Raw genomic sequence first — 72,089 nt, forward strand, 5'->3', positions numbered from 1 at the left:
ATCTATGCTGAGATTTGTTAGAGACTGTAAATATGCCTTGTTTTATGAGCTTTTAATTTCATTCATATTGATAAAATTACAAAAAAAGGACTCCAACATGACAATTACCTTAAAATACAAACATTGTATGGCTGGCATTCCAAACAGTTAATGAAAGTGCAGCCATCTTTATTGATTGATTCCTGTACAGTACATTGAACTGAGTGGGGAACTGATCATTTGAAATGAACGAAGAGGAGACAATTCAAAGATTTAAGGTTATTTGCAGTTTATTCAAGCCCTTATTTTTCTTGACTTAACATTGCAACTGAGCAAAAGATTAATTTTTAATGTGTGATCTCTGTCCCTTTTACCACTATAGATCCAAAGAGACATGCACATGGTAGAGACCTTGAACCTTGGGGAAATGACAGGCTGTAACTGACTGACCAATCATTTTTGAGGCTCATTTTAAATAAGATCATACATAAAAAAATATGATTACCAAAGCTGTACACAATTCAATTTCTATAACATGTTAAGCCAGAAATATAAAAAAATACCTTATCATAAACATATGAATGAAAAGTGAGGATCATGTTAAAATTACTGTTTCAGTCCATGCCTGACTTGGTATTCAAATATGATTAAACTATCAAACCAGTGAGATAAGTTCATTTTGCTCTACAGTACATACCACTGAATATCAGCAGAAGCTCTTAAAACAGGAATACCTTCAAAGGGACAGATGCCAAAATGAATTTCTAGGTATTTGAGATATGACTGCTGCTTTTTAAAAAAACTGGGTTAAAACCATCTGGTGTTAATACTGGATTTTAGGTTGGCACCATTTAAGTTGGGACCAACTGCACATCATGAGGAGCCTTTTGGTGAAAACCCCATGTCAATATGGCTGTCCATTCTGAAACGAGTAGTTATAATCAGATCTCAGTTGTGGTGGCCATATTTTTTTATGCAAGATCACGATATCCATATGGACCAACTATGTCTTTTCTATTACGCCAGACACGATGCCAATTCTGGGTAGCCTTTGACTCTGTGTGTACAAAAAGAAAATCATACTGAGAATCACTTGTAACTGTATGCTGTAAATTTTATTTTTTTAAAATTGTAATTTATAAAATTTACTTTAAATATTATCTGAGGTTTAGAGAAATTTTAAAAAAAAATGCAAACATAAATAAGAAAGAAAAGATGCCAGACATGTATAGATTTTTTTACAAATTTTCTTTGGAAATTGTGTAGGATGAATAAAATAAGTGAAGAGGCTGGAATTTCTAATAATTTATGTTCATTCAATTCACGGTGATCAGAACCATTTTTATTTTGAATCAACTTGACATCAAAAGTCTTCTGATGAAAAACCCATGCTGACATGATGACCCATGCTGACATGATGAAAAACACATGCTGACATGATGACCCATTCAGAAGGGGTAGTGAAAGGAATATTTTCATGGTGGCAATAATGCAAACTCAGCACCATTTACATTTAGGACCAACCTTACATAAATTCAGGTGTATGAACCATGTCAATAGCTAAATCCATTCAGAAGCAAGATCAAGATCACCACAATAGTGGCCATACTGGATGTCAGATTGGAGGACCAACTAGACAATATTACAAGTCTTCTGGTGAGAACGCCATGTCCATTTATTTATGAGTAGCTACAATGTGAAAATGCAACTTGCAATGGAGCAATAGGACTACTGTCAAAGTCAGGTTTAGGAGGAATAGTGAAAAGATGATTGTCAAGATGGTTATACTGGATGTCAGATGGGCACAATTTTCATTTAGGATCAACTAAAACGGCATCCGTCATCTGGTGAAAACCTCATTTTAGTATAACCATTTATTCAGGAGTACCTTGAAATGAACAAATAAGACAATCCTCAATGTAAAAAAAACCCGAGTAAAAATCTACTACCAAAATAGATTTGGTATATTTACACTAACGATACTTCATCCAACATGACAGATAATATGAGGTTACCATGTTTATTCATTTCTCAAAAAAGGCTTGCTATACCGTAACTGGATATTATAAACTGATCAAAGCACACCACATTTACTATGTTTCCAAATAATGATAAAATGTTCTTATCTGGCACACTGAGAAACACAAAGCTGAAAACCAAAGTTTTATTAGATGAGTACATTTGACAATCAAACAGAAAAATTTGTATGAAGGTAAATGCTATTTTATGTTGCTATAATGAATTTCAGCAATACTGATATTAAATAAGAGAACTATTTGATTTTTTTAAGGTTGTGTTCTCAAACCTTCGACAATATGCTGGACAGGTTTGCAGATGAAGGAAGTAGCGATATGAATATTAGTACTACTATGGCTGCCATGGTGACCATATCGAATGTCCAAGGGGCACAGTTTTCATTTAGAAACAACTAAACTTTGACACTGGTGGCAATTCTCTCAGTAGTGATAACAAAATTGTACCAACCAATGCCAGACAAAATCAATTCAAAAGCTTTTCTGGTCCACAACCAGTACAGCTAAAAACAGTGAACCCATAAGAATAAATGACATGTACTATTTATATATTGGGATGCCATACATTTTTTCCATGCAATAAGTTTTGAGATAGTTCAATATTTTTTTTCAGCATGAGGAAAGTTTTGTAACACATGTACACAACTGTGAATTTTTTCCATGGACGTATTCTGCTAAAGACAGGTCTGACATAAAGTCACCAGAAAGCTGATTTGGTAGACATACTGGAGGGGTCCTGGGTGTCTGAGAGGTCTATGGCACTTGCCTTTATGGATCACTGACATCTCACTTCTGTCTTCATGGGTACAAGTCTTCTGGCTCAGCCAATGTGAATATATGAGAAAGCTTTCCCAGGTTCTTCCTCCACCAAATATACTGGCCACATATATAGCCTATTGTGCTGAAAAATGGTATTAAACCCATAACAACCAACAAACCAGCTGTAACCCATACTCCTAAAGGCATCACCCAGCTATTTTAGCCCAAATCTAATGGAGTTTCATCTTCATGGGTGTTAACATCCATGTATGGATAGTGATGACAAGATTTCCAAAGTGGCTGCTATGGTGGCACTGTCAGATAGGAATGTCATATAGAATGTCTTGTAGTGAAAACCTAATGTCAATATGACCCTCTTTCAAGGAATAGTAATTAGATTTTCAAGGCGACTGCACCATTCTTATTCAGGCCCAGCTAGACATCATAAGTGTTTTTTTATACTGAAACCCTCCATGCTGATATGACCAACCATTCAGTACAATTAACAATTTATATGATTTTTAAGACAGCTAATGTGGTCACTGGATCTCAAAACAGCACCATTTTCATTTCGGACCAAGTAGTTATGTCCCAAGAGATGGATGGACAACAGGCTACTACATAGATTGTTTTGATCTCTGACCATTAAAACTAAAATCGGGCCAAATAAAACAAAAGGGTAAAGAATTTCATGACATTTCAATGAAACAGTAAAGAATTATTTCAACTTTAGGGTCAGCAATAGGACAGTGTGTGTTGTGGTTGGTCATTTCTTGCCTGTGAAAGTTTTTTAAGACAAAATTGTGCACTCACAAGTTTATGGACAATGAGAACGCAATCCTTATTTTCTGTCCCAAGAAATGGCACATGAGAAAGGCATATATTTTGTCTAATTTAACAGGTATTGCACATGGGTGATGTATTATTCAGTTCTTTCCACTGCTGCAGTAGAAAATTACTGCCGTCTCTGTCATTTTCTCATTCAGAATCATCATTTCCAGCATACAATGACATCATGAAAGTTTTCAAGCCGGTCTTCTAAATCTTGGTAACTCAGTCCTGTAAAAGTAGAGTAAATGAGTGAAACAATTATGAAAACAATCAAGTTACAATGGTTAACAAAGGTATAGTTGAAACCATTTTAAGCAACCACTTGAGAAATAAAGAAACCTGTCTTCTGAAGACGGGTAGCTGTTTAACATGGATTCACTAAGGTATAGTTAAAACCATTTTAAGTAGCCACTTCTGAGAATTTTATTTATAAAAAAACTTGTCCTGTGAAGACAGGTAGCTGCTTACTACAAATACATATCTGAATGCATTTTTCAAAAGACTGAAAACGCACTCCAAAGATATTGCTATTCATGTTCCATTTTATGATCAGAAACTGTTTTAAATAATCTTTACAATATTGTTAAAGGACACTACAGTGAACTCTTTACTGGACTAGCCCTTTTACATATGGTTAATTTGTCTGTCTATATTTCCTGAAATAAAAATCTTTCTCAGCTTCATATAGAAGGTTTTACTATATTAGCAGTCGACCTGCAATAGATAAAAGAATGGGATCATTGTGAAATAGGATCTCAATATCTAACAGAGTTAAAGACATGAGACAAAACCACAGCTTTTATGAAATTTGATATGGTACTCACCATCTGTATTGCAAGATTTGGATATTAATGTCACTAGCAATGCAAAAGAGTACTAGGTCAAATTTCATCATATTCCTATTGACTTCATACAGGTAGGACTAGATATAAGGTTGTTTAGGTTTACGAGGCCCAGCAGTAAGCAAATACAGTATACCCCCACTGGGCAGTGGTGGCAAATTCCAACTTTGCATGGGCTCTCACCCTACAGCCCAACATAAATGTCAAAATATCTCAAATGAGGGGGGGGGGGGAAGGGTCAAAGGAAACTCATACTAATTTTAACCATAACTCTTTAGCCAACCCTTAATGGGTAACCAGTACCCTTGTAGAGGTCATACCTGTTTTACAACAAATCTCGTCGTAGCTGTACATGCCATTCAGCCATCTGGTCAAATGTTGACTCTGTCTGGAAGAGTCATTATCTCCTGGGACTTTAATTGGGTATTTATGCAATCGTCTAATTAACTTCTTTATCAATCCAAACTGTATGAGCTTCCTATAATATATAAATATTACTTGAAATAATTTATAACAGAAAACCAGTCATTGAAACATATCAATGATGTCATCCCATAATTTGAAGTCCTCACCTGACAACCACTCGCTGCTGCTTTCATCTTGAAATAATTTTTGAGGTATTTTAATCCAACAATACTAGCATTCCCTTCAAGATAAAAACAAATAGACTTCAAACTCGTGTCCATTCTCTATTTGATCTTGCAATGAAAATTATTTCAACAAGTGTTCACAAAATATGGACTCCTGACTGTACAAAGCACTGTGACAATCTTAAGCAGCCTTTTTTTAATAAATTTGCAGTTGAATTACTTGAAATTGAACCTAATGGTAAGTCATACCTATGTCTCAGCATTTAACCAATTTGGCCCTGATCCTGTCTGTAGGCGTGATGAGGCTGTACCCTATTTCCAAGCTCTGCAGAATCAAGGTCATTTAAGACACACCAACGTGGGTGGTATTACAAAAAAGCAGACAGATATAGCTCTAAAATGATACCAAATAATCTGGAAGTTCTAGTTGCACTACAAAATACAGAGGGAAAAACCTCATTTTTTGGACCCGTTTTTTTTCCACCGAAAATGCGCTCGTGGTCGGAATGTGATTTTGTGTCTGGAGTTTAGACCTTTTGACCTCAGATCTAAGGCAGACCGGTCTTAACTGCACACAGACAGGTGATCCTTTGCATAAACTAGGATAAGGTGGGCATTTGGAACAAAGAGCGGTCTCCATACGAAAATGATGGGTCCATTAAGCAAAAAAAAAAAAAGAACTCCAACTTTTACCCTTCTGCTCATACGGAAGCAAAATAATCTATGGAAAATGATGTTTCTAATACAACTAGGCATTAGTCTCATGGAAAATCTGTTGAAAGCCGATGTATTAAGAAATAGCCCCCAAATGTCTTTCCTATGCACATTTCAGGCGAAAACAACAAAAACCTCTGGGGCCAAATGAGTTAAGAACAGGATGATAAATTAAGTAATAATTTCTATCAACCTTACATTCTTTGAATTCATGTATTTCTGTGGTCTTGTGAACAGTTATCTTTTAGTAGGTACTTAATTCTGTTGCTTGCCGAAGGGGTCCTGTTCTTTGCACAGAATAATTACCATATTTTGGGTCATTCAATCTGTGGCTTGTAGCAACCACACAAAAACTGAATTCACAGAGTGAAACAATGGTTACAAAATTTCTGAATACATTAGCAACCCTGTTAACCAAATATATATCAAGAACACTAAATTATCACAAGAAAACTTGCATGGATTCCAAATCATGTCTTCTCTTTTCATATGGAGCTGTATGCCATATTTACTTTGTTACATATATCTGATTTAATTCATATTTATTTTAATTTAATTGTTTGTCAGTTTTAAATTTTTTATTCTATTATGTGCTATTATAATGTAAATTTATTCACTGGAGATGATTATTTTTTTTCCAGAAAATCAGTTGACCTGAATCATTCTTTTTGTAAACATAAGGTGTTGATCTAAATCCTGACCTTGTTTCAGAATTTGTAGCAACCTTCGTAAACAAGTTCTATTTTATTTTAAAATGATTGGTTTTGTCAGGGTAATTTTTGGTGTACATGACATAAACATGTTCACGTGAACCCCCCTTTCGATTTTGCAATTCCGGTTTTTGCATTACTGCGCATTTGTTAGTTTTAATAGAGATGCGTTGAGAGAGATTTCTCAGTTTCGGGCTTTTTACATTGATGTCAATTTACTTTGTTGTAGCCAGATTTTGAGCTATAATTTTCTTCAGATCAGTTGGATTTCAAAAGGATTAATTCTTTTTTCTCTGGAAATATTTTGGGGAGTGCTCACACAGAAATTTTGGAAAGACACTGCTTACAAATTTAATTTGGATTTCCAACACCGGAGTGCCATTATTTGTATTTCTACAAGGAACTGTAGATAAGCACAGTACTGACTACAGCATACATCATCGTCATCCATCTTGGATTTTCCATCAGGATTCGAACTTGAAATTATTAGAACATTTATTACCAGGACTTTTGCAATTTAATTTGTGGATTATTCTTAGATTATTTTTGGATTTGATTCTTGAAACCGTAAGTTCTCCTTTTTTCATTTTTACAGAATTTATCCATATAAAATAAATTATTTGTTAAATTTTAAAAAGCTTGTTGTTTACACTCTTTCTGTGTTAATGTTTATTTGAGCCTAAACATGTAACAACTTACTTTTCATCTATTTTGAGGGCTCGAGGATTAGATCTGTTACATAATGCTTTGACTGTTGTCCCAGGTGTAAGTCCAGAGTATAACATAAATATATCCCTAAAACTGGGTTGGACTCGACCTAAAATAAGAAAATGAATAGGTTTAAACTACAGCATTTGCTTATACATGTAGTGCAGAGAAGATAAAGTTCTGCACATAAATATTTGCTCCAGAAAAACCATTTGTAAGGTTGCCAAATTGACCACATGAAACAATTCTATTTTAATATGGATTATTCAATTTCAATTTAACAAAACCTTAAAGTCAGCATGTAACCATATGTACTCACTTATAGGTTGAGCTCAACTACAAACTACATAGACTTTGATATGCTGTCACAAATGCACTGGCAAATCAGGTCTATATTGTTTGCTCTACTTCTTATTCCCAACAAAATGCATTGACCTAGTTCTGCTGGTGCATTATGCGATGGAAGAGCTGGGTCTGTGCAGTTTGCAGTTGGACTTGGCTTATAAACAATTATAGCTACCATTTTTCAATTGCTTTTTGTGGTGTAGCTAATAATGACCAGGTCAAATTCACATAGAAATAATGTTTTATAAACATTGGTTGCATTCCACCAAATTCTGTTTGTTTGTCATAAAAAAACACCATAGTTTTTCAAGTTAAACTGTAAATATTTTATCATATGTTCAATAAAAAAAATAAAAAAACATGCATACTTTATTTTAATGTAGTTGTTGAATAATTTATTTGTTTTTATAGGTTTTTACAGCAGTTTTAATATATTAATGGTTGTATCATTCTAAAGAAATGGGAGCTAAATGCCTTTTCTAAAGACATGCTAAAGCAGCTGACATTGGCCAGTATGGTTGTTGATTCAATGGCATAGCTGCCAACCTTCCAGGCTCAAAATTAGTGAAAATAGGGAAAAAAAGTCGTGAATTTGGACACGAATTCGTGAAAAATACCATGACAATAACTCCATCCACTCTGACTACTCCGACCATCAATACTACACTATATCAAGTTCGCAAAATAAAAATAAAACACTACATATATGCAGAAATATTTATTTATCAAGACATGATACTGTGGCAGACTTGAACTTCCTCAACTGCTTGATCGTAAATTTGTTTTCTAAACAGTTCCGACTTCTTGCCTGCTGGTTGATCTTGTGGACTAAACTTGCTGACAAATTTTCTGCAGCTCAGGAAGCCCTAAAGTCTGTCTTATTTTTCCTCACTAAAGAAAATACTCTTTCGCTGTCACTGTTGCTGTGAGAAATGCACAGGAGCTGCAGCATTTTTGGTTCTTCCACAGGAAAATTTGGAAGCGATTTTCGAGTCCGGGAACATATGTCAGAACAAATGTTTAGCATGGCATGGTCTACAGCTGATAAAAGTCAATTGTGTTTGACACAAGAAAACTCACAAATAATGCTTAAGCATTGGAAGCCTGCGGGTCTTCCGCCAATGGTTTAAAATATTCCAGAGCTGAAATCTGCGAATTCTTAATTTTCCCAACTTCTACATGTTTTTTGCAACCGACATTCTTCCTCACATTGTCTCTGCGATGGCACACTTGAGTGCAAAAAGCATGAATGAATATCAATGTTTAATGGCAGAATGCACGGCCAATTTTTGATATATTCCAAATTAAACTTCACTTTTTGATTAATACATTTCTTTTTCCTTGGTGGTGAAGACATTTTCAAAATCTTACATGCGATGCTGAACGGTAACGCAAATCAGTGTTTTGATGCATGCGCGGAGCAAATTTCCGGTTAGGCCCCAGTTTCTCTCAAAAGCATTTGTAAAACTACTCTTATAAATATAGATTAAAATAGGCTAAAATGTTTGCGACCGGGCCAACTGTACTAATTGGCTGTAGATCTACTAATATCGTGACCAGTGGTACCGGACCGTTTCGGCAACTGCGAATATCACAACTAGCGCTTAACAGGAAATCGGTTATTTTATTAAAGATTTAAAATAATTGAGGATCGGAAAATTCGTGAATTTTTGTCTTACGGCGTGAATCCGTGAATCACTGAAAAAGTCGTGAAATTCACACCAAATTTGTGAGGGTTGGCAGCTATGCAATGGTATCTACTTTAATTGCTCTTTGACATGGGGTTGATTACATGTGCTCCATTATGATTACTATTACAGGCTGTTTGGCACTGATGGTTACAATTACAATTACACTTTATTTGGAAACCAAGATCACAATTACAGGGGAATGATTATGATTAGAATTGCCTTATATTTGCTTGTTATCTCTTTTTGTTCTTGGCAGACACCAAGCATTGTATAACTGAAAAACAAACAATTTTAACTGTATGTAAATGTTTACTGACCATTATTTACAGAAAAATTAAAATGCCAATACTGGAATAGTCAAAATTCATGGTTTCATGTTTTGAAAACCTTTATTATTCTTTTAATTATTAAGATAAAGTTAGTGATTTTTTTGGTTGTAATCATTTGTAGTCATGATTACACTATGTGATTACACTGCCAATGAAGGATTATGATTACCATTACAGATCACAATGGATTATGATTACCATTACAGATCACAATGGATTATGATTACCATTACAGATCACAATGGATTTGATTACCATTACAGATCACAATGGATTTGATTACCATTACAGATCACAATGGATTATGATTACCATTACAGATCACAATGGATTTGATTACCATTACAGATCACAATGGATTATGATTACCATTACAGATCACAATGGATTATGATTACCATTACAGATCACAATGGATTATGATTACCATTACAGATCACAATGGATTTGATTACAACTGTAATTGGCTGCATACCCGATTGCTGTCCAACGTATGCTTAAGCAATGTATTAACTTTATATACCAATGTCTGTATAGTTATGGGCTCATATGAAAACAGTTGTGTGAGACCTGTAATTGGTCAGGTTATTTAGTGCTATCAAAAGTTAACTCACATGTCCATATAACCATTTATAAATGCTCCCTTTTAACCATAGTCCTTAATTACACTGGTATTCAACTGTGCATACAGTTTAACTTTCATCACCCAAGAGTTATATCTCATGCAAGAGTTATATCTCACCCAAGAGTTATATCAAGAGTTATATCTCCTACTGCAGACCATTTTAGTCATAATGACTTGCATCCAAAGACACAATGTCACAAATATACAAAAGATCCCACACAGCAAATAAAGCATACATCACTTGCATGTCGCTAAAGAGCTTGACTCAGAATAAACTGGTTGTGGGTTCATCACTCACCCATGCTAACTGCCTTGATATGTCCTTTGGAAAGGCACTTATCTACCATTTCCATAACATGATATGACCATTAATGTGTTCAAAGTGCCATTTTAATTCAGCCAATTGTACGTAAGCACAGCTCTAGAAAAGAACTCAATAAATTTTGTCTTTTACTTGGTTAAGAACTAATTACATCTTTTGGAATTTCAATGTCCCATCTGTGATGATGAGAGATAATCATGGTAACATTTTACCGCAATGCATAAATGTATTTGTTAGTAAGTCTAGGTATTTTGCCCCTGGAAAATATTAATCAATGACCATTACCAATGATACAATGTTAGTGGTTCTGACCTGTTGTATATTACCTTGAGTGGCAACAAACTGAATGCACTCCTCCTGCAGGTCAGGATCATTTGCTAACTGACAAATGTTGGGTGTACATGTGTACACATTGGAATACTGCAAAACAGACAATAATGTGATCATAAATTCTGAAATGTTCACATTTATAGTAGTGTCTAAACAAATCTGACTTCAAATCTAAGCTTGACCTCTACCAAATGATCATTTTTAAAGCACATCATGCATTTATTTTCTCTTATTGCCAAGGATATCACTACCTGTACTGCTGTTGATTCAGTGATTAAGTTTATGTGCAAGCCATAACTCACTTGTCCACAGAACCATCATATTTCTATAGCCTAGATTCATAGTTTTACATTTCTACTACCTATACACAAAGCATTACATTTCTACTACCTATACACAAAGTATTACACTTACAGTACATAGACACAGAGTATTAAATTTTGTCTTTTACTTGGTTAAGAACTAATTACATCTTTTGGAATTTCAATGTCCCATCTGTGATGATGAGAGATAATCATGGTAACATTTTACCACAATACATAAATATATTTGTTAGTAAGTCTACCTAGTATTACACTTATACTACCTAGACAGAGTATTACACTTATACTACCTAGACACAGAGTATTACACTTATACTACCTAGACAGAGTATTACACTTATACTACCTAGACAGAATATTACACTTATACTACCTAGATGCACAGAATATTACATTTCTACTACCTATACACAAAGTATTACACTTACAGTACATAGACACAGAATATTACACTTATACTACCTAGACAGAGTATTACACTTACACTACCTATACACAAAGAACTACACTTATACTACCTACATACAAAATATCATACTTATACCAACTAGATACATATTTTACACTTATATTACCTAGATACACCAAATTAAACTTGTACTATCTCAATACATAGTTTTACACATGTACTACCTAGATACATAGTTTTACAAATGTACCAGTTTGATACAGTTTTACACTTATAGTAACTAGATACCCAGTTTTACACTTATAGTAACTACATACACAGTTTTACACTTATACTACCTAGACACCAAGTTTTACACTTATACTAACTAGATACATAGTTTTACACTTATACTACCTAGATACATAGTTTTACACTTATACTACCTAGATGCATAGTTTTACACTTATACTACCTAGATACATAGTTTTATACTTATACTACCTAGATGCTTAGTTTTACACTTATACTACCTAGATACATAGTTTTACACTTATACTACCTAGATACATAGTTTTACACTTATACTAGCTAGATACATAGTTTTATACTTATACTACCTAGATACATAGTTTTACACTTATACTACCTAGATACATAGTTTTACACTTATACTACCTAGATGCATGGTTTTATACTTATACTACCTAGATGCTTAGTTTTACACTTATACTACCTAGATGCATAGTTTTACACTTATACTACCTAGATACATAGTTTTATACTTATACTACCTAGATACATAGTTTTATACTTATACTACCTAGATACATAGTTTTACACTTATACTACCTAGATACATAGTTTTATACTTATACTACCTAGATGAATAGTTTTACACTTATACTACCTAGATACAGTTTTACACTTATACTACCTAGATGCACAGTTTTACACTTATACTACCTAGATACATAGTTTTACACTTATACTACCTAGATACATAGTTTTACACTTATACTACCTAGATGCATAGTTTTACATTTATACTACCTAAATACATAGTTTTATACTTATACTACCTAGATACATAGTTTTACACTTATACTATCTAGATGCATAGTTTTATACTTATACTACCAAGATACATAGTTTTATACTTATACTACTTATACTACCTAGATACATAGTTTTATACTTATACTACCTAGATACGTAGTTTTACACTTATACTACCTAGATACATAGTTTTATACTTATACTACCTAGATGCACAGTTTTACACTTATACTACCTAGATACATAGTTTTACACTTATACTACCTAGATACATAGTTTTACACTTATACTACCTAGATACATAGTTTTATACTTATACTACCTAGATGAATAGTTTTACACTTATACTACCTAGATACAGTTTTACACTTATACTACCTAGATGCACAGTTTTACACTTATACTACCTAGATACATAGTTTTACACTTATACTACCTAGATACATAGTTTTACACTTATACTACCTAGATGCATAGTTTTACATTTATACTACCTAAATACATAGTTTTATACTTATACTACCTAGATACATAGTTTTACACTTATACTACCTAGATGCATAGTCTTATACTTATACTACCTAGATACATAGTTTTACACTTATACTACCTAGATACATAGTTTTATACTTATACTACCTAGATGCATAGTTTTATACTTATACTACCTAGATGCATAGTTTTATACTTATACTACCTAGATACATAGTTTTATACTTATACTACCTAGATACATAGTTTTACACTTATACTACCTAGATACATAGTTTTATACTTATACTACCTAGATGCATAGTTTTACACTTATACTACCTAGATACATAGTTTTACATTTATACTACCTAGATACATAGTTTTACACTTATACTACCTAGATGCATAGTTTTATACTTATACTACCTAGATACATAGTTTTATACTTATACTACCTAGATGCACAGTTTTATACTTATACTACCTAGATGCACAGTTTTACACTTATACTACCTAGATACATAGTTTTACACTTATACTACCTAGATACATAGTTTTATACTTATACTACCTAGATACGTAGTTTTACACTTATACTACCTAGATACATAGTTTTATACTTATACTACCTAGATCCATAGTTTTACACTTATACTACCTAGATACATAGTTTTACACTTATACTACCTATATATATAGTTTTACATTAATAGTACCTAGACACCAAGTTTTATACTTATACTACCTAGATACATAGTTTTACACTTATACTACCTAGACAATAGTTGTTGTTGTTGTTGTTGTAGGGTTTAATGCCATTTTTCAGCAAAAAATAGGCTATACATGGTGGCCAGTATTACTGGTGGAGGAAGAACCCTGGGAAACCTTGGGAAGAACCACCGACCCATGAGAATCTACTGGCAAACTTTCTCACATACCCAAGTTAGCCAAGCCTGAGACTCGAACCCACACAGACTGAGGTGAGATGGCAGTGATCTGGATTAGTGAGTGCTTTAGACCACTTAGCCACTCAGGGACCCTAGACACATAGTTTTGCACTTATACTACCTAGATATATAGTTTTACACTTATACTACCTAGATACATAGTTTACACTTATACTACCTAGATACATAGTTTTATACTTATACTACCTAGATACATAGTTTTACACTTATACTACCTAGATACATAGTTTTACACTTATACTACCTAGATATATATTTTTACACTTATAGTATCTAGATACATAGTTTTACACTTATTCTACCTAGATACATAGTTTTACACTTATTCTACCTAGATAGTTTTATATGTATACTACCTAGATACCCAGATTTACACTTATAGTACTTAGATACATAGTTTACACTTATTCTACCTAGATACACAGTTTTATACTTATACTACCTAGATACCCAGATTTACACTTATAGTACTTAGATACATAGTTTACACTTATTCTACCTAGATACACAGTTCTATACTTATACTACCTTGATACCCAGATTTACACTTATACCACCTGAACATGCAGTAATGCAAACAGCAATATGATAATATGTTGCAAGTAATTATGCCCATCTGATTCATATGAAATTTTAGCAACACATTTTAAACATATTTATTGACCCACCCCATTTTCTTTGGGATTATGAAGTTTAAAAAAGGACTGAAAGTGCAGAAAAAAAGCATTTTAACTGGAATATTGTGAAGTCAATATTTTTCATGGATATAACTTTTTGTGAACTTTGTTGCTACTAGTAACAGCATAACAATTATTTCCAGTTAAAACAAAGTTAATTTGCAAGCCCTATAAAGCATAATGTATGCATTGGTATACAGGTAGGGCAAACTATACTCAGTTATAAGTTGAGTCCAACTGCAAACAACACTGACATTGATCTACCTTCACATAATGACCTGCATATCAGGGTCTCTGTTGTCTGTCCTACTGATTACCCTTAACAAACTGCATAGACCCAGAACCAGCCGATCTGGGTCCATGCAGTTTTCATTTGGTCAACTTAAAAGCAAGTATATACAGTAAGTAGGTTCCTTAAGAATGTTTTGCTATAGTGCCACCCTGCAACTTACATGATAGTTGCGTTGCCCAAGAGTAGTCATGTAACTAAAATATTTTGGTTTCACTGCCTTTAATTTTCATTGAAAAATGAAATTCAATCAACATTAATACCATTCACCTGAGCCTTTTAAGAATCCTAATTTTTGTTTAGACAAATAATTTCATTATTTAGTCTTTACCCAAACAATTAAATTTTTAAAAATTCATATGAAATTATGCTAATGCAAAATTCACTTAAATCAAAACTGAGCATGTCAGCGGATACCTGCAATTGCTCAATGGAAAGTAAATATACTTTAAATACTTTGAACTTGTGATTTGTTTCCGTAATAATATTAAAAAAAGAACAAAATCAACTTTACCTGAAATATTGAGATAATGGTTATCACTTTGTAGTGTCTGGAAAAGGAAAAAAAAAAAATGGGTTAATAAAAAGTTTTCAGACAAAAAACTTGTAAAGAGTCTGACCTCAGACAAAATGATTATCATACATCACATTTTTGCACCATTAATATTTGTAACATTATATTCAATAAGAGTTTTGCAGTTTAATGATCAATTAAAAATATCTAAGATTTAATGTAACAATATTAATCCTTGAAACTATATATATATGTCCTTACGATATGGATGCTGCCACCAATGTGATCCTACTGTAAAGTAATGTTCGAAGCCAAACAGGAATCATAAGTCCATAACATTTTGTCTGAAAATGGTAACAATAACACTTGGCATAGGTCTTTATAATATAAATCCTCACACAATCTATAAAGCCCTTACAAATGTTATTGACCAGAAATTAAATCCACAACAGATATGATGTAACACAGCCTGACAAGATGGATGGACAACACACTTTCTGCGACCTTCATCACCTTGATAACAATGACAGACTCCACTTAAATAGAAAAACAGTTTAACACTAGAGGAAAGAATGAAATCTGAAGAAGTGATGGAAAGAATTATTGTAATTTGCAAAAGTGAAGCTAACTTACTGACAGGATAAATAAATATAATCTTAGTTATGTCTGTAATTCATTTGCTAATGTACATGATCTTAAAATATAAATGAAAATGTTTTATGATGAATATCTATATTGCTGTAAGAAATTATTTCCAGATGAATTCTTACAATATTACAAGAACTATGAATAAATGAATACAATACACACACACACACCCCTTGATCTTGTTTTGGGTATAATGCCATTTCTCAGCACAACATAGGCTATATAGGGCAGCCAGTATAATTTATGGAGGAAGAACCCAGGAAGACCTGGTAAGAACCACTGATCCATGGGACGCTACTGGCAGCTTTCTCACATACCCACATTGGCCAAACCTGAGACTCAAACCAACATAGAAAGAGGTGAGATGGCATTAATCAGTAAAGGAGCTCTATGCCACCCAGGCCCCCTTGTACACCTTTATGACACACTGATGATTTAATGTACACCCTCTTGAATTTTACTGTAAAAAATGCTGCAAGGGCACAGTCCAGAGAAAACAGTTCTGACTGTTCTTCCTGGCTTTCATCTGGCATGGTTTCACAGACATGCAAAGCACTGATAACATTTTTCCAACCACCTCTGCTGTTGATATTAACAAGGTTAAGACATGTGTTGACATTTTCAAAGTCATAAAGACCAGAATACTCTTTCACATGATACAGCATTTCATGAACCCTTATAGAGTTTATTAGTGGGTTTTTGAAAAAGCAAAATCTTTGGGCCCATGTGTCTGGTGCAAGTACCTGGTGTTTGCGTGCAACTTACAAGAGATTCTGAAGACAAGCTTTGACAAGATTGATTTCAACATCAGCCTCTGTAGCTATCTTAGCAACGTGGTTAAACCCATCAATGTACTGCAGAACCTAAATACAACCAGAAACAAAATGGGAAAAGTATATTACTCAGAATAAAATAATCTTACTAGTCCATCGCTGCACATGTATGACTATTTTATAATCTGAAGTCATTAGGTGGAAATGGGGGCAAAAGAAATAAACAGCATAAGGGAAACAATGTCAAAGGGTTAAACAAAGAAGTTACAGAATGAATTGTTTAAACTTCATAACTATCCAACCCATGTGTGTACAAAATACAAAAGGTCTAGGAAATATGAGCAAATGAAAAAAAATTAACTAAAAAATAAACACTGTTAATGGCTGTGACTCTGACCTTAAGGTCAAAGGGGCAAGTGAGAATATCACTCAATGAATCGTCTTTGCTTCATAATGAATTCATTTTGAGTATGAGTGTGTTGAGTGTGATTTGAATTTTCAGTCATATTGCTACGATGTCTGCAGTGGAGCAATTTATAGTGATGTCTAGCACTGGGGCATCATGCCACAGACATGTAGCATGATGTCCCACCTGTCACATTATCATGATACCAAGCCAACCAGTCCTAACACTAACCTCTTAATGTTGAGCGCCTAGCGAGGCAGCTGTTAGTACCATTTTTACAAGCATAGCTGCCAACCTTCCAGGCTCACAATTAGTGAAAATAGGGATACGAATTAGTGAATTTGGACATGAATTAGTGAAAAATACCATGACAATTAACTCCATCCATTCTGACCGTCACTACCACACTATATCAAGATCGCAAAAGAAAAATAAAACACTATATATATGCAGAAATATATCTGCATTTCTATTTATTATGGTATTCATAAACTTCACTTGTTCTTGTGGTTATTTACCAAGACATGATACTGTGGCAGACTTGAACTTTCTCAATTGCTTGATCATAAATTTGCTTTCAAAACAGTTCAGGCTTCTTGCCTTGGGGACCAAGTATTCTGTGGCATTCTCCGATATTGCTTTAACTAGTGCAGCACTTTTGGTTCTTCCACAGGAAACTTTGGAAGCGATCTTCGAGTCCGGGAACATTTGTCGGAACAAATGTTTAGCATGGTCTCCAGCTGATAAAGGTAGATTATGTTCAACAAGAAAACTCACAAATAATGCTTCAGTGTTGGTAGCTTGCAGGTTTTCCATTGATGGCTTAAAATATTCCAGAGCTGAAATGTTTAGCATGGTCTCCATCTGATAAAGATAGATTGTGTTCAACAAGAAAACTCACAAATAATGCTTCAGTGTTGGTAGCTTGCAGGTCTTCTGTTGATGGCTTAAAATATTCCAGAACAGAAATCTGCAAATTCTTAATTTTCCCAACCTCTACGTGTTTTTTGCAACCGATGTGCTTCCTCACGTCTTTGCCACCATGCCCAATACTAAAATTTGTGGCACACTGTGTGCAAAAAGCATTATGTATATCAATGTTTGATGGCTGAATGCATGGCCAATTTTTTGTATATTCCAAATTAAACTTCGCTTTTTGAGCAATACATTTCTTTTTCCTTGCTGGTGAAGCCTTTTAAAGATCTTAGATGCGATGCAGAATGGTAATTCAAATCAGTGTTGGTGACACATGCGCGAAGCAAAATTTGGGTTAGGCCCAAGCTTCTCTCAAAAGCATTTGTAAAACTACTCTTATACATATAGATTAAAATAGGCTAAAATGCTTGCTACCGGGCCAACTATACCAATCGGCTGTAGTTCAACTAATATCGTGACCAGCAGAACCGGACCGTTTCGGCATCTGCCAATATCACGACTAGCACTTAAGGGTAAATCGTTTATTTTATTAAAGATTTAAAATAATTGAGAATTGGAGAATTTGTTAATTTTTTGCTTGCGGCGTGATTCCGTGAATTGCTGAAAAAGTCGTGAAATTTACGCCAAAATCGTGAGGGTTGGCAGCTATGTTACAAGTCTTGGGTATGACTGCTAGGGTTCGAGCCCATGACCTCCCGCATCCAAGGCAGATGCTCTAACCACTAGACCAATGGAGCAGTCTCTCTTGAGTATGAATAAAATTCATCAATGGGTTTTCGGAATCTAAGTAAATGAAACACTTAAACAGAAACCGTAATACACATTATCTGTGACTGTGACATACACCCCAAGGTCAAAGAGACAGTGAGTGTATCTCAAAATGAACTGTCTCAGCTCTATATATTTTAAGGGTATTATATTTGATTTACAAATATCTACTAATGTAATAAGTTTAAGAGAGTTTTAACAACTTTACCTTTTGTCTTTTATCTTACAGTATTACATGCTTATGTTTATTTGGCATGATGATCTTCTAAAAGTAGTTTTGCAATAATTACTTAATTAATTAGCACCATACTGCCGGTTTTGCAATAATTACTTAATTAATTGGCACCATACTGCCAGGTTTGCAATAATTACTTAATTGATTGGCACCATACTGCCAGTTTTGTGCTGATGTTCCATTAAACCCTATATATATTTATAATGGTTCATGCCAAGGATCATGGGAATTTATAATGAGGTTTAGGAAATATATGCAATTAAAAATCTAACAAAAGCCTCAACAAAATATTGAGGACAATGGTACTGGAACCACTAAAACAAAAGTGACTAATGTGTCTCACTTTCCCACCAATGTGGGCTCTACAAAAAATTAGAAAGGGTGAAAAGGTTCATCAGAGTAATTCTAAATTTAACGTGTAAACCTGTTAACTAAATCTGGTCTTAATCTAATAATTCTGTAAAAGATATATCTCACAGAAACAACAAGTAGGAACAATGTGGAAAATGCATTACCTGTATAGCTAGTTGCATCTACCATGTTGCTAACCCTACTATAGAACTAACACGATCCGTCCAATGCTACTTGCACTTGTTACTGACTTCATAGTAATCTTTAGTTTCTCTATGTACAAGCAGTTACAGAGTCAAGACTTTTCTACACTACATTTTGCAGTTTTCTGTATCCAAAAATCATCTTACACTGACGTCTACCAAAGGTGAGACCCCTGCTGACTTGGGGATGTAGAATAGGCCTGATGTTATAAGGGCAAGGCTGGACTAAAGGTAGTGCAAATGTAGCAGTCGTTTCATGGCCCCTGCCTGCTAGGGGGCCCCCACAGCACAGTGAAATGGTTTGAAATTGGAATTTATTCCATATATAAAACACAGAGCATGATTATCTTAGTAGTCGGAACAATGCCCAAGTGTCAATCTGTTTTGAAGTCAAAATGTTGAATAGCAACTGTGATTCCAGTAGAGATGAGTCAGCTATCTGCAAAGTGAGCAAAATAATGCAAATACCATATCAAAAAATATTATTCCTGAGTATACAACATCCATGACTTAGTAACACCACCTGAAACATCAGGACTGCCCAGAACATATTTGACACACCAGATGGAACATTTAGATTAGTTATTTTTATTTACATTCATTACTTTAATTTTGTTCAAATATGAAATATAATTCAACTCATGCTTTTCTGGATAATTCTGGCCATAAAATGTATTGATTGAAAGACAATAATAAGCATATGCTCACATTGACACAATTGATTGTGGTAATTAAGAGATTTTGTTAATGCCTGTACTAGACAGAAGCAATTATTAAAGCTGTATTATCTGTTATATGAAAAAAAGCTTAAGAAAATTATACCCACCCAATCCCAGCAATGATATGCTTGAAGCCTAAAAATGTACATTTTCTTTTTTACAGAGACAAGCATATCTCACTTCCACTACCTACAAACCTACTAGTGCACTATTGCGAGCAGCAAAGACTGCATCTAATTAATTCCAGCATCCAATGAATTTTAAAAACAGAAACCTTAATTTTTATGTGATGATATTTGACAATGCTAAGTTCTACCAGCTATTTTTTGTTACCAAGGGTATTATATTCTTTAAAGACAACATACCAGTATATGTTATTTTCTTTTATTCAAATTTGAATTTACAGTCATTTTATATAGGCTTATACTAAAAGATAGCTTTATATTCTTAAATGTATAATAACTTCTTTTTGGTCAAGCAAACTGATGTTGAAATACACTGAGTCTCAACCCCTAACAACCCTCCAACATTGTGAACATGGCATGGCTACTTTTTAAAATTACTTCAGGGCACCCAACCAAATTATTCCAGCCCTGCATAAGAGGTGCCTAATGCAGTCAGGAGCCACTGCGCCTCAAGGGTTAGTGTACATAATTCATCACCAAAACAGTGCAGGTTCAAATCCTACCAATTGGTTAGCTACTGTGGTGTGTCAATGGGCAAGGTACCTTACTCATAAAATGTCAGCACTAAGTGACCTGCTTGAGTTCCTGTTACATACAGCAATCAAACCTCAAGTGAAAGCTGATGTGAAATAAGTATAATTGACACAAACTGACCTGTTGTGTTGTGATATCCCAGAGAGGGCTGCTGACCTCAACCTTCTTGGAGGTAAATATTGGCACATCATGGTCCTGGACTGGGTTGGGGTCCTCTATCACTGGGGACACTTTCAGATGAATCGTACAAAACTCGCCTACAATTTATTTTTAAAGATTGTACTTTCATATATATATATATATATATATATATATATATATATATATATATATATATACGATTGTTAATCATGTTGGACAGAATGGAAAAAACACATGAAAATTGAAGGTTTTTGTTTTAAAAAATATGTAAAAGAAAATCAACTTTTCTGAGTATATATGGAAATATTTCACCCATTAAGTGTAAACATTTTGTATCATCACGATCTGCAAATGGAAAGCCACTCACTACATTACAAAATTTCCACTTCACTTCTGAAATATGTCCATATATCTACTCAAAAACTGAATATATCCTCTCTTTAATGTGGAAAAAAAATAGGTATTACATGTACCGATACATTTTAGTGTACTGTATAGGATGACAAATATGGGCAGTTCATCACATGTGTGTGAGGGCAGGTACCAGCTCTAACAACACTTAAGGCTCCATATCCACCAGGTGGAACAGAATGTGCAGTTCAATCATTTCCTTGGCATATATAGCTTGAAGAAATAGTTAACAGTTTAACAACAACAGATGCTGAAAGGATAAAATAAAGTATGGCCAAAGTAGACATTTTAAAAATGCTTCAAAATTTGGGTTACTGGTGTACCATGGTATATGTGCCAGCAGGATCTGTATCACAGTATACCAGTTAAACTACTTCACCAACACACACACACATACATATATAACATATATATAAAGAGAGAGAGAGACACACACACACACACTTAATCACTTTAAATTTATATGTTATTAAATTTCATGCTTTTGGTTTTTCCAAAACTGCATATTTGTGGGTAATTTATTTTGTCATCAATGGAAATACCTGTAACAATTTAAGTGACAGTGCATATATCCACTGAAAGATAAAAAATACCGTCTGTCACTCTGACCAAACAGGCTGAACCCATCCTGCAGTAATTAGATTGACTAAGATATACATATACAACTACATGGAGATCGGAATCACTGAAGATGCCTACATTATTTTGCACACATTTAAAATAGGTTTAATATAACCACTCTAACGGTACCAAAGATCTAAAATAAGATCAATTACAAATGATCATTTGAAAACATAATTTCCAAAAATAAACATTTTTTTAAAATTATTTGCTTCTTGCTATTATATGGAATGAACTCACCAAACCAATTAGAACAGAAGCAAATCTATATGTGTTTAAAACAAAATCATTTGACTACTTTCTAAAAAGGCAGTTTTCATTCTAAATATTGAAATACATGCACTCCAGTTTTTTTAATTTAATGTATTTATATGTGCTTAACTATTTTTAACTTTTGTTTCTATTCTTGGACTTATAATAGTTTGTTCATCCTGAGATATCAGAATGAATAGTATATTATATTGAGTTACCCTCATAAAATTAAATTTAAAAAAAAGTATTCATTCATAACAATACTGAAGTTTACCCATAGGAATGCTGCAACATCCACAACAATATCAAAACTTAACCACAACAACACTGTACTACCCATAAAAATGCAGAAACTTAACCACAACAATATCATAACATTCATAATAATACTGACAAAACCAATACAAATACTGAAACTTACCTACATCAATACTATAACACCCATAACTTTAATGAAACACCTATAACAATACTGCAACACTCATAACATTACTGAAATTTACCTGCAACAATACTGTAACACATAATAATACTGTAACAGCCATAACAATACTGTAACACCCATAACAATACTGTAATACATAATAATACTGTAACACCCATAACAATACTGTAACACCCATAACAATACTGTAACACATATAATAATACTGTAACACATAATAATACTGTAACACCCATAACAATACTGTAACACATATAATAATACTGTAACACCCATAACAATACTGTAACACCCATAACAATACCGTAACACATATAATAATACTGTAACACCCATAACAATACTGTAAGACCCATAACAATACTGTAACACATATAATAATACTCTAACACCCATAACAATACTGTAACACCCATAACAATACTGTAACACATATAATAATACTGTAACACCCATAACAATACTGTAGCACATATAATAATACTGTAACACCCATAACAATACTGTAACACACATAACAATACTGTAACACACATAACAATACTGTAACACACATAACAATACTGTAGTATCATTTATTTTCATTGGGCTCAATTTTCATTGTTTTGTAATATAAAGGCATTTTCGTGGGTACATAAATTCGTGGTTTTGCCTCTCAAGTTTCTATATTAGTAGGTATTTAATTTCATGGTTTAACCTCTACAAATACCCAAAATAAAGAATACAAAAAGAATAAAACTATGCTGATGCAAATGGCGGTCAATTTAATGTTCAAAGCAATACTACCACATGTATGAGCACAATTCAAATACCTGGTAAGTTTAACACTGACACCTTATTTTCGACCAAGTAAATAAAATCAGTCGAAGACGACACAGCCAAGAACACTAAAACAATAGTTCCATCTCTATGAGCACAAATAAAACACCTGTCAAGATTAATCACTTTCACCATGTTTTCATTTGAGTGTTATACATCAAAGGAACCTGACGCAGCACACAACACTAGGCAAATCATTTATTAAAGAAGAATTAAAGTCACACTTCCATGAGTGGCATGCTAAACAGGTCATGGATGCCGTTACGGAAAAGGATATTACTGGTGATGATCACTGCACAGTATTAGTAAACCCTGCAACCTCATTAATCAAGCCATTTCACGCTGAATGGATAATTGCAGCTCACATGACAATGAGTAAAAGATTGGACCTAATTACAGTGGTTTTGAGAAAGCTAGACTTGTTTAATTCAGCAATTTGGGGTTTATTTACCTGAGAAGCATTTGTGAGTACCATGAGACTTGATTGACACAGTGTCGATATAGTGGTTTTGTCCAAAATCTGTGAAGTGTGAGATTTAATACTCTGCTCTAATTAGTGTATATACATAGTGTTTCATTACTAAGTGTTTCAAGAAATAGTTATACTGTAGTATTTTACAGGATTGTTGTTCTTTTGGATTAAAAATGCATGGATAAAATGAAATGTGCTTTCAGAAGGATTTAAATGTTTCAACAATGGTTGTACTCAATTAAGGATCGATTTGAATAAGTATTAAATTTAACTTTCTTATACTGTTATTTTGTATTATTTTTTTGTTTCATTTTCAGTATTATTATTGTTTGAATACCTTATGCTTTTTCTATATTTTCTCTCTATCCTTACTTACCTCACATATCAATTTAAGGCAGTGAGTGTAAAATTACAGCTATCATACCTTGAACGTGTGCAGTGAAACAATATAAAATGATTTATAATTCTTGTTTCAAAAGGTTAAAATAAAAAATAAAACAAACACATGTAAAAGCTAATATTTAATTACCATATAGCAGTATTGACCTTGATTTATCAAATACTAATAGCTGTGTTAATCTCTAGGAAGGAAACACTGCAAGAAAATGAGGGGAGGGGTCATCATCCTATGTGGCTCATTTTTTGTTGGGGATTTAAATTTGTGGTTCAGGCAACAACAAAAACCACGAAAATTGGTCCCCCATGAAAACTGATGACACTGCAGTATTGTAAAACCCATAACAATGCTGAAAAACCCATAACACTACTGTAGCACTCATAACAATACTGAAACTTATTTGTAACAACACTGTAACACATAACAATACTGTAATATTTACAACAATAATGAAAGATAAAACTTACCCATAACAATACTGTAATGCCCATAACAATACTGAAACTTACCCATAATAATACTGTGACACCAATAACAGTACTGAAACTTACTTGTAACAATACTGTAACAACCATAACATTTCTGTAACACTCATAACAAAGCTGAAAGTTACCCATAACAATACTGAAACTTACATACAACAATACTGTAATACCCATAACTATACTGAAAATTACCCACAACAATACTGTAACACCTGTAACAATACTAAAACTTACCCATAACAATTCTGAAACTTACCTATAACAATAATGAAACTTACCTATAACAATACTGAAAGTTCCCCATAACAATATTGAAACTTATGTACAACAATACTGTAACACCTACAACAATACTAAAACTTACCCATAACAATACTGCAACACCTACAACAATACTAAAACTTACCCATAACAATACTGTAACACCTACAACAATACTAAAACTTACCCATAACAATACTGTAATACCCATTACAATACTGTAACACCTACAACAATACTAAAACTTACCCATAACAATAATGTAACACCTACAACAATACTAAAACTGACCCATAACAATACTGTAACACCTACAACAATACTAAAACTTACCCATTACAATACTAAAACTTACCCATTACAATACTGTAACACCTACAACAATACTAAAACTTACCCATTACAATACTAAAACTTACCCATAACAATACTGTAACACCTACAACAATACTAAAACTTACCCATTACAATACTAAAACTTACCCATAACAATACTGTAACACCTACAACAATACTAAAACTTACCCATTACAATACTAAAACTTACCCATTACAATACTGTAACACCTACAACAATACTAAAACTTACCCATAACAATACTGTAATACCCATAACAATACTGTAACACCTACAACAATACTAAAACTTACCCATTACAATACTGTAATACCCATTACAATACTGTAACACCTACAACAATACTAAAACTTACCCATTACTATACTGTAATACCCATAACAATACTGTAACACCTACAACAATACCAAAACTTACCCATAACAATACTGTTACACCTACTGCAAACTTACCCATTACAAACTTACCCATTACAATACTGTAACACCCATTACAATACTGTAACACCTACAACAATACTAAAACTTACCCATAACAATACTGTAACACCTACAACAATACTAAAACTTACCCATTACAATACTGTAACACCTACAACAATACTAAAACTTACCCATAACAATACTGTAATGCCTACAACAATACTAAAACTTACCTATAACAATACTGTAACACTTATAACAATACTAAAACTTACCCATTACAATACTGTTAACACCTACAACAATACTAAAACTTACCCATTACAATACTGCAACACCCATTCTCATTAAGCTTCACCAATATCTCAGTTAGAAGTGTGGGGAGTGTGCTTTTGGTTTCATCGTTGGACAGGAAACCACTCTCAAGCTGGAAGAAGGAGGTTGTAAATTTTATTTCTAACCTGTGAAAAATAGAGGTTATAATTTAAACATTCAAAATGATCAATGTGCATTGCAGCAATACAAACGTTCGGTGTGGTTTTTGTTTCTCACTTTTATTGAAAGCCTGCAGTTTGCTTAATCACCTTGATATTTCTTTAAACATGTTCCATGACCCCTAATAGGCTGTCCCGCTCTGAAAAGTTGTAGCCAAAATATTTTTATGCCACAAATATCATGCTTGAACATTAATATTATTAATCTGTTAGGATGATCTTACATGAAATTACTTAATACATGTTCCCTGCTTCCTTTTGGTAAAATGTAAATTTGGCAGATTTATTTAGTACAACTTTTAAAAACAAACACTGTACATAATAATATACCTTCATGCATCATCTTGTACAAAGTGGACATTCTTTTTTCAAGAACAGGAAGTTTTGCAGCAAGAGGTATATTTGCTTTTTCTCAACTTTTGGAGTCAGCTTTATCTTTGCAAACTTTTTACCTTTAAGCTCCTAGCTTGATTCCTTCCTAAAATTTGTTTTCATTCAGTCTGACTCCTGTTTATGCGCTTAAATTTATTTATAAACTAGAATGTTGATCCTAGACCAATACAGTATTCATGTTTTTGCAACACAGAGTTAATGCTTATACCACAATAAGATAACATAGCTAATGATGATTCGTGGTAATTGGGACTCTAATTTCTTTATCTGGGACTCCAATTTTATTCTAGCTTGGGAGTCTTGGAATCAAACTTTTGAAATCCTAAGTGAGAACCTTGAGCACTGTTGTGTCATTTGTGTTTTATGAAGACATTTCTAATTTAACCTTATTCAGGAAGGTTAAGTTTGTGCTAATTACAGGTAATCAATGAAATACAGACAGCAGATGATCTTCTTAAAGTGAAGGAAGATACAAAAAATGGAGCCCCAGCAGGGGGAAGAATATTAATCATTTTTTTCAGATGAAAATGCTGCAATTTTGTCAGCACATTGTTTTGTAAGGCAAATTAAATAACACTCTTTTATTTTGTTGACAAGCACAGTGGGCAAATCACTTACAAAAATAAGAGGGTCCTGATCTAAATTTAGAAGGGCTCCAGGCATTGGACTATCCTATTTTTTGAGTCATGAATTTCAACAGAACTTGCCAGGCCTTTTAAGTTTTTTGTTCATTTTCACAAATGTCATCTGTCAGCTTGTTAACAGTACTAGAAATGGAAAACACTTAAATGAATTTTTCTGAAAAAAGGTCAGAACAGAATATGAATGCATTTCACATTTGTTCAGATGATGACAATCCATCACTAAATACAGTGATCATAACTAAAGAAAGAAAAAACTTTAAACAGCTTATTTAACACTGAAGAGAATTTGAGCAACTGTAACATAAAGTGTCCAAGTCTAAAGGCCTTTCAAGCTTGTACAATTGATGATGATCATCGACTATTGAATATGGCTGCTGTTATTTAAACCAAAAAGACCTTGAGATGCATTCTTCTCAAGGAATTCTGAATTCTTCTACTGTAAAATAACTTTGTTTAAACTGAAATAAAGTAATCTATTTTTGTCAGATAATACTTACCTGATCACATTACAATTAGATAACTTTATTTTCTACCTCTGAATCTAAACCTGCTTGAAAGATGAAAGAGCATCTTTCTGTCTATATATTATACAGACAAAAGGAATGATTTCTTACAGGTTTAACTCCCTTTTGGCTAGAGTTATATTTGGTTTAAACAAGATTTTTTTTACTTAACACCCTAACTTATTAACTCCTAGAGATTCTTGTATTTTCGCCTGCAAAACTGGTAGCAAACATTTTTTAAAATTACTTCTGTATACATCCAAATACATACGCTTCCGAGAAATTTTCATTTAGCAGGATGCCTTGTTGTATTATAAACAATGTTTTGGATTGGTTATTTCAACTTCACATGTGCTGAAGGATAAAAATTGGACTTTTTGCCTACTGGGCCCAAGATTTTCATGTCCTGGCCATTTTTCCTACACATTTTAAACTTATCTTACTTTTTGCAAAGGTTCACCTGTCCTCTTGAAGTTTGCACTGGTAGGCTTTAGATCTAATGTCAAAAAGACTAAAATCCAAATACAAACTTCCATTCTGGCAACCAGTAATGTTTGGCCTAAACAAATCAGATCTCAAAAGTTATGTTTTCCCTGCTGCACTTTGTGATGTAAGAATAGAAAGTGTACATTATTTGGTATCCCTGTAGAGCTACATCTGTCTACTTTTCTGTAATATCACCCATTTTGGGTATCGTAAATGATGCTGACAGTACAGAGCTTGGAAGTAGGGTACAATTTCATGATGCGTAAATATGGCACACATGGTTAATGAGTTCAAAGATTATTGCATTGTGGGAAAGGGTGGGCAGGAGTATCTGTCATGTGATCAGGTAAGTATATCAGAGAAACACAATTTACTAACAAATTTGCTTTCTCCATCAAATAAATTACCTGAACACATTACATTGGGTGAATAGGAAAGCAGAGGAGGCGATGCTGAGCATCCTACTTGTGTCAGTAGAAGCATGATTGCTCTACTAAAACATCTGCTAATTTTAGCTTAGCACAACAAAAGACAATTTATTCATACATGTGTGTGGGATGTCCCTGTGATTATTGTCTCACCATCAAAAGTTTCTCAGAAAAATCTAGCAAATGTGGCAAATTCATGTTTCAGTCAAAAGCTGAACCTTTATGAATGTGGGTGGGGTCATGTGTGTGTGTGTGTGTGTGTGTGTGTGTGATTTGGATTTTTAATGTAGCTTTAACAATTTTTCAGTCATATTGCTACAATGTCTACAGTGTGACAGTTTATAGTGATGTCTAGCACTGGGGCATCATGCCACAGACATGTAGCCAGTCACATTATCCTGACACCAGGCCAACCAGTCCTAACACTAACCTCTTAATGCTGAGCACTAAGTGAGGCAGCTGTTAGTACCATTTTTGTAAGTCTTTGGTATGACTCGGCCAGGGTTCGATCCCACAACCTCTCGCATCCAAGGTGGACGCTCTAATCACTAGGCCACCGGAGTGGTGTGGGTGGAGTCACTCTCTGTGCAGCTACCGTCAACCCAATGAGATTCAGTTATCAACTTAGCAAGGTATCATGAAAGTGGTCACTCTGCTATGTCCTAAACTGAGACATTACATTCAAGGCCAGGCTAATGGAATCTGCTTGCATTTCATGAGTCGATGTTTTCATCGCATATCTGTCAGAGTTCAGGGTACAAAGATAATAATTATCCTTAGCGAAGCAGCCAGTGATTGTAGGGTTATGTTTTGCTTTCCTGCCATTAGTGGAAGAAAAAAGTCTTTCACAGTTGATATGGATATTATCTGTGTGTCTCAGATAACATTTGTGGGTACATCCTGGATCCTGCATCTATGTTTCTCTTGACAATAGTTTCTATTGGTTTACTAGTAACTGCATACTGTTATTAGGAAGGAACCAGGTTGTGTCATGGGTTCAAACCCCAGCAGAGTCATACCCAAGACTTGTAAAAACTGAACCATCAGAACAGAGCTGCATGAAGTTTGGATCAATGTGTAGCTCACTCATTCTACATATTGAAGTTTGCATTATTATAAAACTTTAAGTCCTGTTTGATAGCTGCTTCTGTGTTTGTTTGCATGGATATGTCAGAATTGGACCACAAGTTGGAGATTACCTTGTTGAACCCAAAATCTCATAAAACAATATTTTGACTTATTGTACAGTGGCCCCTGTCTTATAAAAAAACAACTCACCAGTAGCCAACTTCTCTACACTGCCAGTTTTCTCTGCTGAGAACAGTTTGTGACAAAAGTACCCTGCATGTGTGGCCACCCTCTGAAGTGGCATGCGCCCAGCATATTGGTCCAAAAATGTAAAATCCCTCACAGTGGCGATCTTTCATGTGTGTTCAAAACCAATATTTGATTCATAAAGTAACATAATAATCAGATTATCTATTCCAATATCAGTATCCAAATGTATATTCAGATTCCAATATCAGTATCCAGATGTATATCAGATTCCAATATCAGTATCCAGATTACAATATCAGTCTCCAGATGTATATCCAGATTCCAATATCAGTCTCCAGATGTATATCAGATTCCAATATCAGTATCTAGATGTATATCAGATTCCAATATCAGTATCCAGATGTATATCAGATTCCAATATCAGTATCTAGATGTATATCAGATTCCAATATCAGTATCCAGATGTATATCAGATTCCAATATCAGTATCTAGATGTATATTAGATTCCAATATCAGTATCCAGATGTATATCAGATTCCAATATCAGTCTCCAGATGTATATCCAGATTCCAATATCAGTATCCAGATGTAAATCCAGATTCCAATATCAGTATTCAGATGTATATCAAATTCCAATATCAGTATCCAGATGTATATCAGATTCCAATATCAGTATCCAGATTCCAATATCAGTCTCCAGATGTATATCAGATTCCAATATCAGTATCCAGATGTATATCCAGATTCCAATATCAGTATCCAGATGTATATCAGATTCCAATATCAGTATCCAGATGTATATCAGATTCCAATATCAGTATCCAGGCATATATCAGATTCCAGTATCAGTATCTAGATGTATATCAGATTCCAATATCAGTATCCAGATGTATATCAGATTCCAATATCAGTATCCAGATGTATATCCAGATTCCAATATCAGAATCCAGATGTATATCAGATTCCAATATCAGTCTCCAGATGTATGTCAGATTCCAATATCAGTCTCCAGATGTATATCAGATTCCAATATCAGCATCCAAATGTATATCAGATTCCAATATCGGTATCCAGATGTATATCCAGATTCCAATATCAGTATCCACATGTATATCAGATTCCAATATCAGTATCCAGATGTATATCAGATTCCAATATCAGTCTCCAGATGTATATCCAGATTCCAATATCAGTCTCCAGATGTATATCAGATTCCAATATCAGTATCCAGATGTATATCAGATTCCAATATCAGTCTCCAGATGTATATCAGATTCCAATATCAGTATCCAAATGTATATCAGATTCCAATATCGGTATCCAGATGTATATCCAGATTCCAATATCAGTATCCAGATGTATATCAGATTCCAATATCAGTATCCAGATTCCAATATCAGTATCCAGATGTATATCAGATTCCAATATCAGCCTCCAGATGTATATCCAGATTCCAATATCAGTCTCCAGATGTATATCAGATTCCAATATCAGTATCTAGATGTATATCCAGATTCCAATATCAGTATCCAGCTGTATATCAGATTCCAGTATCAGTATCCAGATGTATATCAGATTCCAATATCAGTATCCAGATGTATATCCAGATTCCAATATCAGTCTCCAGATGTATATCTAGATTCCAATATCAACATCCAGATGTATATCAGATTCCAATATCAGTCTCCAGATGTATATCAGATTCCAGTATCAGTCTCCAGATGTATATCCAGATTCCAATATCAGTATCCAGATGTATATCAGATTCCAATGTCAGTATCCAGATGTATATCCAAATTCCAATTTCAGTATCCAGATGTATGGTTTTCATTAGTGAGATAACTGCTAGCCAAAGTACATTTTAATTACTACAGTTGTTATTGTTGTAGGGTTTAACGCCATTTTTCAGCACATGATAGGCTATACATGGTGGCTAGTATTAATGGTGGAGGAAGAACCCGGGAAAACCCCAGAAAGAACCACCGACCCACGAGAAGCTACTGGCAAGCTTTTCTCACATACCCACATTAGCCAAATCTGAGACTCGAGCCCATGCAGACAGAGGTGAGATGGCTGTGATCCATAATGGAGAGCGCTTTAGATCACTCGGCCACTCAGGGCCCCATTTACTACAGTTAATATTACATCCTTATCTACAAACATGGACATTTATAGGAAATGGACACAGCAATGATGTGATAGGGTTTTGGGCTTCGTATAGCTGTAGAGTTTATCTCTTTGATCATTATGACCAAAGCTCTGTGTGTGTGCATGTGTGATTTGGATTTTTAACATAGCTTTAACAATTTTCCAGTCATATCACTATGATGTCTGTAGTGTGGCAGTTTATAGTGATGTCTAGCACTGGGGCATCATGCTGCAGACATGTAGCATGATGTCCCACCCAGTCACATTATCCTGACACCAGGCTGACCAGTCCTAACGCTAACTCTTTATGCTGAGTGCCTAGTGATACAACTTTTAGTACCATTTTTATAAGTCTTTGGTATGACTTGCCCGGGAGTTTGAACCTGCAACCTCCTGCAGCTAAATAAAGAAAAATGAACCCTGAACAAAATAGTATCAGACAAAGATAAAAAGATCATGTGAATGTACATTCTTCACTTTCTTTATAAACAAGGTATTTTATCTACTCTACAATAGTTTTGCCTCCATGATTAAACCGCAGTACAAGTAGCAATACTGGAATAAATCTGTAATCTTTACAAAATTTAACATGTCATTATGTAAATGGAAAATACCTATTTTAACAGAAAAAGTATGCAACTAAATGACAATGGGAGTGCTCAAGAATCACGTTGAAAAATTTGATGTTGGAATGACTCAAATAAACAATATTGTGACAGATAAGGAGAATATTCTGCAGCAGTGGGAAAATGGAGTACATGTAAACAGAATGATTCTTAATGTCATGCAATGTTTGTACCAAGATTTAAATCACAAGGTTTTGAATGGTTTTGCAATGCACATGCCAACAACACCCTACTCTTATAAATCAAAAACTATCAATATATGCTCACTCGAAAAAAGTCTATTTTTTAAGACAAGAAACTTCTGATAATTAACGTTTATGTGTGTGTGTATGTGATTTTTTAAAATATTTTAATGTAGCTTTAACAATTTTTCTGTCATATTGCTACAATGTCTGCAGTTTGACAGTTTATAGTGATGTCTAGCACTGGGGCATCATGCCGCAGACATGTAGCATCATGTCCCACCCAGTCACATTATCCTGACACCAGGCTGACCATGCCTGACAAAAATGGTACTGTTAGTACCATTTTTTTAAGTCTTTGGTATGACTCTGCTGGGGATCAAACCCACAACCTCCCGCATACGAGGCGGATACTCTAACCACTAGGCCACTGGAGCTGTCGATAATTAACATTACTTTTAAATGAAGATATTAATGTTATTACGTTACATATAGCTTTTTTACTTCATGTACATACATGTACTTCTCACAAATATAGTCCCCCTCTAGAAAGGCCACCCCTTTTGGAAGGCCACTTTTCCAGTGCAGAAGGGGGGCTTTAAAAGAGGGGGAACCACTGTACCACTGAAAAAGAAAAGCAGTAAAGTTAAAAATTTACTGAATTTAGCTGGATTATCTAGAGGACATATTAGCACATGGCAGCAAAAGTAAAAACTGGTTCAAACAAGTTATAATGGTAGCAACCCTCGCAGATAAGGGAAGTTAACCTGTAAGAGTTGCTTCCCTTTGTCCATGTAATTCAATGTGTGTGTGTGTATGTATGTATGTTTTATATGTTCTTACATACACATTTACACACACACACACACACACACACACACACACAATGAGAAAGACATTTTTCCTTCTTTCCAAGAGAGCTGGATTTGGAGGTAACAAAGTTTACCATATGTAATTTTATCAGGTAATGTATTAAACAGAAATCAAGTTTCCAACATAACTAATCCAATTTTGTTCTCATTAGCACAATATACATTACTTTATCTATTTTGAAAATTGGAGACTCCTCTTCCAGACAAAAAAATGATTGTTCATTTTCTGACCATTGTGTGATACACTTTTTACACTCATTTACAATGTCTAAAAATCCTCTTCGACATTTGTCAAATCTTTTTCTATGAGAAGCTACATAGGGGATTCTTGTTAAAAAAATTGTCATGTAGTGCATTTTGCTTAAATGTTGGGCATCCTCAGGATTCCCAGTCTATGCTCTGTATGCATCCACACCAATAAATATTTCTATTTGTCAGTTTTTGGCAGGTGGAAAACCCATTGTGCAAGTCTTAACCAGAAGGACGGATAGACAAAGCTAACAGTATGCCAATTTTTGCATAGTGGAAAACAAGAAGGAATGGTACAAAAGGTTAACACTATATAAATTTTGGCACAATGGAGAACCCTGCGAGCTATGAGCAAATTTTAACCAGAAGGATGGACAGACATTGGCAGCACTATGCCAATTTTAGCACACTGGAGAACCCTATGACCTAATCTAATGCAAATCTTAACCAGCATGATGGCTAGACATGGGTAACACTATGCCAATTTTAGCATACTGGAGAACCCTATGACCTAATCTAATGCAAATCTTAACAAGCATGATGGCTAGACATGGGTAACACTATGCCAATTTTAGCATACTGGAGAACCCTATGACCTAATCTAATGCAAATCTTAACCAGCATAATGGTTAGACATAGGCAACACTATGCCAATTTTGGCATACTGGAAAACCAGAAAGAAAGATATAACACTATGCCAATTCTGTCATACTGGAGAACACTGTGAGTAAAGTACAAATCTTAACCAGAAGAATCGACAGACATGGGTAACACTATGCCAATTTTGGCATAATGGAAAATCAGAGGAATGGCTAGACATGTTTAACACTGCCAGTTCTGACATAATGGAGAACCCTCTGTGTGAAGTTTAAATCTTAACTAGAAGGATGGATAGACATGGGTAACACTGCATGTCCATACCATAAACAAAATAAGGCATATTAAAAAAAAACACTGCAGATGTTGTCAAACTCACCTCTAACTGAGTTACATAAGAGGCAAGTTTCTTGATGACGAGGTCATAGGGACATGTTTGTGTCTGAGCATCGAACACAAAGCACAGGTTGAAGATCAGTGCGTTACGGGCGTATTTTGGGTTGTCTATGCACACAGGGCAGCCCACAAATTTGTGACCAAGGGCATTCCTAAAATATAGAGGTGATCAACATTGTACAACATGAAATATGTGTCTAGAAAATGGTGTAATAATAAAATTATAACATATTTGTCGTGTGCATGTTCTGGATCTATCTCTACATTCTGATTTTAATATTTTTAAATTTATCTCCATTAATTTACACAAATGAAACCCATTTCCTGTACAAGTGTTTTTCAACTGTCTTTTCTTCTTTTTTTCTTTTTTGATACCTTAGTATCTCAGTGTACATCTGCAAATATGGATATCCCTGTTCAAAAATTCTGATGTTGGAAAACCTGAGGATTGTAACTCTCGTCTGCATTATAATGTTTACTTCTGTCTAAATTTCTACCCGTTTGTATGTATGTGTATATTTATCTATCTGTGGATGAACAAAACCTACAAATGCACATTCCATCGTTAGTTTTACGTCTGTACATAACTTACACTGTGACGAGACGGGTTTGCAGCTCTGGCTTGGTGATGATGTAATTATGTATGCTGTCAAAGGTTTCTTTACTTATGTAGTCTTCTGGGACCTGAAAATATGATGTAGCAGGAAAATTATCAATGTGAAAGTAACAAAGCTTAAAAACACATTGCATTAGCACAAACAGATAAGCTTAACTAAGCCATTGGGCATATAGATATGTAGGAGGAAGGGAAGGTCCAAAGCTGATTCATGTACCATGAATCCTTGATAAGAGCAAGACCTGCTGTAAAGTAACCAAATTAATAACAAAAGTCCGTTTTTTTACGCTTGTCAAGCTCGTAGCATTTAGAGTCACATCAAAAAAGTTAACACATATGGTATAAAATCCTTCTCTATTTTTTAAAAATTATTTACAAATATTTATAACTAATAATTTATAATATAATTTATATTCATTTCATTTTGGCAGAAGTTTATTTTCTTTTGTTCATGAATACAAATGAAATTATGAATGTTATGTAACAGGTTTTCTTTATAATATTGCAGTTTGTATGGGAATGCAACACTAACAGAGGCAAAACCCTGCACTGAAAAGTGCTGGAAGGAAAAAGAAGAATGAGTACAAGAAAAGATTTCCAGTCTCCCGTGTCAGTTAACTTATATAATATTCTTTTATTATGTAACATTTCTTCTCTAACAGCAAGAATGCCATTATTCCATTACTGTTTCTATGGCAGCAGTGTAAATGTACAGTTCTTTTGAATGCATAGAATCAATGTTTGTTAATCAGAAAAATCAATGTTTTCAATTTTCCTGCAACAAAAAGCTTGCTCACTGATTTATGTTATATTGATACTGAATTAATTAAAGTTCTCAGTTTATTTAATATTTATTTCTTCTGTCATTCATACGCTCTATCAGTTAGGAAAATGTGAGATATATCAGAAACATAACAATACACAGACATTAAGAGAACGTTTATTTGCCATTTAAAACAAGAGTCCTGGGTGGTCGAGTGATCAAAGGCACTCATCTTTGTAGATCAATCATTCATCTCAGCCCTGCCTGCATGAGTGAGTCTCAGCTTGACTAACATGGGCATGTTAAAAAGCTTGCCACAAGGTTCTTCTCATGTTCTTCCTTGGCCAAATATACAAGCTGTTATGCATAACTAACCATATTGTCATTACACCACACAAAAACAAAACAAAAAATATTTTAAGGAAAACAATTAAATATCATTTTTCAAAATGCAGCAAAACTAAATGAATGAATATATATGCTGACCCACGACTAATATTACAATATTTTGAGATCATATTACAAAGATAATGCTACAATGTGTGATAATATTTGCGGGGAATCCCCTGAGTTATGTCTTTTAATAGGTCACCCATGACAGCAAGAATAAGTAACTCTTCCGGCACACAAGTCCGTAAAAATCTAAATAATGGCAACAATACAGCATAAACTGAGTTCAAAAGCACACAAAAGCTCATTTTATGAAAAAGTGGACATTTATACCAAGGACTCAGATTATATTCACATGTTTACATTTATTATATTAAGTGTATTAAAAAAGTATGGTACAATTTTTGGTGTATAAGGAATTTTCAAGGTTTGACTGACTTGTATTTACAATTGTCAGGTGATATCTAGAGGCATTAGAAGGCCTATTTAATTTAAAATTTTCATGTTTAATATTGGCAAAAAGAGGTAAAATTTAAATTATGCTGAAGAAGAGAAAACCAGTTTATGGCATTTATTGTGAAAATATATCTATTCTGAATATTGGCATTATAAAGAACCAACAATCGATCTCTACCATATCACTTTATTTAAAAAATAAAATAATCATAAATATTTCATGAGAACTCAGTGCCAGTTCCTTCTCTGATTTCATGATTTAATACTACTTCATGAACAGTATGAACAGTATGATATTGCTCAAAATTTATCAAAACTGTATTTTAAAAAAATGACATCCAAAATTTAATGCTGCAACATGCACCATTTACACCATAAAAATGCAGATTTACTGAAATAATAAACTAGTGGAAAACCTGTATAGTATGAAAAAGCAAATGAGGAATTTTACAAGAATTTTGTCCATGTGACTGACATCCTTTGTAAAACTGTGTAAGTACTCAATGTAATTTTTGTTCTCTTTGTTTATTTTTTGTCATTAATTTTAAAGACCAAAACTATCTTATAATTTATTTCTAAAGTGGCAATTTATGTTTACTAAATTGTGATTTCAGAACAACATTTATATGTACAAAAATACTGTAATGATTATACACTGTTTTAAGAGTAAGATATAATTTTAACTCGTCATTATGGTATTTTGTGAAAAAATGATGGGGGAGGGTACTTAAACAAGACACAAAAAGGCATCATTAGTACCGGAAACAATGAGAAAGTAAATTTATTATTAAAGCTGAATGTTCACAAAATATTTCTATATTACTATATGTAAGAAATATACAAATTTCAGCCTGAAATAAACATGAGGTCAAGTTTTTGTAAAAAGTGACCAAAGACCAATTTTAAAATGGTGGACGGTGCATAAAATGTTAACTTTTAAGAGCAACATATACTTTCAACATGTGTGAGACTCAAGAATATAGTATTTCATACAAACATGGAGGGGGGGCACTTGATAAAAAGGCACAGAAAGGCTTCAGAAATATCTGGAACACAGGAAAAGTCTATTCTTATCACTGACTGTTCACCCAACCCATATGTAAAAAATATGCAAATGTCAGCTTGAAATAACAAGGTCAAGATTTTGCAAAAAGTATCTAAGACCAATATTAAAAATGGTGGACAAAGCATGTGTTTGAATGCTTCCTGTAAATTTATCTGAAAAGATATCATGACGATGAGTTCATTTTTAGATTCAGCACACTCGAATTATGCAGAAAACATTCTATTTTTGTTTATTCTATAAAATAAATAATAATACAAAATCTCTTTACTCCAATTTATCATTGACTGAAGGTCATGCATACTATTGCTCCTGTAACAATTCCTCTCCTGCATCAATTTTGGACATTTGAGTAAACTTTTATGCCTGTATTCTACTTTGGAAATAAATGCAGCAGTGTTTCTCCTACAAATTTCATCTTTTCTGCTAGCATGAACCAACAAGGGATACAACTCATACAGCACTAAAAATAAAACAGCCTCAATTTCATGTCCATGTTGACTGGCCTCTCAGGGGTATTCTATTACACCGTTTCTTATGTTTATTTTCATTGGCTGTTTAAAATTAACATCCAATATAAACTCTTGATACATTAAACTTGTAGTGCAGTCACATTAAGTTCCAAAAACCTACTGGAATCAAGGATTCCGATTGTTCTGAAAATTTCAGAAACTTGGATTTCCATAGTACTAGCTTCTGCTCTGCTTTAATTTTACCTTTAAAGCGCAATCAATTAACAATACATACCTTCAAGGATTTTATGTGCAATTACCGTAAAGGTTTTGAACTTTTATTTCAATTGAGGGGTTGTGTCTATGCAAGCAGGAAGTTGATACTTAATATGAAAGTGAAATCCCGCTGAATGGAATATTGTCCTCTCATTGGTTAAAAGAAAATGACATCCTGCATTTGTTTACAACTTATTTTCAGCAATTGTTGTTGTTGTCATGGGGTTTAACGCCATTTTTCAGCACACGATAGGCTTAGTCCTACAATGTAAGACATAGCACACATGTTTTTGTTTTAGTGATATGTCTTACTATCCAAATAATGGCCTTGTATAGCGTGTTCCAATGTCGTTGACATCAGAATGAGTAGTCAAAGTTTCAGGAACATCTCACACATTAGGGAGCTTATATCGACACTCTTCCACTAATTTATGTGTAATTAATATACTTACTGTGCTGTCTTTAACCTGGCAGAATAAAATATGATACTAGCAAATGGATGCATTTTCACGTTCCATTGACATACATTTAAATTTGTTGCAATGCGACGGTAGTCGAGGTATGCCAAAGTAAGTTCCAGTAGGTTCATGTTGGGGATATGTTTCTTGAACAAAATGAACCATTGCTTACAGTTCCAATAGGCATAATATATTTTTATTCATTTCATTAAAGAATATTATTTCAACTTAACCCGATTTCAGCATTACCAGCTTTCATCGCTTTCCAGCCAACTGAAATGTAGGCCAACGAAAATTGAAAACTGGTACATTTCTTGTGAGAATTTAAATTTATTAGAGAAATGACATCAGAGTAAGTAAAGTCTGACTAAATCATTACAACTTTACTTTGTAGAAAAGTGTCGTTATTTTAGTTGTCAGTTGTGTGAAACATTCCTGAAAATTTGACTTTCATAATGATGTTAGTCGACATCAAAACACGCTACACAGCGCCGTTAGTTAGGCTGTAAGACCTTGATGCCCACAACATAAATATCAGCGTCGAGGTCTTACATGTAGGACTAATGATAGGCTATACATGGCAGCCAGTATTACACAGCTGTCGGCCATTTCTGCGCACCTAAGGTTTTCGTTTCCAATATTGAAGCAAAACGCATACCAAATTTGAGTGATAGACAAAAATAAAATACAGCAATGTGTTTTGTTCAACATAATATTAATTTTGGACACAGAGGATACCACCACCCTGTTTTCCTGACTCGGGATATGTCTGCCTATTCTGTGCATAGCTTTGAAAAGATGCAATAATGTTTATCCATCGGGCTACAGAAATGAAATATATTACTCTGGACTGTTTCTGTCAGCAGTTCATTCGAGTAATTAGGTCAGGTTTATAGCTAGTTTTACAAAATTCAATGTAAAAATGCCAATAAATGGCAAGAGATATTAAGCAAACTAAACCAATCTTGTAAAAAAGTTAGTAAAGTTCAACATTTTATGATAAATAACCTATTACGTGGAAGAGAAACAACAAAGAATAGGATGTAATGTGTTTACGTCTTGTTGATGGGGAAAAATTACTACAGAATTTAGAAACAGACTATACGCCGGGGAATTTGCTGAGAATTTATGTTCTAGGAACAAAAGTAGACACATTGGGTAGCAGACGATTTTGTACATGTGGGACAACTTCTTGCAAAACTGGAAACTTTGATTAAATACAGTTTTATTTAAGGTACACATTTCCATCTTTTATATAATGTATTTTATTTGTATGATTCTAAAAGATGCATAGTACATCTAATTTTCTGGGTTACAGGTTCAAGAAGGTCATGGAGTGGGTCTTCATGTGGCCATTTAGAAATCACATTTTTATGTGCATTTCGAGCGGTTACTAGAAACACCGAAATACACTGAAAAACTGAAATACACCGAAATACACATGCATTTACATGATCTCTCTGTATATATCGGTTTCCACACACAAATTATTATTTGTTTTTGTTTTAACAATAATATAAAGCAAAATAAAATATGTTTCTAGTAACCCCATTTCGAGTCTAAATGTGGGATATTTTTGTACACTTTATGAATATCACTTTTCTTAATTAATGTACGATTGTTTTTTCTGGATACAAAATGGATTGTTGACCCAAAATAGCACGTGATCCAATGTTTACAGAAATGACGTATCGTTGCGCAGAATTACCCGACGCGCAGAATTTGCCGACATGGCGGTAATGGTGGAGGAAAAACCCGGTAAAACCCCGGGAAGAACCACCGACCCACGAGAAGCTACTGGCAAGCTTTCTCACATACCCACATTGGCCGAATCCTAGACTCGAATCCACACCGACAGAGGTGAGATGGCAGTGATCCGTAACGGAGAGCGCTTTAGACCACTCGGCGCACCCCTGGTTGTGACAATTAAATGGTCGATTCCAAATAGTGCCCCATGTCTGATTATTCTTTGCTCGTGAGGTGAAAACTGCACTAGTTATATCCTCGCTTAATCAATTGTTTTAAAAAATTTCTGCTTAAAGCAAACGAACTAAGCATGACTCGAAAATATATAACGCAAGCGACAAATCAATACACAATAATTTTAAAGACGTCTCCACATACCCAGCAACATGTATCAATATACTGAAAGAGTAGACTTATTTTGAACACAATATATATGCTATGGCATTTTCACCTGAATACCTGAAATGTAATTTTAGGTCCAGCAATTGGATGAAATTCGCTAAAGATGATGCATTTTATAGCACCCATCACTTCGTTTATCCGTTTTAGGGCAAGCTCTAAACGCGGCCATGAACTGGAAACGCGGAATTTAATGCGGATCAATATGTTACATGCCGAAATAGTTCGTGGTTAGAGATGGATAGAAACCCTATCTTCAAATTCGACAGAGCAAAGAAAATTTTAAATAATGCTTTATACCCCAAATCTTCTTGCACTTCTTGGTTTATATATTTATTAATTAATTAAGTTATTTATTTAGCGTGTGTGTGTGTGTGTGTGTCTATATATATATATATATATATATATATATATATATATATATATATATATATATATATATATATAGTTACGTGTTTAGGTTCTCATAAACAGCGAAAACAAAAGGGTGAGGACATTAAGCTTTATAAAATTTAACAAATAATTTATTTCCCTAGAAAAACAAGGTAAAACCAGAATTTCGAAATAGAGGCTATTTACATGTATAAAGTCACGTATACCCAGTACAATCTCGATTTCAACTATAAATCACACACTAAGAATGAATAATAAAAAAAGAAGTTGTTTGCTGATTCTGAATCAAGGTTTAGGAACTAGGTCAACATTAACATACAAAGTTCTAATATTAGGTGTTTACGAAAAAACAGTCAGGTCAAACTAATTTCTGGAAAATGTCAAATTTCAGTAAATAAAATTACATTACAATAGCATGTAATGGAATTATACAAAAAATCAAAACTAACAAACAGACAATTAACTTAAATCAAATATAAATTAAATCAAATATACATAACACCTCCCCCATAATGAAAAAGAAAGATTTATATGACAAAGCTTACTTTTTACCATAAATTAAATATGAGGTTAAAAACCATAAGAAGAACTCTTATGAATTATACACAGTATACATGAAATAATACATTTCTTTACACGGGAAAGTGCTTCTGCTATTAAATTATCTTTTCCTTTGATGTGGCTGATGTCAATATCATATTCCTGCAACAAACACCACCTTAGTAGTCTTTGAATTTTATTTTTCATCTTGCCGATGGAAGTAAGAGGGCTGTGATCACTAACCACAATAATCGAAGAATTAGCTGAACTAATGTAAACTTAAAATGTTATAATGAAAATATCAAAGCCAAATATTCCTTCTCGATTGTTGAGTAATTTATTTGGTGCTTATCTAATTTCTTAGAAAAAATATTACACTGGATGATCAACATCATTTTCGTCTTCTTGAATCAATACTGCTCCAACCCCAACATCACTTGCATCAACAGACAATTTACATGATTGGCTGAAAATTGGAGCTGTAAGAACTGGCGCGCTTTTAAGTATGGCTTTTAACTTATCAAAAGCCTCCTGACATTCTTCAGTTCAAAGGAACTTGTCTTCTTGCTCAATAAATTTGTCAGGGGTTCAGCAATTATAGAAAAATTGGAACAAAATTTCCGATAGTATCCAGCCATACCTAAAAATCCAAACGGCGGCACTTTATGTTGGTAAAGTCCATCTAGTCACGAATGCCGAAATTTACTTTGCTCTTTCCGTAAGTGGAAATTGCATAAAATCCTTTCAGAAGGTCAAATTTGGTAACATACTTGGCATTTCGGATCTTATCAATACAGTCATCGATTCTTGGTAACGGAAATTAATCTGTTTTTGTCACACTGTTCACCTTCCTATAATCAGTGCACATAAAGTAAGTTTTATCTAGTTTCGGAACAAGTATAAATGGTGAACTCCAATCACTTTTAGTGGGCTTTATGAAAACATTCTCCAGCAAATACTGAATTTCTTTTTACAAGTATTCCTGTTTGCGAGGCTTCATCCTGTACAGGTGTTGTTTCACAGGTTTGGAAATTTACAATTTCAACGTCATGTTAAATTGGGTTTGTTCTTGTAGGAACATGTGGAAATAAGTTCTCATATTCAAATAAGAACTGTTTAAGTTCATTTCTTTCGTGTTGCAAATGTGAAAGTTTCTGGTCTAGATCTTTCATAATTTCCGAATTCCTAAGATTTGTCACTCCAATATCAGTAGAATCCGATGATATTCCTTCACTTAAATCTTCAGTGAGTGGGACAGGTACAACTAAATTAACTGCATGTTTAACCTGGCTATCTCTCTCAATATACCGGTAATCCTATCATTTATTTAGATCCCAGGAGCACTAATATTATAATTTAATTCATTCATTTTCTTTGTAACCTTGTAAGGGCCGTACTACCTAAACTGAAGAAAACTTTAAAGAATGAGCAAGAGAGACAGAATTATATTACCAGACTCAAACGTTCTCCCCATTTTAGTTTTGTCGAACAGTAATTTCACTTTTGATTTGAACTGCATGATACCAAATTCAAGCATAATTAGCTGGAAAGTTCCAGACCTAAAATTTGACCCTTGACCAGATTGGACAGATTTGGGAAGATCAAATTGAGTATTAAAAAAATAAAGTTCATTAAAGCTTTTACTATGGTTTTAGATTTAATAATACTCAAAGAAAATGCCCCTGGAAACCTTGTTCACGCACACAGTATGGTCAACAAGCATTGGTTACCTGACTTAGGCGTACCAGCTAATGGGAATTAGAGAAATTAAAATATTAAAAAACTACCAGTAGGAGGAGCTAATATCTTAGACAGTCAAGTCGACAATGAAACATCTAGCCATTACCTGTGTAAAATTAATCAGTGGGTTTCTGATATCTGGAAAGATCGGAGGATACAAAGAATTATTATCAAAACGAATACAAGGGGAAAAGACCACCCCGAGCGAACGAGACTCGTAAAAATGGGAAAGAGGAATTAACTGTGAAAGAAATAGAAAGTTTATATAGTTAGGACATATCTCCGCCGAATGTTTGTGTTGATTTATGTAAATAGGAATTTTATAGCTATTTTATTAGGAGATGGAACATAACATATCGTAGATTTATTATACAATATTACATCGTAGTGTATAGTTTAATCTAGTAGAAATTGAATTGGGATGTGTATTTGCATTTATCAGTTGTAGACCAAGAATTATGTGAGGTAGACTGTGGATTTGTATGCATATGTATCATATGTATTTACGTATTCTATGTATCATTCTATTATTCATAGGACACGGGCAATGTGAAGGACTACCGTAACAACGGTAGAATTGCTGAGACGGAATGTAACATTTAGATGGGTGCATGTGTTACGAAACTTCGTAAGAAATATTATTTGTTTGTAGGTCAAGGCGCGTGTGAAATGAGAAACGTTCGAGTGTGAGAAAGGCCTTGTTAAATTTTCGCCATCTGTCTGATGATAAGTCCGTGAGAGAGTGGTGGATTACGAGATGAGCATAGGAAGAACCGGATGTATGCCCTTATATTTTGTACAGGAAGCTTCCTAGGTGCACGTAGAGACGGCACTAAACTCAAAGGGGTGGGGTGGGGAGAAAGTACGAGAATACTACAAGAATTAGCGGAGTACAATGAGTAGCACAGGAAGGGTGCAGGAGATGAGAATAGTACAAGGAGCTGCACAGAAAGTGGGAAGGAGAAGGGAGAATAGGAGAAGAACTAATACAGATGAGTACGAGGGACTACCTTGGGACCCCGAGTGGTCTAAGGCGCTCACCGTTACGGATCATTGCCATCTCACCTCTGCCTGCGTGGGTTCGAGTCTCGGATTTTGCCAATGTGGGTATGGGAGAAAGCTTGCCAGTAGCTTCTCGTGGGTCGGTGGTTCTTTCTGGGGTTTTCCTGGGTTCTTCCTCCACTATTGATACTGGCCGCCATGCATAGCCTACCTTGTGCTGACAAATGGCGTTAAACCTTACAACAGCAGGGCACCCGAAAAGGCCCATTTATGTTTCAGTTACCAAATACTAGTATCATGTCTAATAAAAGTAACAAATACGTAATACCAAATGCTTGTTTTACTGTTAAATGTCTATAAATAATGTGCAGTAGAGAATCACTGTGTAGTATGTCACAATCGTACGTCATTGATCATGAAAATAATTGCGACACCCTACTACATGTTATATGTAAAAGGAACAAAGAAGGCAAATAATGATTGTGTAAGAAAATATTGGAAGTAAAGCGAATCAATAATGTCTTTGTTATAACATATTACGACTGAATACGAATTGTGTCACCACGTGTGGTTTGTGCATGTCAACTTTGTCATGGTAATGCCTCAATTAAGTAATGACGATTTCATTATTGATGGATGAATATTTTCATTTGCGAAGACTGTTGACTCTTCCTGTTTCATATACATTCAATATCGTTAATACATGTGTATGCGTATTTTATTTGCGTTGATTATAAGTTTTGCTTTCAATAGACATTTGTTATATTTTGTGCCTTGAAGGCACCGTTATTGCGTTGTGGTTGCAATGAAAGTCAAGTCATAATTGGAAAAGAATTAAGAGGTTATTTATTAAAAAATTAACAACAATTTTTTTTATGATGGGTTAGAAAGAGAAAAAGAGGAAAAGATATCATGCCTAACTAGTGTAAGCTTAAAAAGACAAACAAACGCTAATTCCATTTCAGATTTATACATTTGTTAATAATAACAATCATTATTGCTAATACATAAATATTAAAATATAATATCAAATACTACAACAATATTGCTCATAATGTATGTCAAATAAATTAAACACCAAAATATAGTAAACAATTGTACAATAACAGCAACAAATAATCATCATACTATAAAAACATGCATACATATCTATTCACTTTTCAACCAGAAAGCTTAACAAAATTGCACAACAGTGCCTGCCGACGTTAATATTACGATATAGGATGCAATCCTAAAATAACAGAGGGATATAGTACTGTTGTTCATGGTTCCCAAGCTTTTCTAATAATAAATAACCATGTCATTTCCAGAGTATTTCCAGGATGAAATTACCTTTTTCAACGTTCACATATGACCGTTACTGAATGGAATTAAAAAAACAAACATTGTAGATTATAAAACATGCATTTTCTAAATCTAAACATGTTTCTCTTTCAAGGCTCTCTAAAAACACCAAAGTCAGAAAAGATGATCATGCACAATACCACAAAATGTATCACACGAAACAAGTTTGATTATATTCTTATAAATCGGCATGCAAAGTCATTTCAATGTATAGAATAAAAATTCTAACTTTATTTTGCTAACCTGCATTATGTTGCTAACTAGGAACAACATAATGAACATACATTAGTTTTGTTTCCTTTCAAACCTTTAATTCCAAAGAATTCTATAGCAATATATATATATATATATATATATATATATATATATATATATATATATATATATATATATATATATATGCATCTCATGGAAAGTAACATTTTATATTACAGTATATAGCAAAAAAACAATAAACGCAAATAATATGAATCTTGTCTTGTAACGAAAAGAGTTTAACCCTGAATGTATCTGTTCCAATAAAATCCCAAACAAGGTTTTTCAAACAACCTAATCTCCTTCAGACGATATGGTCAAAAATCCATCATTAAAAAACATTTTCAAAAGGGTTAATTGAAATTCTGACAAAAGACCTTCAACGTTATATACTGTTGTATAAAGAAGGACTGAATTTTCTGTAAAATCAACATGACTTCTTGTAATTTGTTAAACCAGTCCACAAACAAGATTCAACAATTGGACTACAAATTTGGCTTAAAATGAGTAGCAGTCCGTTTTCTAATCCCAGTTTCCTCCAAATATGCCCACCCCCATTTTTCATATTTGGACATTTAGGTTAGGATATGGGGTAATTGCAAATGCATATCGAAAATTTGGAATTTTGCCGCCACCATGCGGTGTCGACATATGGTAGTCGCTTACCAGCGGGCCTAGAAAATTTAAATATATATTATATGACGCATATCTGCACGAAATTGATAGGAAAATTATTTATTTGCTCAGAAATGTCAAGTATTATAATCATATGTCGTTAATCCGCTGACGGACAAGACGAAACCTGCAGCGTAGATGAAACATGACCCAGTACTTGCCATTTGCATTACTAGTCACATGACTTCAGAAATCTCAAATGACGATATCGGAAGTCCAATAGTCAAGTAATATAAACAAAAAACTCCTTTATAATGTTGTTGAAATTAAAATATATTAAATGAAAGTCAGATACTTTTTGTAAAAAAACAGCAATCTGGCCAGTCTGATTTATCAAGCACTGAGCATATTTCAACGTGATAGTCACGTGATACAATACAACTCTAGAAGTTGTTCTCGTAAAATATAAAGATGGAGAATTTTGTGTCCTTTCTTTTTTTAATTTTTATTACAACCAGTATACGACTTTCATTTAATTTTTTCTTCTTCTCTACAACATTTGTAAATGTGAGTTGTTAGATTTGTGTACTCATGCGACTAGCAATGCAAATCGCAAGTACCAGGTCACATTTCATCAACGACGTAGTTTATAATCATCTCTTTCAGCAGAATAAATACATTAGGATTTTAATACTAACAATTTCTGAGAAAATAAGTAATTTTCATATCGATTTCATGCATGTATCACTCGATCTAACAACGTTTACAGTTTGCTAGGCCATCCGGTAAGCGGCAACGCTTTGCCACCACCATATTAGAACTCGATAAATTTAACTCACGATCAGTTTAGTTACTCTATTACGTGATTGTTTCGGGCGTCAAGTGGTGGCGGAAATTTTTGGGGTTTTTCCCGACTTTAATCAATATTTGCGAAAATCAAAGACTTTTCACGGTCGGGAAAAAAAATGTCATTTCTCCCGACTTTTTCCCGATTTCTCGGTAACGTGGGAACCCTGTGTTGTTGCTACATTATAAATACTAACTCTCTGCGACCATACTATGGAAAGCCGCAGGTACCCGGCGGTGATCACAATTTTTCCCTATATTATTATATGGGCAACAATTAGCGGCTCCGATAACAATTAGCGGCTCCTAAAATGACGGTGATTACAATCTTTCCTTATATTTTAATAGAAACTACAATTAGCGGCTCCTACAACAATTAGCGGCTCCTTCTACAATTAGCGGCTCCTAAAACACTTTTAATCTACGGCTCCGTTAATAAAAATCACAATTTACGGCTCCAGAAACACGTGAAGCTCAGTCTACAAACTACAATCGCCGGCTCCTTCCACAGTAACGCCGCTGTAATTTTGATCTCCGTCTTTAGTACCGAACGAGATTCGAACGAGATTTCAACTCAAAAACGAGATCTACTAAGCTATTATCTCCAGCTCCTACGATTATGGAAAGCCGCAGGTACCCGGCGGTGATCACAATTAGCGAAAAATTGTGATCACCGCCGGGTACCTGCGGCTTTCCATACCATACAGCTCGCCGACGGAGCTCAAAAACTTAGAGGTTTTGATCTCGTGCTGCATGTACACGACATAGCTGCGGCAGTTCAGAAGTCTGCTGAATACGCAACACCAAACTATGACCACAGACCAGCAGCAACATCTTGATAGCAGAGCAATTTAACAGAATTAAGACAGCGCAAGAATTTCCCGCTCAATTTGAACCAGCGCCACGGAGCTGGGTTTTAAAGAGCAGAAAATCACTCGCTAAGGCGAGATCAATGGAAAACTTAACCAACCCAAGCCCAGAATAAAACAATACCCCAGAAACTACAAACACCCACGCAAACCAAGCAGCAAACCTAAACCGTAGAGATAAAAAAGAAATATCCAATTTGGCAAAAAAAATCAAAATTACGCACTAGGTAATCAAAATAAAGACAACTATGGAAATTTGACAATGAAAAGCTGCCCTTACAACAAAACAAAATAAAACAACAATTATAGCACCATACATAGCACCACACAAGGACGAAAATGACTGTGGCAATTCACTTCGCGAAAAAAGCACATAAAAAAGGGGAGGGAAACCAACCCATAGACCCAAGTGGCCTTATGGGGGGAGTACTGACCTAAGTTCCGGGTACGGACGGCCCATCCATGAGCCCTAACCGAGCCCTAAAAGGTTGGGGAAAACAGGGAAGGCTGGCTTACCCACAACTACCAAATGAATTTGACGAACAAAACAAAGAACAACCCTTACAAAAATTATTTTAAAAAACTCAATAAACACAACAAAATTACGAACATGGGGTGGACAGGGAAACCTTCACCTACACACATTGATTTTGGATTAGAAGGGTGCCACATCTGTGTCCTACCCAGCTAAAATAGCTGGGATAGGAACCAGACTGTGCCAACTCTCCAAAGTGTATTTAATGATTTTTCAAATCTGTAGCTTCGTCTCTCACGTCCTAGGTCGTTACACTGGTCGGCTAAGCGCACGAGATCGGCCTCCCTCCGCAGCAGTGGCACTAACTGGTAGAAGCCTAGTCCCATGTGTACTGCCCTTGAATTTAGACGATGGTGCCAGCCTGAAAATGTATAACAGATAACGAACAATTGAATTGTAAACGTAATAATTTTTTTATATATCAACATGTATAAATATTAATATGATACCGATAATTATGTCATCCATATTAACAGACTAATGTCTTTATATTGATATGCTTTATGTTTGCTTTGCTTAGCTTCAACGTCGTTGTTTGTTCGTACTTTCTGGCGGTATACTGATCAGGCCTCGGCTAGAAACACTGGGTTGTCCAGCCACTGCCTGCGGAGGTACCAGATAAGGGTCCGTGTAGCATCGGTTGTAGCCTTCATTTGCAGCATCTGCACTGCTTGAGGTATGTGAGCGGTGGGCAGGAACTGAAGGGCCAGCACGTGACACACTAAACATATATGGAAATTTCTTGCCTTTACCCCGAAAGCCACAACCATTATGAAAAGCACTTAGAAATTCATTCCACGATTATTGCCTTTAGTATCACCACTGTGTCAGGATTGAATATTTCAGGAATTTTCATTACATGTAACTTTTATTCTTATAATTCAAATGTGCGTTGATTTTGTACAGATTGTAAAATTAGCTGCCAATGTCACATGCTATGCTGACAAAATATTACCTTGGCGTACACCTGTGCCTTTAGCTGACGGTCAGGTACAGCAGGGTGTGTGTGTGCTGAGCATAGCTTTGAACAAACAAGTTCCTTTGCTGGCGTATTGTCACTGGACACTTCACGTTGGCACTTTCTAGAAGTGCAGCGCCACAAAGTAGAGTTTACGTTATCTCGCTGAAAGGACAAAAATGCATGCATGTATGCCCTTGAACAGTCTTGTCCAATGAGAAAATGTAATAGAATTGAAGATTTGATATCACACACACACACACACACACATTCTTGTAAAACCTACAAAACTGGGACATGATTTTTACCATCAAAATGGTGCCAATTGTATTTTAACAAATTAAGGTCGAGAACGATGTATTTTACTACGCATTTGATATATACATGTCATTTGTAATTGATTTGGGGTTGATTTCCAAGAAACGCCGTATCACAATCGTTGCCATCTGAACGGGGACACACAAATATTCAGTGTTATAAATTATACAATCAATTAGGGGACATTCAATAAGTACGTATTTTGATTCTAAATAAGGATAAATTCAATCTAAATACTGCAGTAATCTCACCTCATGCACATAGTTCACATCCATATTAACAGACTACATTGAAATTATCATGTGGAATTGTTATATTACGTTTGTCGTATATATAAGTAAAAATGTTTCTCTAGAATTTTGAAGAAATTGAATTTTCAGAATTATGTTAAAATACAGAAAATGTCCCTCTTTCTAAAATGAAATAATCAAAAATATGCTTGCTAATCTTCAGTTAAAATAATTTTATTGGCAAGAATATGGTTTAGAACTTTAAATGTCCCCCAATTTAAATTTTTTTTTTAAACTTTGGTGTACTAAAATTTGCCACTTTAGTGCAATCCCCTTCATTAATAAGCCAATGCATGATAAGATCTCTTCGATATGAAACACACCAAAAATGTATTTGTTATGATGGCTTGGTTTAGTTGTAGTGAGCTCAGGATATAACCGCATAAGTGTCCCTGGAACCAAATAGTCCCTATTAAAATGTAACTGTGTGGATTGATTGTACGACTCCGTGTGCACTATTTAAGTACCGGCGCTACGTTACAGAAATGTAATAACGAGAAACCACGCAGTTGTGAGGTAGGCAGGCACTCGTGAAGTTGTGATGTAAATGTATAGTTGTGATATTGATGGTCATGCATTAATTAGAGGAAAATTATTATAGTTTGTTTCATTCATTCACTAAAGAGACCCCTTGCATGTAATATTATTAATGCTCTAATTTAAAAAGGAAATAAAATATACAAGCACAGATGAACGGTTAGCATCTCTTGCCCATCGTAAAAACCATGCATAATATCTGCTTGAAACCTTTTATTCAGTTTTCTTGTGCTCCCGATCTAATTTGTCGAAATGTTTTATGAACATTGGACTACCCGTTAATAAACATGTATATCAATATTGCTCTCTGTGTTAAAATAGAAAATAGATATTTGTGTATGTTTACATAAATTATTTAAATACTGTTAGTTCTTTTTGATGTCATCTACGGTGAGTAATTCGGAAGCAAAGTGCGCAAGCCGACAGCAAAACAGATTGATCTTTTACCGCGTAAACGGGGTTGCAGTTTTCCGACTGATACACACGATGATTTGAGTGGAGTGGGACGTGTGTATTGTTGAATATAGCATGATCTGAGAAAATAATACTGATACAACGGGGCGATGCTGAGATACGCTTTTTATAAAAGGTTTGTATCATTAAGTAAGGTCTTCGCATTACATTTAAGCCGACGTTACAAAACGGGAACGTCCCCGTTTCGAGGTGTGTCCCCTGTTTGTTGGTGTGTATTCACGCTGATGTCCCAGTTTCGCGCGTATTATAAACATAGACACACACACACACACACACTTTTTCGACAAGACATACACAACATTATTATTAATAATTTTGCATTTTCACACACCTTTACCCAATAGGAATAAACAAGACTGGACACCAATAGACTGGTATGTTTCTGTGAAGATCCGTCTAAGATTGTGTACGTTATACCACGGTATTCGACCATCATCTCAGTCAAAACATAGTGCACTGACCTGAAATAAACAATTTTATGCAAGCAATCATGCAAAATTGATGCATTTATGTTCTAAGGAAGTATAGTGATTGCACATGTTTCATGTTTGTATATGATTACCAAGGAGTTTAAAATCAAGTTTATAATAACGTTCCTCATGCTCTTTGCAAATAGTTCTAGTATTACTTGCATATACATATTCTTCCTAAATAAGATTCACTGGACCAATGTTTCTGTCACTGATATCGAATAAAGTGTCTGTGTCGGGGATGTGGCCAATCGTACTCGCCCCGTATGGATCTACTTCAATTTCCGCCGACTCGGCCAGAAGGAATATCATTCAACAACTCGCCAATATAGGGACCTATGAAATAAATCAAACAATAAAACCATTCCATTTTCTAATTTTCTTCGCACCAGATAATGATTTTTAAAAAATTATTTTCGTCGTATGTATAACGGCAACTTGTGACTCATGGAAATACAAATATTAAGGCAGTCGATAACTGAGTGGTTTAATTCATCGCCTTACGAATTCATCCAGCTCACCGCCGCAGGTTCAATTCTAACGTCAGACAGGTTGAAACTTTGCATGTGAGAAAACTTGCAGTCGCTTAAGGTAGGTCGATGGTTGTTGCTCTATGTATCCGTGCTCTACCTCCCTCCCCACCTCAAATACCGACAATAGGCACATCAGGGCACTTTTAGATTAAAGATGTCAGCACCATTTTTCTGGATAAACGCAGTGAATTTTATGAGAAATTAATCAACTATATTTTACGTGTTTATATATACAACATAAATACGCCATGAACACGATTTTACTGTTGTTAATCTTATTACAAGTGTCCTTAAAATTCCTCGTGTTGCCTTATGAAGTGTAAACACTTACACTTAACTCCAAAAATGGCGGGTCTACTGGCTCATCTTGGTCTTCATCTGCTACAGCTGTGATCACAGGAGCCTGTTATAAACGATTAAAGTATATGTATTAAATGCAAAATTTGTCTCGATAAACGCTAATCATAAACAAACAAAAAATTACGACTTGTCAGCAGCATTTCTGGACAACCGCCGTGAATTTTATGAGAAATTAATCAACTATATTTTTACTTCTTTATATATACCACATAAATACGCCATGAACACATTTGTACTGTTATTTACCTTATTAAAGTGTTCTTAAAATTCCTCGTGTCGCCTTATGCAGTTTAAACACTTACACTTAACTACAAAAAGACGGGTCTAGTGGCTCATCTTGGTCTTCATCCAATAAAGCTATGGTCACTGGAACCTGTTGTAAACGATTAATATATATTTATTAAATGCAAAATTTGCCTCGATAAACGTTCATCATGAACAAAACAGTGTTACGACTTGTCAGCAGCATTTCTGGATAACCGCCGTGAATTTTATGAGAGATTAATCAACTATATTTTTATTTGTTTATATATATATATATATATATATATATATATATATATATATATATATATATATATATATATATATATATATATATATATATATATATAACAGCAGCAGAGAGGGCGAACAGACCATTTGCTGAAACGTAATTTAGAAAACAAAGACCTCATACGGAGAAAGAAAAAAAGGTCACTAACGCTAAACCAAAGCCCCTAACTTTACCGAGAGTTTCTCTAATTCAGAGGTGGGCAAACTTTCCAGTGCAAGTGCCGCATACACAAATTTACACCTTGTCGCGGGCCGCATAGTTCATTAAGTAAAATAATTAATATTTGAAATAGCAAAAACAAAAGGTTTCTCTAAATAACATCTAATTAATGTTCAGCTGTTAATATGTTGTTAATATTTGAAACTTAAACTTAAACTTCAAAAGAAGCACATTTATTTGATAAACAGAGTAACATAAACAGAGTCAGTGCGAATGATGACTTGTTCCTAGGCCGCATGAAATCCCTTGGCGGGCCGCATGAAAGCCCTTGGAGGGCCGTAGTTTGCCCACCCCTACTCTAATTGGTTAGTTTATTTTGTTACTTTATCGTTGCCGTTAGTGTTTTTTTAAAAAGTATGTGCGGTTTCGTTTACCATCCGGACATTTCATTGAAGTCGCACCCTCTCTGCTGCTATAATTAGATCATTATTATATTAATAATGGTACCTGATGCTAAATCTTACACAGCTAGATTAGCTCGAGAAAGATTGGAAGCAATCAAAATGTTTTTGCCTGTTCTTGATTCGCTTAGACAAAAACTTCAAGAACGTCAAAAATCACAAGTTGAACATGCAGAAGGTACATGAAAATTATTTAAATTTATTACAAAGGTTACTGAAAGAATCGCAAAAGCTAATGAATGTCTTCTTCCAACATTGAAACAATCTGCTGAGCAAACTGAAAAGATAGCAAGAAGAACTAAACAAACAAAAAAGATTTTAAGAGATCTTCCAACTGATATAGATGCTGCTCAACCTCCTCCTGTAGGTGAAGAAATACTTGAAGGTATTAGTAAAATTAAAAAAGATCTTCCACCTAAACCAAAAGTAATAAAAGAAAATACTGAACTGATTAAATTTGTTTGAGAAGGTGTTGTTGAAGAACTTGAAGAAAAAAAAAAAGATTTACCGCGTGTGACATTGGAAGCTATTTTTAAAAAGACTGAATATTTAAAACCCGATCATGATACTGTGAATAATAATAATTTCATCAGGTGGGTATATCGCATATATTATACACACACACAAAACAAGTCACAAATAATGATCCAAAATATGAAAGTTTTGTTGGTGAAATAAAAAGACTTTATAATGAGGAACTGAAAAGGAAAATCACAACCTTCCTAGCAAGAGCCTTCATATCAATTTCCTCCACCGCAGCAACAAATAGAAGAACAATTTTCTTCACCGCAGCAGATGTCGATGTTGGAAATGGAAACGTCTAGAGAGCCACTTTAAAAAGCAAAAGTAGAAAGATCACCCTTAAGACTATTCAAGAAAAAAGCGGAAACAACAAGTGAGGAGGAAAGATCAACTGGAAGTGGTTTTTCTATTCAAGGAAGTGGTCTCATTTCTTGTCCTGACAGTATTCTTTCTGACGTAGATAGATTAGAAATTAGAAGCGCGCAGAAAATAATTCGCATCAAATCATTAATGAAATATCTGATATTTGTCGAACATTATTTACTGGCGGTATTATGGATATCAATGTTTTTGTTCTCTCATTGATGAAATTGCTGACGATTATCACAGTGGTTAGATAAATAAGTAATAAATAAAATGATTATACATCATGCTCAACGTGGACCAGTCATGGTTAGAGTAGTAAATTCGCGATTACCAACTAACAGAGCGATTTACGGAGATGGTCTCGGTGATGTTGTTCAAGGTCTATTTAGAAGGATAGCTCTAAAAGCAATACCGATTGTAAAACAATTAGGGATGAAGGCTATTGAGGCTGTTCGTGATAAAGGCATTGGCGTTATTGGTAATCTTGCCGGTAAAGCGTTCCCGACAATCAAAGATAGACTAGCACGGTTAATTAGACGAAAACCACAAATGTCAGTAAAATAATAAATCAAGCTGCAAATCAGAAACTAGCAGAATTAGCTGTTAATGAAGTTGTTCCTGCAAAGTTAACTAATAAAATTATGTCGGTAAACGCAAGTTTTATTTCAGGCAGTGGTCCTTTTTTTAGACGATAACAATTATAATGAGATGTTTACGCGTATATCCGATCCAGCGTTCGATATAGATGCACCAATTCTTAAGATGAAAGCGTACGCGATTATCAGTTTTATTCTTATGATGCACGTTTACCAAATCAGCGTGGTCTAATCGAATTACAATTTCAACATACAATCAGATTTTTTCACCTGCTGAAGCATTTATTGAAGTAAAGTGTGAACTTATAAAAACAGATGATAATGTATACGATGCTGATTATATTATCGGTTTTGTCAACAATGGTATTATGGCGTTATTTGACAGTGCTACGTATACGATTGACGGAAAAAATATTGAAACGATTCAGAAAGACGTTGATGTTACTAAGACGATAATAGGTTTAGCAAGATATTCTGACGATTATACAAGATCAGCCGGTCTGTCAGTGATGTTTGCGAAAGATGATTCTAACGACCCTGATTATAATCAATTTATAATAGCACCACCAAGAAACTTCGCTAGAAACGCACCTGTTAATGTAGAAACTATTATTATTTCCCCTAACCCGGATTTTAATGTAAGATTTGCAAAACTTCGATTTGCGTTGAATGGTGATCGTAGAAGATTTTCGTGCGCGATTTCACTGTCACACATCTTTGGATTTTGCAGAAATGTTAGAAACGTTATCTTCGGAGCTAAACATACAGTTGTACTTGTTAGAAAAGGTGATGATAAAGATGCTATCTGGCGAAGGCCAGGCGATGCTGGTAAAGTAATACTGACAAAACGTTCACTGTGGATGGCAGTAATGACTCCATCAATTGCTGAAGAACAAAAATTACTTTCTTTTATGGATTAAGGTGGTAAATCGTTGTTATCATCGTTGACAACGACCACGGATAGTGGTCAGAGTAATATTGCGGATTTATTTACATGGCATGTAGCATCACAACAGTGTGTTTCTGCACCACGAAATAGTTTTATTACTTTTCAGAATTCTGAGCGATTAAACTCACAGAATCATAGTCATATGATATTAGACGATCTTGGAGTTAGTGAGGTTTCATTAAGAATAAACGGACATCAGGAACCAGCTGAAGATATATTATGAAGTTTTGAAAATAATCATGTAGCATCCTTTGATGACATTTATGGGATGTGATCAAAATATAGATACCGGTTTGCAAATATCACAGATTTTATAAATCGGTATCCGATCTATTACTTCTCTTTGGAACATCTTGATTTAAGTAGACAGTCTCTTGTTGATGTCCATTTTCGAGCTCGCGTAAATCCAGGTGCTGGTATTAATTACAGAGCAGTCGCTGTTATACTCAGCGACATAGCAATGTTCCTTGAAGGTGTTGGTGGACGAATGATAATCACTGACGCACCAGTAGAAAACATGTAATTAAATCACTTATCATATTATAAAAATGTCGTATAGTCACGTTAATGTCACTCTGACTCCCGGTCAGGTGAAAAATTACAACCAAAACTTGCAAGTAAATGCGGAACAAAAATATCACTAAATAAGGATCAAATTTCTGGTGGTGGTCCAAACAAATTATCATTAACCAAGACTCAACCTCAACCTTTTAATAAGGCTTTAGAATCAAAAACCGGAGTTAAACTTCATCTTTTTCCGAGCGCTATCAAATACTCAATTAAAACAGGTGGTATATTTCCACTTTTTGCAGCTTTACCGGCGTTAGTAGCCGCTGCAACTCCAACTATTGTAAAAACATCTGCACATGGTGTTTTAAGCGGTACTGCCGGAAAGGTTGGTAGTATGCTTGTTGATAAAATAACAGGGAAAGGATATTAAAAAAAGGGAAGGGGTCTAAGATTACCAGGAACCCCTCATCGGTACGGAAAAGGCCTGATACTTCCAGGAACACTTCGCTAACTTTGCCTATGTCAAATTTTGATTTACTCGATGCTGCTAAAAATTAAATATCAAAAACTTTAGGTGTTTTATGCGTGACCAATTACCAAAACAACCAAACAATTTTGAAACAGGCATTATTAATCTCGATAATAGTTCTGGTCCAGGAACTCACTGGGTTGCATACGCAATTGATCCACGTGTAATTGTTTATTTTGATTCGTATGGGTTGGCACCACCAGTTGAATTTTTAAAGTGTACAAACACAATAAAAAATATTCCAGTCTGGTATTCGACATTACCAACACAAACAATAACTGATCCGCCAATATTCGGCCGTGAAGCAATTTCTGTACTCAAAGCTATATCCTCATCAACATTACCACCTCATAAAGTCGCGCACGAGTATACAAGTAACCGTGTCGTTTTAAACAGATCTTAAAGTATAATGGTTGATATTTACGGAAGATCTTCTCTTAGTGGTACCACTAAGGGCTAGAGAGAAAAAAAAGAGATGAAACTGATTTGTCAAATAAACGCAACTAACGATGAACTTGTCGATATTATGAACCTCTCTGGAGTTGATCGAGATGAGGTCGTTATTTTTTAGGATATATACCGTGTTTTAAAGCAGAGCAGCATCAAATGGAATGACATAGTTCGCAGAGTTCTTGGTGCTACTACGGATAACATTCCGGTATTTACTAACGACGGTAAAATCAGAGACTCAAGTATATCAATCGCAACTATTAAAATGAAATTACAAAAAGTGTTGCTAATCATTTAAAATCAACCGGTGATATAATAACAGGTGAATTCAGCATGAACGGAAATCAAATAGTTGCTTTAAAAATTCCAACATCTGATGAAGATGCCGCAACGAAATAATATGTAGACGTTGGCTATAATACAGTAGATACTAAAATATCCACGCTACAAGCTGAGTATGACGTTCACGTAAATATGTTTTTAAATACTCGTAGAAATTTTCAAAAACCTAATAAAATCGCCGATGATTTCTTTGGCACCCCGTTGACTGATGACGTAAAACTCGGCGATATTAAAGCCGCTATATTAGAAATTTAAACGATTAGAAAAAAAAACTAGAAGATGTTATAAGTGGGATTCCTGATAACGTTAAAAAATTGAAAAGATTAAAATCACCCACGGTCAGATTACCAACATAGTATATACAGTAGCGTCTGACCAAGCATTATGGTCACCAGTCAATAAATCCATTAAACATCGCGCTGATGTTACCGGTATATACAGGTTCTCAGTAATTGGTGTTGTAACATTTACAATATCTACCACGATTTCACGGCGTTATCCACTGACTGGATCTCCTGGAGCTATGTTAGTGATGTTAGATCAAAACGACGAGGTAACATTTACTATGGAACTTGAGAAAATAAACCTCGGCTTGATTTATTATTGGTGCAGTGAATTAGTAACTAAATTCCCATCTAATTAAAATACAGTGAGTATTCCGATCAACGTTCAACGTGATGTTGCAGCGACACACACTTTCGTAAGTGACAGCGTTTTCGTTTTCACGATCTGATATAATCTTCTTCAGTTATCTTATGCGTGCATTGAGGATATTTTTTGTTTCGTATTCGTTAGGTAATTTTGTTCTAATGTTCTCAATTGCGATCGAAAGAGGAACGAATTTTTCAACTTCTATATCTTTCACTGTTTATAAAGATTGTAACATAATTCGATGAATGGGTTTAATCAATCGATATTCGGCTGATAGTGTATATCCACCTTTAAATTTACGACTTTGTAATGATTCAAAATCAGAAATTATTTTCCTCGGATCAAGTACAATTTTTTAATTGCAGAAATAATAGCTTTAGTATTTTTAAAATTCATTGTATTGTGTGTGTGTCTATATATATATATATATATATATATATATATATATATATATATATATATATATATATATATATATATATATATATATATATATATATATATATATATATATATATATATATAATCATGTATATTAGGTCACCACTGACCGTTTTTGAGGACGACACAACCTCCATGTGAACCCCTTGATTGCCAGACGATAGATTTTGCAAGCTGGATTTATTTTCTTTTTTCCAAAACTGTATAAAATAAATGTATACTTATTTCTGCCTTGACAAAATCAGATTTATTTCTGCATAACAGATCTATTATATTGTACAGTACCGCGTGTTTTCCTGCCTTGATTTCGTTTGTAAGTTAGAAACCATAAATATCCTTCTACTGAATTGAACTATTATAAAATTATGTTACTTCGCTGATATTAGTTATGACATAGATAGCTAATTAAATTAATTACGCTGAAAGATGATTTACGATATACGGACAAACGTATACTACAGAGTTATCTCTCTTCCTTCAGGTCATTGACATTAAGAAAGGGAGAAGTAGTATGTAAAAAAAGGCGGTTATGAGCGCAGTTCCATACTTTCCATCTAGCAACCTTTATTTTTGTCTGCAAACCCTTGCACGATGATTTTTTAGTGTCCTACCGACAACGATCATCATAAATCAGTTTGAAATGATAAATTGACAGTTGTATCATGATTAATTAATTACTGAATGATGACGAAAATTTTTTAAAGAAATAGTTGGTATACATAATCGAGATAATTATTTACTTACTCTACAAGATATATCTTAGCCTGACAGTTATCTCTCAACAATAATGGACAATTATTTCTTCGAAAATGCTGATTTTTTTATTTCATTTGCTACAAATTCTACTGATTTTGATTGAATATCGAAATATGTGGCAGCTGCGTACATCGACGGGAATATTATTTCTTCGCCAGTCTCTGTATATACAGACTTAATCACCCTCTTTGCACTTGTTTTTTTCATATTTACTAGTACCACCACATGCAGAATTCTGACTCTGCGTGATAGATCTCAGATTAGATAAATTATTATCGATTTTTATACCGTTGATATATCACAAAACCGTCTTCGATAAATCCATTGAAACATTCAAATATGAACCTTTGGTAAAGATATATTGTATTACTCCTGATACTGAATATGAGATAACCAGTATTCATGACATAACCGACTGTGGTTTTTTTGGTCGACAGTGCCTGATTACACCATCAGGATTTGCTTCGTAATTTTTAATGGTTGGATGTTTTACAAACGTATTTTGCTCCATATGTATAATATCATTTGCTTAACTGTTTATTTGTCTAAATCATTACTTTGACAATCTTGTCAAATAATCTTCTACACTTTTTATAACTTTGTTATTATCATTAATTTTTATCATTTTATCTTTTGAGCTCTCTGTATTTTTGCCATCACATTGCGCACATAACTGCGTGTTTTCTCTCACTCCAACACCACATTTCAAACACGGTTTTGGTCCTTGACTTCCATTATGCATGCTTTGCAAATGATGTCTGCAGAATTCGTTTACGCAGGCTTTGTTACAAGGAGTCAAAGAACCTATCATTAACCACTTGCATTTGTTCTTTGTTTGAATCATTATATAAGATAAATTTAATCTTGACAGAATATCCCCTGACTTACCGATAAAGGCTCTGGTTGATCCGAAGAATAAAACCTTGATTAATAAAATTCATTACGCTAAGAAAGACTTTAGCAAAGATGGCGCATCTCATGTGTGGTCAACATTCAAAATCATAAGCAGTGACAAAGGTGTAGATGCTACGATGAACGACAAACGAGCGGCAACCATCATTAATTCTCTCGACAATCGAAAATATTTTTTCAGAGTAAAGTTTGTTTTATTAGCAGAAACAGACAATACTACCTGGATCATCCGTGACAAAAATGATCCTGTCCTTCATAATGAAAAAATTTCCATACTGAGTAAATATTCCAAACCAGGAATGGTCACTGGTATTGACAAACCGAATTATGAAAGAGCGTATTCTATAACAGCAGTTATCTACGCGTTATATCCGATAAATGATAAACCCATCGTTAATAATTTAAAACCAATGAAATTTTCAAGACTAAATTGCGTAGCCGAACGGGTAACGGAACATTTTACCGTTTCGACTCGTGGAAACGGTCTAACGGATAAATAATAAATGAGTGGGTAGAAATAGTTAAGGATATCGGAGCATCTGTCAAAGATGTTGCTGAGCTAGGAAAGAAAATAAACTTCCCAATTTCAGTAAAAAGGATAACCGTAGAGATTTTGTACGAATCAAAACATAAATGAAATTATTGATCATAATGTGCATGCGTGGACTAATGCATTAAATATATTTCCACGAAATCGAACTGTTAAATTCTATAACGATGATACATTCGATTTTAATAACGAAATAAGTAAAAACGATCCTGTATCAGTATGGTTATTTCAAAGTTCTGATGATGGAAACTATGATCAGTTTGTACGACCTAATGGCGTTATTTATCGCACATAATCTCTCCACGAAGAAATGAAATATCTTGCGTTGAAATATACCGATGATGCTGAAAGATTAATCAGTAATTGTTTTACTGTTTCGTCAGTTGCGGCTCGTTTTGCTAGAGAGAAAAATTCGTGAAAACCAACTCGGTTTCATTTTCTCAATGATATAATATCGAGTTGTGTCGAATACGGACACGGTGGATTATGGAATAGTAAATGCGATCATAAAGATGTTATCTCGGTTGATATGGTTGCATGTTATCTTGGAAGTTTTCTTGGAATGGGAGAATGTTCTAAGTATTTTGAGCGATTTGGTCATCCCACACACGAGATGACTAGAGTATCGATAAACGGACCATTACCAGATTTTGACCCGACTGGATTCGCTTGTATCGAGACATTTAAGTTTACCGAAGGTCTTCATCCAATTTGTTATGTCTGGTTTGGCAAACATTTTTCAGAAAAACGTAGGGCACCTGCAGTATTATTACGATATATGCTTGATGTAAAAATACTGATATTTCTGACAGTAAGTGAAGCAATTATATCGTATCGTCCGCAGAAAGAAGTTTGGTTACCACAACAAAAGAAATATTCTGATAATGATAATCCTGATATAACCGATTACGAAAATAAAATCGCAAAAGATCTCGGCAGAAAAATAATCGGTAAATTTACCCAAGGAGGATCATATGATCATAGACGACATTGTACAAGACTAATTATAGATGACGCTGAGTTGGATTTTATAATTGCTGATACAACGAGAAAAAAAAAACATTTATAAGTTGAAGTAATCGAACGGAACTAAATTAGGTACAATTGTGGGTTATATTGATGGTGAGTCGCCGTAGTTTACTCATTTAAGATCTTCAATGCTCGCATACGTTTCCATAAATCTATTATCGATGATAAATAGAGTTTCTAAGTTTAGGGTCATAGTCGCTACGGATTCGTTTTACATCAATAAAAAATATTCAGGACTGTTGGAAAAACTGAATATCGGCACTTATGCATCATGGGGCGAATGAAGAATAAAACAAGAAAATATACTTCATTATTCTGAATCCGCTGATGTTGAAATCAAAGATATTTATTACAAAAATAATCAAATATCCAAACTGTCATCAGCACCGTCAGTGTATGATCCCGTAGCTAGACATAAAACAATTTATCTTCATGGATCAGGACCTTCTGGTAAAACAACTCGTGTGACTGAACTATTTCGGAATTTTTACATGACCATTTTAACCCCTACACAAAGACTCGCAAGAGAAATGAGAGAAAGAAATATTACATCAAGTACTTACCACAAATTCTTTCGATGGAAGGGTGATAAACGGACTTCTGATTGAATGGGCGAAAAGTACATTCCAGAGATTATCGTTTGGAATGAAATATGTACAGTGTCGCTAGAAACATTAAAAACATTTCTTGATTGGTTGTTGACAAAAAATACTGCTGTAATAATGTGTGGCGATCATGGTCAACCGCCACCTTTTGCTGGATTGTCTCCACACGAATGGCTGAGGAATTTTGTAAATTATTATGAAGAAATAACCGATGATCATAGAGCGCTTGATCCAGAATTAAGAGAGCTTAAGACATTAATCAGACTACAACCGAATAAAGTTCATTGTGAAATAATGCGTGATATAATTTCAGAAACTCCTATTAACAATGTTTGGAATTTATGGAGACCAAATGACATAATCATTGCAAGCAAAAAGATAGTTCTTGATACACTTCAGCAATAATTATTTATGTTACATAAATAAATATTTTCAAATCTACCCGTAAAATTATGTTATCGACCAGTTCATATGCGACGGCAGAATATCGACGTTGATATACCAGGATCTTCAGAAAAACAAAATATTGTATTAAATGATATTGTTTTAGTTCCTGTCAATGTCGTTGAGGATGCGCTAAAAATAAACAAATCTCCGTGAACTCTAGGATACGCGACGATGATTCATTCATCTCAGGGGTTAACTTTTTCTGATACTCGAGTTTGGATCGTTGATGATTGTATCGAATGGTCAAATTTAGTTTATCTCGCAGTGTCTAGAGTTAGAAAAATATCTCAGTTGCAGAGAATTGTTATGGACTTCACAGAAACCACTGGCGACAACAACAAAGTTATTGTTGGCGATGTTATTGACAATGATATAATAAGAAAAAAATTAGTTATAAACAATGTGACAAAAAATAAGCGCGACTTTGATCTTGAAGCTGAATTTATAATGACGCTAAAACAACAACAGAATAATCATTGTGCGAGCTGTAATACAGTAATGTTGTGGTACAATATTCTTAATAATCCAAGACAATTTACTGTAGACAGAATTAACAGTAAGTTTGGTCATACACGCGAAAATGTAATGCTGACCTGTCTTGAATGTAATCGTCGTCGAGGTGCTAGTTTACAAAAGTGAATGCGGTGGTAATTTTGTGTCTTCAAGAATTACTTGTAATTGATCGCGTACAAATCCACGTTGAGGAGCAGTTGAATCTAATCTGTAGATTGCTGGTCTACCAGTAGATCTTACCACGCTGGAAATTGTATGTGTCGTAATACTCCAAATAGGATTAGTCGCTCTTTTTTACCGCCTTCAAGTTCACCAGGTTCATATAAATACCTGGCAGTCACATTACCTAATACTGGTTGTTTTGAGAAGTCATGTCGTTGAATTGGTATGTGGGTTGTTTCTTTTTTGTAATCACATTAACGGGTTTCATAGAAGTTACACGAGTAATTTCATTATTTAATGCAGTTCTGACACTTGGTAATCTTGCAACCAATTCACGAGATCTCGTATCTTTCTGAATTATTTCCTTTGCATATTGATATCCAAATAACTGTTCAGCATGTGTTCGATCAAATCGTTCAACAATTGCCTGATCACGATGAATTGCATTATGTCCTCGTCTGATTTCGACATCATATTTTTTCATCAGAGATGATACTACACCAAGCAAATCTTTGCCAGGATCAACCTGTAATAGTTTCAGCCATCGCAAGGGTCCTCGTTGATAAATTCGTTCAAAAGCAGATACAACTTCAGAAGTTTTTTTAGTCGATAGTGGTTCTGCTTCTTTTTATCTACTTGCAACATCAACGACAGTCAACGCGTATTTGTAGGTTAATTGACGTCTTCCAATTTTGATAGTATCATGTGGCAAAAATAAAATATCAGCCTGATGAACTTCCTTAGGATTGCTGACATCAAAATGTTCATGCTGAATTCTTTTAAGTGGTGGCAAATAATTTTGCCATATTGCCTGTCGTGCTAACCATTTTTCAGCAGCAGAATGTGTAACATTTGCTGCATCAGCGAGTTTACTAATTGCTGCTCTACCTTTCCAATATCCTCTTGGGCTATAATAAATCGATCCCATTATTTCAATAAATGGTTGATTAATTACCGGCTCCGAACAATAATTTACCTTTCATAGCATATTTTATTACCAATCTAGCTAAATTTTCTTTAAAAGATGAATATTTTATGGAATTTAATGCATGAATTAATTCCCCATCTGCAATATGTCGTTGTTGCAGATCTTTACTTTTATAAGCTACATCATGAGCGTGACATGCTTTATCAATATCATTTATAGGATACTCTCCAGGTCTTGGTTGATCTTGTTTATCAAGTCGGATATCAAGTCGGGTACCAGGACCACAATAATTATATCCAGGAATATGTTTTTTCTCCTGGGTATTTAGCCCATGGAGTTCCTGGAAATTCTGACATTAATGCAGCAACATCACCACCATCCTTATGTTGAATTTTAGGTAAAAACGAATGAAAAAAAATCTGTTACATATTGCACATTTTCCACCATAGACTCTTTTTCCATTTTTTGTTGTAACCGTGGCTAAATCAGTGGTTTGAGCTTTTACTCTACATCGTAAGCAATATAGATTCATGTATATTTATAATATGGATGTAACTGATTTCTCAGCGACACGAAAGCAAGAGCCAGTAAAACATACTTCAGCATTACCGAATTCTGTCAGAGTTATAATAGATCCAACTGGGTCCAGTAAAACGCATTTACTGCTTAATTTGATAATGAGATGGTTAAAGTGGGACAAGTTATATTTAGTTGCACCATCAGTTTATGATCAGAGATGTTACGATGTACTTAAAGATTTTAATGAAAATGCAAGTTTGCTAAATGAAGATGGTGACGACATTATTAATTTTATAACTGATACTGGTGTAGCACCGTCTGTAGATGAACTAGATGGATTTACTAATAATCTAGCAGTATACGACGACGTAAGGCTGGACAAACAAACAAATCCAGCTCGGATACTTTCTCGAGGCAGGCATACAAATACTGATGTGATTTATGTTACTCAACGATATACACAAATACTTAAGGCGATCAGAGGGGTTACTAGAAACACCGAAATACAATGAAAAACCGAAATACACACCGAAATACACATGTATTTACATGTTCTCTCTGTATATATCGGTTTCCACACACAAATTATTATTTGTTTTTGTTTGAATAATAATATAAAGCAAAATAAAATATGATTTATGTGATTTTGATACGAATTATTTACTTTTTTCCTATTTATACCACAATTCATGTAATGATGTCACTTGGTCGTGCTTGATTCGACAGACCTGATACATGGGGAATGGTAGTTACATACACAGAGTGAAAGGGAAAAGTATCGAAGTATCGAAAGTATTTGCCGACATTATATTATATATTTACTATAACTTTTAATGATATAGTTTATGACAAATAAATAACATTTAATTTTTGTTTAAAAGGTTTCCAAACATTTGGCGTATATATATATATATATATATATATATATATATATATATATATATATATATATATATATATATACTGGTTATGATGATATGACAGTTGATTGTAAGGGTGTTAAGAAAGTCTTCTTCTTGGAAATATGTGAACGGGGAATAGTCATAAATGTTTGAATAATAATAAAAAGCAAAATAATTAAAATTTATATGAATTATTTATTCTTTAATTGATTTGACATATATATGATAAACGGCGAATTGAAATACATACAGAAAGTGAAAGTGAAATGTAATAAAGTACCAAAAGTGTATTCGATAGTATATTTGCAAAAGTGAGATTAATATTGTGATCGTAACAAGCCACGATACATGATGATAGACAAAGACAACTCAGGTAGGCATTTTTGTATATAAAAAAAACATGTATTATTCATTATTTGGCAGAATTTAATATTTACGTTTAATTACACACATAATGTATCAGGTTTCAATGAATGCATAATTTGAGCACGCAGATGAATTAATTAATCCAATAGTATTCAGGATTATGTTCCTCTTGAAAATCGAACTACAAGTCATGTTGCACAAGACAAGGTAAAATAAACATAACTGAGAACAATAAAATATAGCACATTATGACGAAATCTTTGGTTCATGTTTAGATTTTTTAGCTGTAATTGTCACAGTTCGTACATTAATTTTTCGTTTCCTTTGTCCAGGTTTTCGTCCATTAGTCCTTGGTGCAACAACAGTTGTCTGACCGTTCGTCGAAATCATGTTTTTGTGTCTATGTCGATGTGGCGTCTGAAGCGTTTGAACAAGTTTGCGCGTTGTTGCTTTGTCATCTTTATCCAGTTTGTTTTTCTCGACTCAAATTGTTTATGACTGTCGGCAAGCCGGAATTCTCCAGTGCATACTAGAGCACTCCTCAGATTTCTGAATTGTCCGGTTACTAATTCATGTGTTAGTTGTACAAATTCCGTCAGCGTTTTCGTCTTCCAGTCAACTGCTTGTTTTAGAACGTGGTACATGGACTCACAATTATTATTTTTTTCACATGCGGTCTATTTGATAGATTTTTAATGGATTATTGGCTCTTGGTTTGATATTTGTCTTTATTTTTTTCCGAAAGTAATTAAGAAATTTTCCTGAAATTCCAGCACAATGATTTTTTAACACTTCACATTTGTCGTCAAAGCAAATACTGTCATTGGCGTCAACTAGTCCATCTTTCCCAAAAGTTTGTTTCAAGATATTGTTGCTGTCAGCCACGGTAACTGCGTCGTCTGTCAATATATGTCTAACGTTCTCATGTAAATGGCGTGTGCACAGAACGTGTGTTGCTTCGGGCAGAACTGCCGTAATGCCTTTGACTTGAGCCTTCTCATCATCACTTCCAATTACAAGGCTCTTAAGATTCGAATCAATGAGTTTTACTTTCAGATGATGGAAAAAATGACAAAGTTTCGAAATCGCTATTGTCGTAAACGAAGAGCGGTCCACGAAAGATTGGTGGTTGGCCGTTCTGACTCGTTTTACCGTAAGTTGCTTGTTACATGTTACCGTCACGTGCATTTTACACAGCATAAAAGTTTTGTCAATGCCAAGGACAGTCTGCCCGGAGCAACAAAGATTCTTAATGTCTGTTATCTGTTCGTCTGTGTACAATATGACACAAGGGGGTTTAGCGCTGGTCCCGATATCTGATCTTACAAAAGAGTTATTTTCCGTTACCAAAGTTTCGAAATGTCAGATTTAGTCAGCATTATTGTTGGAGTGTCCGGGAGCTTTTCTGTCCTTTGATTTTTAATATTTTTTTTCCTTTATAAATTTGTTGAAATCCTGACGGTTGGGACTGTTCACCATATTTTGAAGTAAGTTTATTTAATATTTGATGCGGTTTCATTTTCCCAGTCATTTCTGTAATCTCGTCTAAAACAAGATCAGGAGTCTGCAAATACTCTGTCGTCTGTCGCGAGTTTCCATGCAGCGTTAACCCAGGAAATTTCCCTACATATTCAACCAGTGACAAATTACTTGCCAGACCCCCCTCCCCTAGCCATGTGACCCTCTTTTTGTACATATTGTCCTTTTTTAACTGAGTGTAGTACATGTGGATCACAACAACTTGATCTTTGCCAGGTTGCGGATCAAAAGGTCGATACTCAGTTTTCCGCTGGACTTGTCTTTTTAAACAATACTTCCCAATTTTTTTTAAAATCATGATCAGATCACCGTTGCCAGACAGCAAATAGTAGGATTTAGGGGATGCACCAGCAGATGTATCCCATACACTACAGTCGTCTGAAAAAGAACTTTTGCCATTATTCGACCTCTTTTCGAGGTTTTTCGCATTATTGACAATGAAATATACATTTTCTTTCAAACCACATGGAATGCATTCTACGCTATGTTCTGATTTTAACTAAAATTCACTGCTTTTCCCGTGTCAAAAAATGACACTGGTCTAATTTGCCTTTTTCTGGATGTTTGTATGTGTCATTTCCGTCTTTTACCTCGTTGTGTATGTCAGATGCGTCGTCGATTATATCAGTATGTGACTCGTTACTAACGTGTTTTGCAGTCATGTCAGAATTAACAGAAATAGCATCCAATGAGTCATCTACTGAGTCATCTACATTTACAATGACCATATGCTCATTGTTTTCATGTAACAGAGGCACAAAGTGATTGGGTATAAACCATTTTGTTCTTTCTGGGACAGACATTTGAGTCCTCATGGACATAGGACACAAGTAATTTTACTATATGTTCTCTACATTTGTTTCTCAGTACTGACCTTTCCACTGTGTGACAATCAATACAAATCATATGTTAGTCTAAAATACCTTCAAAGATGACTTCACGGTGAAGTTCTCGTTAAAGGTTGACCTGCTCTTTTTTTAGATGCTGGACTGTCAACATAGCAGCATGTAAACAGAACACAGATTTCACTTCCGGATCATCACCTTATTGCTCACTGTGCATTGTCGCCGAAATACACATAGACAACAACACCCTGAGCTCATATTATCAAGAATAAACAGTTACCTTTAAATCCCTACCAAAAATGCATAAATAAAACTCTTCTATCAACACCAAAATGAGAGAGGAAAAAATGTTCTAAAAATAGACTAGAACTACATTTGTGGGTACTGAACTGGAAGTATTAATTGTGAACCGATTCCTGACAGGGTTAGACAATTTCACCTCCATGGACAAAACTTCCATCCGTGATCAAATCAATGTCTCTTAAATACTGCTGCAAAGTTTTAAGGAATTTCATCCATGAATAGGACAGTTACAGGATTTATCTGACACCACTGTAACACAAGCACAAGCCAATTCCAAATGGCCGAATTTCAAAAATGCACATAACTTAAAGTATAATTGTGATTTTGCTAATCAAGATAAACACTTCAAATAAACTGTAATTAGTTTTTAACACCAATCTGGAAATTACTAAAAATTAAACTTGACTGTTTAACTTTCTTAGAAAATTAAATTTAAAAAAATGATACATATTTTGACATGAAAATTTAAATTTAACTTAAATTTTAATGAAAATTTAAAACGTGAAGTTGACAAATTTTGTTCTATGGCAAAGTCTCTCCATTCTTTTCTCATAAACATCAATGGTTTTCCTTATCAGGTGTGAAGCAATTAAACCTGAGCTTGTCAATGAAAGGTAACACCTGAAATCTGGTAGCATCTAAATACGCAAGCTAGGTCTAACCAAGTACATGACATCATTTCCACCCATGAAGGGGAGGAGTCTTCAGATGTTAGGCTTCCAGTAGTATTGAAGAGTTGGTGAAGTTCTCTGAAACCAAGCTAGCATGCCTTCTCCTAGTTATATAAGTGAGAGAGAGAGGATAATTCTTGTATTTTACATGCAGTTATTGTAACTGAAACCAT

At 34.4% G+C, this 72,089-nt stretch overlaps 1 protein-coding gene and 1 pseudogene across 3 annotated transcripts; both read right to left on the reverse strand.

The window, feature by feature from the left end:
• Positions 1 to 251: 251 nt before the first annotated feature.
• LOC149796220 (GATOR1 complex protein NPRL2-like) lies at positions 252 to 42,429 on the reverse strand. Of its 3 annotated transcripts, none has more exons than XM_089966176.1 (11): positions 42,319 to 42,429; positions 36,232 to 36,323; positions 35,623 to 35,791; positions 26,661 to 26,769; positions 21,379 to 21,515; positions 16,914 to 17,011; positions 15,501 to 15,537; positions 10,805 to 10,898; positions 7,158 to 7,275; positions 4,765 to 4,922; positions 252 to 3,830 (listed from the first exon to the last, which is right to left on the reverse strand). In XM_089966176.1, exons 1-11 carry the CDS (start codon positions 42,385 to 42,387, stop codon positions 3,763 to 3,765), a joined length of 1,149 nt encoding a protein of 382 aa, XP_089822302.1. In that variant the 5' UTR covers positions 42,388 to 42,429; the 3' UTR covers positions 252 to 3,762. The 3 variants fall into 3 exon arrangements, with proteins under 3 accessions (XP_089822302.1, XP_089822303.1, XP_089822304.1); XM_089966177.1 differs by lacking the exon at positions 42,319 to 42,429 and adding an exon at positions 41,932 to 41,985; XM_089966178.1 differs by lacking the exon at positions 252 to 3,830 and having other exon boundaries at positions 4,786 to 4,922; positions 10,791 to 10,898.
• An 8,120-nt stretch (positions 42,430 to 50,549) lies between these two features.
• Positions 50,550 to 51,167, reverse strand: LOC149796221 (uncharacterized; annotated as a pseudogene).
• Between the last annotated feature and the right edge of the window lie 20,922 nt (positions 51,168 to 72,089).

The sequence above is a fragment of the Sinohyriopsis cumingii genome, chromosome 7 (assembly GCF_028554795.1).
Source record: "Sinohyriopsis cumingii isolate HCF-2022 chromosome 7, ASM2855479v2, whole genome shotgun sequence".
NCBI classification, from domain to species: Eukaryota; Metazoa; Mollusca; class Bivalvia; order Unionida; family Unionidae; genus Sinohyriopsis; species Sinohyriopsis cumingii.

Bases quoted from the DNA above. Each gene is read 5' to 3' on its own strand.
- LOC149796220 (XM_089966176.1), bottom strand. From the start codon at position 42,387: ATGGGTGCTATAAAATGCATCATCTTTAGCGAATTTCATCCAATTGCT. The intron at 26,770-35,622 runs GTGAGTTTGACA...TCCTTCTTCCAG, and splicing joins CTTATGTAACTCAGTTAGAG to CTTGAGAGTGGTTTCCTGTC. The intron at 21,516-26,660 runs GTAAGTTTTAGT...AATAAATTGTAG, and splicing joins GTGTTGCAGTATTGTAATGG to GCGAGTTTTGTACGATTCAT.